Here is a 71,361-nt window from a genome sequence, read left to right as displayed (position 1 = left end):
TGATAGCAACCTATTTATATACATAAATCATTTTCATATCTGCCTACTGATGTGTGGACTTCAGAGTAATATGGCGTGTATCAGTTTTCTGGGATTTTTCTTTCCTTTTTTTTTCAGTTATTGTTTCCTTTTCCCCCTCTGTTTTCTTTCTCTTTTCCTTCCCCCATTTTTTTTTTTTCTTCATAGGACATGAGAGTTCACAACCTGTTCCAAATGAGCTTTCCCAACAGCATAGGACTTATTTGTCTAGGAATAAACTCTCTTATCCATGAAAGATCAGCAAAATCCAAGACCAGCGACTCATTTTCTTCTAAAATGTTTTCTCCAAAAGATTTTCAAAAGAAAACAGGGGAGGAATATAAAAGGAAAATAAAAACTTGGGACCCCAATTCACTATGACAAAAGGAAAAAAAATCAAGCTGAAAGCTGAGTATGTAAGAAACTGCCTTTCCTTTTGTTTCTGAGCAGATAGCTACAGATAAAATGTTAAATATCTCAACAGGTAGCTCCTCTATATTCATCTTATCTCATGATTTTACTGATCAGGAGATGAATACACAACTGACTATTCCCTTACCTGTTCCTTTTCTCTTGCAACATGTGGATTACCATACCCTCCTTCTTTCCTCTCCAGCCTGTTTTTCCCCTTTAAATATTGAAGCCTTCAAAATTATCTTTGGAGAAAGGCACAGATACCTGCCTCCTGGGCATGTCATTAACCTTGGCAAAATAAATTTTTTACTTACATGTGTAAGCCAAAAAAAGATGGGTTGCTTTGTGATTACAGGGCTAGATTGAGAATCTCACTTGTTAAACATTCTGGTCTTAAAATGGTTGACAAAAAAGTCAAGCTCTAAAATATTTGAAGAGATTTATTCTGAGCTAAATATGAATGATTGATGCCCAGTGACACAGCCCTCAGGAGATCCTGAGAACAAGTGACCAAGGTGGTTGGGGCACAGCCTAGTTTTATACATTTTAGGGAGACATGAGACATCAATCAAATACATGTAAGATATACATTGATTCAGTCCGGAAATGTGGGACAACTCGAAGTAGGGGCTTCTAGATCATAGGTAGATTTAAACATTTTCTGATTGGCAATTTGTTGTAAGAATTATTATTAATAGAAAGGAATATGTGGGTTACAATAAGGGGTTGTGGAGACCAAAGTTTTATCATGTAGATGAAGCCTCCAGGTAGCAGGCTTCAGAGAGAATAGATTGGTCTTGGGAATTCTTCCACTAGGAGACATCATGATGCTTCCATTGATTTGGAGATAAGATGGCCACTTGGCCATGAACTACTGGCTGGAGTGATTGATTCCAATTACCAGGGAGAATTTGGTGACTGTCACACAGTAGAGGCAAGGAGGGCCATGTCTGGAACCCAGAGCGGTCTCTGGAACACCTCTTAGTACTACCATACCCAATAAGAGAAGTTAAGTGTAAAAATATAGCAAGTAAAAAAGGTAGGCCTACCAAGGATTCAGCCCCTTTGGGAGTGAAGATTTGAGTCACCCCCCAGGTAAAGAACTTGAGCAATTGAGGTACTGGCTGAGGAAATGGAACATGGAATGACTAGTGAAAGAAGAAAGGCTTATCAAACTGCAGCCCTGTGACTAGCATAGAAATGAGGATAGTAGGCTGGGCACGCTGGCTCACGCCTGTAATCCCAGCACTTTAGGAGGCTGAGGCATGTGGATCACCTGAGGTCAGGAGTTCAAGACCAGCCTGACCAACAGGGAAAAACCCCGTCTCTACTAAAAAATACAAAATTAGCTGGGCCTGGTGGCGCATGCCTGTAATCCCAGCTGCTCAGGAGGCTGAAGCAGGAGAATCACTTGATCCTCGGATGAGGAGATTGGAGTGAGCTGAGATCGCGCCACTGTACTCCAGCCTGGGTGACAAGAGCAAAACTCCATCTCAAAAAAGGAAAGAAAAGAAAAGAAAAGAAATGAAGATAGTAGCAGCTATGCATATTCTCCCTTTATCCACTCATGGTTTTGGTTCACATGTATATGCTATGTGTCTATATTCAGTACTCTTTTATTTTCTCCCTCTCCCATTATTATTATTATCATTAAGACAGGAACTCACTATGTCACCCAGGCTGGAGTGCAGTGGTGCAATCTCAGCTCACTGCATCCTCCATTTCCTGGGCTCAGGTGATCCTCCTACCTCAGCCTCCTGAGTAGCTGGGACTACAGGTGTACATCACCACTCCTGGCTAATGTTTGTATTTTTTGTAGAGTTGGGGTTTGCCATGTTGCCCATGCTGGTCTTGAATTCCTAGGCTCAAGCAATCCACTCACTGCAGCCTCCTAAGGTGCTGGGATTACAGGTGCGAGACACTGCGCCCAGTCCCTCTCCCTTTATCTCATTGTTGTACCATCCCTGTAGAACTTACCATTTGTGTTATGGTGATCTGATATGTGTCTGCCTCCCTGGTAGGCAGGATCCTTGAGGGAAGGGACCTTTTATATGTACACCAAACACAGGCCCAGTCCACTGGACATGCCACCTGGCCATCTTCTGTTGCTTCTGCCCAGTGATCATCTGCTAACCACCTGCACTTCCCTGCACACAAACAATGAGTTTAATTCAATTTAGGATTACTAATAATTATCACTTGGCTCAGCAGGCTTGTCCTGCTGGGCAAACTCACGAGAGAGCAGTTAGACATTTAAAGAAACTGCTATGGTTTATATAAAATAATAAGCATTCTCTCCTCCCTCTTCTATGTATAGACTGCTTAATAATAATAGTTATTAATAGCTAGTATTAATTGAGTACCGAGTGCTGGAGATACAGAGAAGATATAGTCCCACTCTAGTGGGAGGTGCACTGATAAATCCTTCCTGACATGACAGGGTGATAGTGTTATGCTAGAAGTTGCAGGGGGTTGGGGGTGGGTGCGGTGTATGGTAAACTCACCTGATAGCATAACTTAAGCATACCCTGAGAAGGACCTCACATGGCAGACGCCCCTGCATGTGGTTAGGAGTTCTGAGCTAAGGAATCCAGGCATGGCTTACCCGGAGATTCATTCCTTGTCTATGAAGAACCTCTGAGCACCCGACCCTATCCCCATCCTGTGGAATCCGGGCTGTACAAGGGACCCAGGCCATTTGTTCGGGGTTAAATGAAGGTTGACAGGTAGAGGTTGTCAGAGGGAGGATACTATGTGAAAATGCTATTGAAACTGTGTGCCTTTTGCAAGTGGTTGCAGTTCTCCTGCTCAGTCCACTGCCCTGGACATTCTCCCCCATATGTAAGTACCCAGTAAAAACCTCATGTCTCATTGGCTGGCTTTGGGTCTCTTCTTCGGCCTCTTGAACCTGGTGCCATCCCCACTGGTGTTGATAGGTGTTTCGCACAACAAGGATGGCTGCAGGAACACGGAGGAGTGATGTCTAACTTAGACTGGGATAGATCCGCAGGGAAGGCTTCTTGGAGAAGGTGACTCGCAGTAAGGGAGGAGACCACCCCTCATATCGTCTTATGCCCAATTTCTGCCTCCAAAGAAAGAAGAAGTAAAAACTCAAAGGCAGAAATGAAATCCACAGGTAGACAGCCTGGTGCCGCACCCTGGGCCTGGTAGTTAAAGATCGACCCCTGACCTGATCGGTTCTGTTATCTAGAGATTACAGACATTGTATAGAAATGCACTGTGAAAATCCCTATCCTGTTTTGTTCCGATCTAATTACCAGTGCATGCAGCCCCCAGTCACGTACCCCCTGCTTGCTCAATCAATCACGACCCCCTCACATGCACCCTCTTAGAGTTGTGAGCCCTTAAAAGGGACAGGAATTGCTCACTCGGGGAGCTCGGCGCTTGAGACAGGAGTCTTGCCGATGCCCCCCCGGCCGAATAAACCCCTTCCTTCTTTAACTCGGTGTCTGAGGAGTTTTGTCTGTGGCTCGTCCTGCTACAATAGTAAGAATAGGAGTTAGCTTGACCAGCAGGGCATGGCTGTGTTAGGCTCTTTTGGTGAAGGAAACGAGATCTTATGCTAGAGAGCTTATGCTAGCTTTAGCAGTGGCATTTGTTGTAAAGAGACACAGCCAGGGATCCATGCATGGGGGTCCTGTTACAGCTGGCCCTTGTGGAGACTGGGTATAAGATAGTGGATCGCATACTAAAGCACACCAGAATCACCTGGAGGGCTGGTGAAAGCCCAGATCTCAGGGCCTCTCACCTGCAGGGTTTTTGATTCAGTAGGACCGAGATGAGGCCAGAGAATGTGCATTTCTAACAAGCCTGCAGGTGATACTGATGCTGCTGGTCCAGGACCCACACTTTGAGACCTCCCCCTGCCTAAAGCAGGCCTGGCAATCTCAGTCACAGAAGCCCATGGATCTTGGCCCAAGCTGTGTGGAGTCATGTTGGTTGTGCAGCTACCTTCTCTATTTTCTCTATTTTTTTATTTTTTGAGATGGAGTTTCACTCTTGTTGCTCAGGCTGGAGGGCAGTGGCGCGATCTCGGCTCACTGCAACCTCTGCCTCCCGGGTTCAAGTGATTCTCCTGTCTCAGTCACCCAAGTAACTGGGTTACAGGCACCCGCCACCACATCTGGCTAATTTTTGTATTTTTAGTAGAGACAGGGTTTCATCATGCTGGTCAGGCTGGTCTCAAACTCCTGACTTCAGATGATCCTCCCTTCTTGGCCTCCCAAAGTGCTGGGGTTACAGGTGTGAGCCACTGCACCCAGCCTATTTTCTCTATTTTTGGTGCTTTCATTCTCTCAGGATTGTTCACTCCTCCTGCTCCCTGTGTCTTTACCTCTCAGCTTGCTTTACTCACTGGTGGTTTTGACCCTGCACAGCCTAACAGGGTCCCTCAATCCAACTGCCTCTCTCTTTTTTTTTTGAGATGGAATTTCACTCTGTTGCCCAGGCTGGAGTGCAATGGTGCGATCTTGGCTCACTGCAAACTCTGCCTCCCAGGTTCAAGCGATTCTCCTGCCTCAGCCTCCCAAGTAGCTGGCATTACAGGCGTGTGCCTCCACACTTGGCTAATTTTGTGTTTTTAGTAGAGACGGGGTTTCTCCGTGTTGGCCAGGCTGGTCTCAAACTTCCAACCTGAGGTGATCTGCCCGCCTTGGCCTCCCAGAGTGCTGGGATTACAGGCATGAGCCACAGCACCCAGTCAACCAACTGCCCATCTCTGTGTATCTCTGTGGCTTCACTCTTGGCTCTTCCTTGATGCTTTACATATTCCCCAGTTTAAAGGCTGAATACAGAGAAACTTGATTAGCCAAGTTTGTTCCTGAAAGGGCATAGTTTAGAGCACTTGCTACCTCACAGGCTGCTGGCCAGCCCAGGAAGTAGCTGTGTTTGGCTCAGGTGTCCACCTGTGAAGGCGGGGTCACGGACACAGAGAGGAAACCTCCCCTGCTCTCCCAGGCATCTTGGAGAAGAGTGGTCTGAGTGTATCCCCTCACTTCCTCTCCTCCTGTTTTCCACACACTCTACCCCAGGAGGAACTCTATTTCTTTTTTTTTCCTTTACGTTTTTTTAAAAATTATTTATTATTTTTTGAGACAAGGTCTTGTTCTGTTTCCCAGGCTGGAGTACAGTAGCATGATCATGCTACTGCACCTCGAACTCCTGGACTCAAGTGATCCTCCCGCCTTAGCCTCCCAAGTAGCTGGGACCACAGGCATGTGCACCACCATGCCTGGCTAATTTTTGTACTTTTTGTAGAGATGGGGTTTTGTTTTGCAACGTTGCACAGGCGATCTCGGCTCACTGCAACCTCTGCCTCCTGGGTTCAAGTGATTCTTCTGTCTCAGCCACCCAAGTAACTGGGTTACAGGCGCCCGCCACCACGTCTGGCTAATTTTTGTATTTTTAGTAGAGACAGGGTTTCATCATGCTGGTCAGGCTGGTCTCAAACTCCTGACCTCAGATGATCCACCCTCCTTGGCCTCCCAAACTCTTGGGCTCAAGCAATCCACCTGCCTCGGCCTCCCAAAATGCAGGGATTACAGGTGTGAGCCACTGTGCCTGGCCAAAGGGCTCTATTTCTGTAACTCTGTTGAAACTTTCCTGAGGACCATCCATGGCTCCTGTTCTCCAAGCCCAAAGGTCTCTCTTCAGTCCTCAACATTTATTCTATTTTGCTTTTTTCAATCACTTTAGTTTTGACTAAAGTACTCGTGGTTCAAAACTTAAAAGGTACAAAATGCTCTACAATAAAAAGAAATTATCTTTTCAGCTCTTCCCCCAGCGATCCAAAATACCCTCCCCAGAGGCAACCAATGTTCCTAGTTTCCTCTAAACGTGCCTGGAAATATTCTATGAATATAAACATGTGTACAGTTGACCCTTAAACAGTGTAGGTTTGAGGCCAGGCGCCGTGGCTCACGCCTGTAATCCCAGCACTTAGGGAGGCTGAGGGAGGGTGGATCACGAGGTCAAGGGATCAAGACCATCCTGGCCAACATGGTGAAACTCCATCTCTACCAAAAATACAAAAATTAGCTGGGCATGGTGGCATGCCTGTAGTCCCAGCTACTCGGGAGGCTGAAGCGGGAGAGTCGCTTGAACCTGGGATGTGGAGGTTGCAGTGAGCAGAGATTGTGCCACTGCACTCCAGCCTGGCAACAGGGTGAGACTCTGTCTCAAAAACAAACAAACAAAAAAACAATATGGGTTTGAACTGGAGGGTCCACTTATACACAGATATTTTTTCAACCAAATGCAAATTGAAAACACAGTACTCACGGGATGGGAAACCTCTGTATACAGAGGGCTGCTTTTCATATTTATGGGTTCTGCAGGGCTGACTGCGGGACTTGAGTATGCGTGGATTTCGGTATACATGGGGGTCTGGACCCAATTTCTTGCATAAATCGAGGGACGACTATATATATTTTCTTTTTCTTTCTTTCTTTTTTTTTTTTTTGAGATGGAGTCTCACTCTGTCATGCAGGCTGGAGTGCAGTGGCTCTATCTGGGCTCACTGCAACCTCTGTCTCCTGGGTTCAAGCAATTCTCGTGCCTCAGCCTCCCAAGTAGCTGGTACTACAGGCATGCACCACCATGCCCAGCTAATTTTTTTGTATTTTTAGTAGAGATAGGGATTCACCATGTTGGCCAGGCTGGTCTCAAACTCCTGACCTCAGGTGATCCGCCCCCCCTTGGCGTCCCAAAGTGCTGGGATTACAGGTGTGAGCCATCTTGCCCAGCCTTCTCCTCATTTTTTAAACTGGCTACTTCTATTTGTCAAAGCTCCTCATTAAAAAAATTGGTAGCCTATTACACTCCTCCATACCTTGCTTTTTCACTTTAATTTTTTATTTTTATTTATTTTTAATTTTTTAGAGATGAGGTCTTGCTATGTTGCTCAGGTTGGTCTCCAATTCCTGGCCTCAAGTTATCCTGCCACCTCAGTCTCCCTAGTTGCTAGAATTACAGGTGTGAACCACTGTGTACAGCCACTTTATACATTGAAGTTAGTGTCATGTCATGACATAAGGTGCTTTTTCATTCTTTTTTACAGCTGGATATTATTCTGTTGTGTGATGTGCCATGATTTACGGCTCCCTACTGATGGACAATGTTCATTATGTTTTGCTGTTGCAAACATGCTGTAATAAATTTTCCTGCACATATTTGACTTTGCACAGTGCAGGGTATTGGTAGCTGTAATTGTCTTAAGGTGGATTCGTCAGAAAATGAATTTTTTTTTTTTTTTTTGAGATGGAGTCTCGTTCTGTGCAGGCTGGAGTGCAGTGGCATGATCTCAGCTCACTGCAACCTTCGCCTCCTGGGTTCAAGCAATCCTCTTGCCTCAGCCTCCTGGTAGCTGGTGTGTGCCACTACATCCAGCTAATTTTCGTATTTTCAGTAGAGACAGGATTTCACCGTGTTGGCCAGGCTGGTCTCGAGCTCCCGACCTCAGGTGATTCACCTGCCTTGGCCTCCCAAAGTGCTGGGTTTACAGGTAGGAGCCACTGTGCCTGGCCCTGAAAACGGATTTTGATGAAGAGATTTGTGTGCAGGTAGTTTGTTCCCTCAAGCCAAGAGTAACTCCTAGGGAGGGATTCAGCTCTGAATCCTCAGCTGCCAACACTCCATCAGCTGAGAGAATGAGTGCATTGGACCTGAGAGGTGCATTTGAACCATGCACTGCTACGCCCACTGCACTATACCCTTGAGCCAGTCAGCTCCTCCAGATTTATAATATAAATTTACTTCACCTGGGAACAGCATCGCCAGAATTCCGGTTGGTCTCTTCTTGGCAGGAGGACTTCATAGAGGAGGTGATTCCTGACTTAGGTTTTTAAGAATAAATAGGACATTGCCAAGTGGACAAGACAAAGGGGTTGGAAAAAGACTTTAAAGAGCACCCCTCTCTGTGGTTCTTACCAAGGGTGTGGGTTCAAATCACTTGAGGAGCTTTTGCAACACACAAATGTCTGGGCTTCTTGGGAAAGAACCAATCTGGTCTTATCTCTTCATTTTGCAAATGAGGAAACTAAGATATTGCATTGATTGAATTAGCAGCAAAGTCAGGCTGGAGTCTCAGGTCTCTGCTGAGCCCCAGACCTTGTTTTCCAAACTGTAATCCCTCTGGCTTCAAGCAGGAATAAAACATTCTTAACTACAATGGAATAACTGCCTTTTCCCAATTTGCAAAAAAACTTAATTTAATGTAAGTATCATTCTCAGTTGCAAGTTTTCTCCCATAATGTTCTTAATTTTTAATTTTGAACTAATTTTTGCCTTACAAAAAAGTTGCAAAAATAGTATAATGAGCCCTGTATACCCCCACAAGCTTCCCCTAATGTCAATATTTTACATAATCACTGCAAAATGAGCAGAACTAGGAGCTCAATATTTGCACAATACTACTAACTAAACTACAGAACTTACTTGAACTTTATCCTTTTATTTTAATTAATTAATTAAGTTTTTAGACAAAGTCTGGCTCTGTCACTCAGGATGGAGTACAGTGGCATGATCTCGGCTCACTGCAACCTCTGCCTCCTCCTGGGTTCAAGCGATTCTCCTGCCTCCACCTCCTGAATAGCTGGGATTACAGGCACTCACTACCACACCAGGTTAATTTTTGTATTTTTAGCAGAGGCAGGGTTTCACCATGTTGGCTTGGCTGGTCTTGAACTCCTGACCTCAAGTGATCTGCCCACTTTCGCCTCCCAAATTGCTGGGATTACAGGCATGAGCCACCATGCCTGGCCAATTTTATCACGTTAAAAAACTTATTCTGAACTTTCTTTAGGGCTTACATAAAATTATTTTGATTTTCTATTTTTTTAGAAAAAAAAAAATAGAAAATCTAGCTCTGTTGCCCAAGCTGGAGTGCAGTGGTGTGACCATAGCTTTCTATTAATTCTAGGAGTTCACTGTAGCCTTGAACTTCCACACCTGACTAACTTAAATTTTTTTTTGTAGAGATGTGGCCTCGCTTTATTGCCCAGGCTGGTCTCAAACTCCTGACTGGAAGTGATCCTCCCACACAGCCTCCAAACATGCTGGATTACAGGCATGAGCCACCATGCCTGGCCAGGGTTATGGAAAATTAAACCTTACTTTTTAAAAAAGCTTTTGTACTTTCTACAACTTTCATGCTTTCAAAAGATAAAAGAACACATAAACAAGTAACAGAGGAGTTGTAATGAAAAGACTCAAAAGTTGCCAATAATGCTTAGACAGCTGGTTTTTCTTCTGTATTTTAAAATCATGTTTTCTTTTATCTTTGAAAGCATGCAAATTTAATTAAGCTGACATTTTAAAGCAAGGCACATTAGCTAAATGAATGGTGTCTGTGAGATCATTTTTATGTGATAAAATGAAGTATTTCACATTTAATGCACGTCAGCAGGAACTATCATGACCTGTAGGTGCTCTCCCATCTGAATGGGTCTGAGCACTGCTGTACTCCAGGCCATCCATCTATTTAGAGGTGCAAGATACCATGAAATGCAAGCCTTTGGCTTTCTGGACCAGGCTTTTCAACTAGTTACTGTTGAGATAGACCTCAGACCTCTGTTACTATCATATACCAGCATAAATATTATGTGTCTTTTATTGGAATCCCCTCCATCCCTGATATTGATCTCCTCCTTAGAGTATTAATTTCATTTATTTATATTTTTATATTTTAGTTATTCATTTTTTATGTATGCACATGGTGAAATTCAAGCTGTACAGAAAAGTATATTAGGCCTTTTTTGTGTTGCTTTAAAGGAATACCCGAGACTGGGTAATTTATGAAGAAAAGAGGTTTAATTGACTCATGGTTCTGCAGGCTGTACAAGAAGTGTGGTGCCACATCAGCTTCTGGGGAGGCCTCAGGAAGCTTTCACTCATGGGGAAAGGTGAATAGGGATTAGGCTCATCACATGGCCAGAGCAGTAGCAAGAGAGAGGGGAGGTGCCACAAACTTTTAAACAACCAGATCTCCAGATAACTCATTCATTATGGTGAGGACAGCACCAAGCCATTCATGAGGGATCTGCCTCAGTCATCCAATACCTCCCACCAGGCCCCACCTCCAACACTGGGGGTTACATTTCAACATGAGATTTAGAGGGACAAACCAAACCACATCAAAAAGCATAAAATTAAGAGTTAAAATACCCCCCTTACCCCTACCAACTTCTAGACCCCTGATTCTCAAAGGGGGGTGGTGCCATCTCCTGGGGACACTTTGGAAAGGCTGGGGAGTATTTTTGATTGTTTCAATGATTGCAGGTATTACGGAATTGGGGGAGTGGTAAAGAATGTTTATCATCCTGCAAAAAAAGAAAAAAAAAAAAAAAGAATTTACCTGCATCCAACACAACGTTTTAATCCTGGTGGATGTTCATATAAGTGAAAAATCCTGTTTACTATGATCTAAATCTAGAAAATACATGTTAACAGTTGTTCAGTTCTGTCCAACCTGGGAGATGCTAGTCACATCATAGAAATCATAGATTTTAATATTTATTATGCTATTTTTCTGGCAGATGCCAGTGAATTGTCTTGCTCTAATAAAATTAGCACATTGTGACAGTTTTTCCAAACAGTGGAGGTAAAGTATGATGAGGAAGGGGGTCCTTTTTCTAATTTGCATCAAAGTGACATATGGGACTTTTGTCTTTTAAAAAAATTGTGTAAAAAATTTTTGAGAACTAAGAAAACAAGTTCTTACATGTTGCAAATATTTTGTGATTTAGTTTTAAATTATCGTTGACTTTGTTTAAACTCTTTTTCATTGCAGTTAAAAAACAACTTTGGCCAACATGGTGAAATCCTGTGTCTACTGAAAACAGAACAATTAGCCAGGGGTGGGGCAGGTGGCGTTTGACTGTAGTCTCAGGCTGAGGCATGAGAACTGCTTGAACCTGGGAGGTGGAGGTTGCAGTGAGCTGAGATGGCACCACTGCACTCTAGCCTGGATGACAGAGCAAGACTCTGTTTAAAAAAAAAAAATGTGTATAGCCAAGTTTATTATGCTTCCCTTTTATTTTTTGTGTTTATATCTTGCCTAAAGAGCCTGCCCTTCTTTATGAGATTGAAAAAGTAAATTTTTACTTTTAATTTTTTTAAAAATTAGAGACATTTGTATATTAAGTATATAATCACTCTTGTTATTAAAGTATTTCATTTCTAAGGTTTTTCAAATGCCTATTGAAAATATCTTTGGTCCACCTTTGATGTGTAAATGTGGTAAACTATGTGTATAGATTTCCTTGTATTGAACCCGGCTTGCTTGCATTTCTGGGTTGAATGGACCTCAATTGGTCATGACCTTCTAACGCACTGTTGAGTTTTATTTGCTAAAGATATAAAATACTTGAAATGAGATTGATTTATGATTTTCTTGTTTTTGCATTTCAATTATTTTTCAGATTTGTCATTAGTGTTATTCTGGTTTTGTAGAAATTTTGACACTTTTATTGTGTGGTCTGTCTCTGAAAAAGTTTAAATAGCTTCAGAATTTATCACGCATTTATTCAACAAGTATTTATTAAGTACTGGCATTGGAAATACAGCAATGATCAAAATGGACAAGAATGCCTTTCATCATAGCAGGGGAAGGCAGACTGTAAACAAATAAATAGTTAAGATATATAATATGTCAGGTGGTGGTAAGTGTTCTAGAGAAAATAAAGCAGAGGAGGGAGACAGAGGTGCTAGGAGGCAGGAGCGGGGGTTGCCATTTTAAATGGGGAGGCCAGGCATGGTGACTCATGCCTGTAATCCTAGCACTTTGGGAGGCCAAGGCAGGCAGATCATTTGAGGTCAGGAGTTTGAAACCAGCCTGGCCAACATGGTGAAACCCCATTGCTACTAAAAGTTAGCCAAGAATGGTGGTGGGTACCTGTAATCCCAGCTACTCAGGAAGCTGAAGCAGGAGAACTGCTTGAGCCCAGAGGCGGAGTGAGCAGTGAGCAGAGATTGCACCATTGCACTCCATCATCCTGGGCAACAGAGCAAGACTCGGTCTCAAAAAAAAAAAAAAAAAAAAAAGGAGCGGGAGTTCAGGAAGCCTCATAGAGACAGTGACATTTAGGCAAAGACCTGAAGGAGGTAAGGGAATGAGCCGTGTAAGTACTGAGAGGTCAATAGAGGGAATAGCAGTCCTAAAGCCCTGAGATGGGAACTGCCCAGGGTGTTCAAATAACATTAAGAAGGTCAGAATGAGGAGGGCTAAGCCAGGGGAAAAGAAGTGTGAATTCACATCAGAGGTAGAGGGGGCCCTGAGAGTAAGGAGTCAACTTTACAATGAATGAATTGAGGAGTCACTGGAGGGTATTTCTGGTGGTTTATTTCAGGTGACAGCTCAGGGTGGTTGGACCGGGGTGGGAGCAATGGAGGTGTTCAGAGGTGGTCAGACTCCTGTTGAATCTTGAAGGTGGATCCACTGGGATTTGTTGGCTATTGGATGTGGGATAAGAAAAAATGGGAGAAGTCGAATTTGACTCCAGTTTTTGGCTGGAGTGACTGGAAGGATTTGCTTACCATTTATTGAGATTGGGAAGACAGAGGCGGGAGTAGATTTCTGGGGATGATCAGTGATTCCGTTTCGGACAAGATGCATTTGAGATGCTTTTCATGTATGTAAGGGAATAGGCAAGTGTGGGGTTCAGGGAGGAGGTTCAGGCCGGAGGTAAGATTTGAGAACAACATAAAGATGGCTTTGAAAGCATGAAAGTAGATGAGATTATCAGAGGAGTGGTTTTAGGTAAACAAAAATGAAGAGGTCCATGGACTGAACCCCAAGTTCTCCAGCAACAAGGAGTCTGTGAACAGAGGAAACTGAGATGAGGGATCAGGGAGAGAGGAGGGAAATCAGAAGGGGCTTCAGGAGGAGGGAGTGGTTCATGAGCGGGGGGTAAGAGCAGAGGATTGTGGCTCAGTGGAGGCCACGGGGGACTTTGATGAGAGTGGTTGGGGTCAGGGGAGAAGCTGGCTGGAGCCTAATAGGAGGTAATAGGGAAAAATTGGAACCAGGGAGCACAGAGGACTCTTTAAAGGAATTTTACTTTAAAGGGAAGCAGAAAAGTCTAGAGAAGGAAGTTAATTGTATTTTTTTAAAGAGGGAGAAATTATAACTGACTTGTATGCTGATGGGAATGATCCAGTAGACAGCAAAAAGTAGTTGGAGTGGTGGCCTTGCATAAGTGAGAGGGGATGAAATCTGGTGTGTAAATGGAGGGGGTGTGAGTTTAGATAGAAGCACAGACAGTCTGAACAGGAAGGGAGGCCGAGGACATGGTACTGATACTAATAGTTGGATGGGTATGATAGAGGAGGAGGCTCATGGATGTTCTCTTCTGGTTGTCTTATTTTTCTAGTGCAATATGAAGTCAGGTCATCAGCTGAGGGTGAGGATGGGAGAGATGATGGAGGTTTGAGGAGAAAGAAGATGTGAGAGCATTGTCTAGAAGGAGGAGTAGATGGGGTACGTGGTCCAGGGAAATAGAATTTTATTGCTAGGCAGAATTAAAAGACCTGTTGAGGTTAGTGGTCATTAACTGGATTTAGCAGTGCTTTTTTCAGTTTGTTCTGCTTTGGTGGTATAGGTACCAGAATACGTGAAAAACGGGATTTAATCAAGAGTTTGGTGGTTTGAAAAAGTGTACCTGAGGAACCATATGCCCTTGACATTTTGGGGTGGGAGGTTGGATAAGATAGTCATTTTTATTAATTGTTTTATTGTGTTTATTGGTCCATTTAGATATTCTATATCTTCTAGCATCAGTTCTTTATCACATATTTTGCTAGAAAATGGACCATTTTGGATCAGGTTTTTTTTTTTTTTTGTTTTGTTTTGTTTTTTTCCCCCACAGAACTTTGGAGATGCCCAGAGCATTTAAAATTGAACTTCACTTGGTGATCTAGGCCTCCAGTCTGCCATTTGTCCTGCCCTCTTCCAGTCTGTGGAAGTGACTGGAGAGAGAAGCATGTGAGCAGGTGGGCTGCATGGTGTGCTCAGCTGTGTTTCATCAGTGCAGTGCTGGCTACAGTCCTGTCCCTGGGAGTGAAGCAGGATAGGTAGTCAAGGAAGTGACCATGTTCTTGGGAGGCAGCAACCGCAATGATCATACAGCCAACACAATAAGCCTCAGCATTCGCATTGTAACTGAGGTCATTCAAGCAAAGCTATCTTCAGTAGGGACTTTCCCCTCTAGAAAGCGTGTACATTTTGATTTTTACCTGTCCTCAGAATGACCCTTTGTTCATTATAATACTAAAAGACACACACCCCTGGGTGGAGATTTAAGATGCTAATGAGACAGGTGACATATGAACAAATATGTATGGCTACTGTACATGTGCACCCAGAGGACCTCCCAGAACGTGTTTACTAGCAACACCTTTTCCCACCTTATGAATAATCATGTAAGACATCAGAAAGGGAGTCCCCTAGTGCCAGCTTTGCTGTCTCATCCTTACATACAGCCTCCCCTGAACTCTCTGAAGGTGTACTGTTGTATTAGTCCATTCTTACTCTGCTATGAAGAAATACTCAAGACTGGATAATTTATAAAGAAAAGAGGTTTAATTGACTCACAGTTCTGCATGGCAGGGGAGACCTCAGAAAACTTATAATCATGGCGGAATGATTTTGTGTATAGGACAAATAGGAGAAGAATATTAATCTGGTAAATAAAATAACACTCTGGGCTGGGTGTGGTGGCTCATGTCTGTAATCCCAGTACTTTGGGAGGATCACCTGAGGTCAGGAGTTCAAGACCAGCCTGGTCAACATGGCAAAACCCCGTCTCTACTAAAAATACAAAAATTAGCCAGGTGTGGTGGCGCGTGCCTGTAATCCCACCTACTTGGGAGGCTGAGGTGCGAGAATTGCTTGAACCCGGGAGGCAGAGGTTGCAGTGAGCGGAGATCATGCCACTGTATTCCAGCCTGGGCGACAGAGTGAGATTCCGTCTCAAACAACAACAACAACAACAAAAAACACTCTGAGCTGAACCACTCTGGTATATTTTGTTTCTTATAGGAGTGGGGACGGTGGGGTGAGTGGAGCCTGACAACCACTCCCTGAGCCTCTCATAATATGGCCAATTACCATGCACAACCTCTCCCAAAAGAAATGTGCCAGGCCTGGCTGGTCTCTCAAGTAAATCCCTCTGAACTCCCCCAAATGCTGGTTAAAGCTAATGTTTCACCTGCTTCTTGCCTATATAAATGCAGGAGAAAAACACAACCATGCATGAATAGCATGCACGAAGTTGCATGAAAATAAATTATTCAGTTTCCCCTAGATGTCTTCTGAATGGAAGACTTCAAGAAATTGGAACTCATGATTTGCAAAAGAGGGGAAACATAAAAAGTAAAGAAACCAGGCAAGGCATGGTGGCTCACACCAGTAATTCCAACGCTTTAGGGGGTCGAGGTGAGTGAATCCCTTGAGCTCAGGAGTTCAAGACCAGCCTGGGAAACATGGTGAAACCACATCTCTACCAAAAAAAAAAAAAAAAAAAAAAAAAAAAAAAAGCTGACTGTGGCAGAGTGAAACCATGTCAAACAGTAAAAAGAAAGAATGAAAGAAACAATGAAGGAACGAAAGGAAAGAAAGAAAGAAAAAAAGAAAGAAAGAGAGAAAGAAAGAAAGAAAAAGAAAGAAGGAAAGAAAGAAAGAGAAACCGAAATACACCTATCAGAAGCTACCTTCAGCATTCAGGAGAGCTGAGGTCATACTGCAAGTGGAGATTTCAATTTAGGCTCAGTCACCTTGCTCTGCAGTCTCTCACCCGGTGCTTCCCAGACTGTGTTCCTGGAGAATTCTGATCCCTCATGTTAAAAGAAAAACTTCGGCCGAATTAAATTTAAAGGAGTTTAATTGAGCAATGCATGATTCGTGAATTGGGCAGCCCTCAGAATCACAGCAGATTCAGAGAGGCTCTAGGGATGCCTCGTGATCAGAACAAATTTACAGGCAAAAAAAAAAAAAAAAAGAAAGTGACGTACAGAAATTGGAAGGGAGGTACAGAAACAACTGGATTAGTTACAGGTTGGTCTTTGCCTTATTTGAACACAATTTGAACACTCAGCAGTCTATGAGTGGTTGAAGTGTGGTTGCTGGGATTGGCCAAGACTCAGCTATTGTTACAGGCACATACTCCTAAATTAGGTTTTCAATCTTGTCTACCTATTAAGTTAGGTTATGGTTTGTCTGCGAGTGGATCATGAGGTCAGGAGTTCGAGACTAGCCTGACCAACATGGTAAAACCCTGTCTCTACTAAAAATACAAAAATTAGCTGGGCATGGCGGCACACGCCTGTAATCCCAGCTACTTGGGAGGCTGAGGCAGGTGAATCACTTGAACTCGGGAGGCGGAGGTTGCAGTGAGCCAAGATTGCATCACTGCATTCCAGCCTGGGCAACAGAGCGGGACTCCATCTAAAAAAAAAAAAAAAAGAAGTAGGGGTCCTTCTCAGGCCATGTTTAGTTTGCTGTAACACTCACTAAACTCTTTGTGGGGTGAGGGTTCTGTGGTCAGATCAATTTAGTAAAAGCTGAAAATTCTGTCCCTTTCTTGGAGAATCACAACACACTTCATTTATGTAATCATGTAATAAGCTCCTTCTATCTGCCAGGCTTTATTTTGGGCTCTGGGAGAATGGTAATAAAGGAAAGCAAATGCAGTTGCTGCTTTCATGGGTTTTTTACCCTAATAGGGAGATGGACATTAATCAAATAGCCAAACAAATAATGTATAATTACAAACCAAGGTAAGTTCTACAAAAGAAAGGAATATGCTTATAGGAAACCTAGGCAAGGGTTCAGAAAAAGTGACTTTGAGGAAAGGATGCAAACAGATATCTGAAGCTTGCAGAGTTAGCATTAATGAGGCCAACAACCAGATCTTGAGGCTTTAGGATGTCCAATAAAAATATACTGTGATTGGCCGGGCACGGTGGTTCACGCCTGTAATTCCAGCACTTTGGGAGACTGAGGCAGGAGGATCACCTGAGGTCAGAAGGTCAAGACCAGCCTGACCAATATAATGAAACCCTATCTCTACTAAAAATACAAAAATTAACTGGGTCTGGTGGTATGTGCCTGTAATTCCAGCTACTAGGGATGCTAAGACAGGAGAATCACTTGAACCCGGGAGGCGGAGGTTGCAGTAAGCCAAGATCGCGTCATTGCACTCCAGCCTGGGCAACAAGAGCAAGACTCTGTCTCAAAAAAAAAAAAAATTAAAAAAAATTTATATATAAATATACTGTGATCCACATATGTAATTATAATTTCTCCAGCAACCACATTATAAAAAGTGAAAAAAAGGTGAAAACAATTTTGATAATATATTTTACCTAACTCAGTCTGTCCAAGGTATTATTTCAATATGCATTCAACATAAAAAATATTAATGTAAGAATTTACATTTTTTTTTTGTCTTAAGTCTTCAAATCTGGTGGGTATTTTCTGCTTACGGCACATCTCACTGTAGACTAGCCATGTCTCAACTGCTCATAAACCACAGGTGGCCCATGGATGCTGCATTTGATGACAAGCATCTAGAGAAACTGGTGGCAGGGCCACTGTGGTAGGAAGGCAGAAGGACGAGGGTGTGAGGTGCTGCCCTCACCTGGGCCAGTCCATGGAAGGTGATGTAGGCATGTTAAGGATCTTGACCTTGAAGCTGAGCCACTGATGGCATAAAACATATTAAAAGTCCTGAGAAGGCCGGGCGTGGTGGCTCACACCTGTAATCCCAGCACTTTGGGAGGCCAAGGCAGGCGGATCACGAGGTCAGGAGGTTGAGACCATCCTGGCTAACACGGTGAAACCCCGTCTCTACTAAAAATACAAAAAAATTAGCTGGGCATGGTGATGGGTGCCTGTAGTCCCAGCTTCTTGGGAGGCTGAGGCAGGAGAATGGGGTGAACCCAGGAGGTGGAGCTTGCAGTGAGCCGAGATCGCACCACTGCACTCCAGCCTGAGCGACAGAGCGAGACTCCATCTCAAAAAAAAAAAAAAACTCCTGAGAAGTTCTGCAGTGAAAAAGCCCATTCTTGCTTGTCTAACTCAGTGTTCCCACTTTTATTCCATGTAACACCTAACAACGTCCTAGGGTCACACATTGGGAAATGCTGCTCTAGTTGACTACAAGTAGAAGAAGTCTTGCTGCTAATATAAACTTAAGCAAGAGCCGGTTACGGTGGCTCACGCTTGTAGTCTCAGATACTGGGGAGGCTGAGACAGGAGGATGGCTGGAGGCCAGGAGTTCAAGACTAGCCTGGACAACATAGTGAGACTCTGTCTCTATAAAAAACAAAACAAAAAAATTAGCTGGGTGCAGCAGCATGCACCTATGGTTCCAGCTACTTGGGAAGCTGAGGTGGGAGGAATGCCTGAGCTCAGAAGTTCAAGGCTGCAGTGAGCTATGATCAAGCCACTGTACTTCAGCCTGGGAGATAGAACAAGATGCTGTCTCAAAAACAAACAAACAAACAAACAAAAAACCCAGAACTCCCCCCCCCAAAACCCTTAAGCAGTTGGAGGTTTCAGGCCTCTCAACTTATTGAGGGGATAGCGAGGCTATATGTTATCCAGACCTAAGACCAGGTAAGCATAGAGATGCTGCCTGGTGGAAACTTGGCATTCCCTTTCTAAACTTTGTAGGCAGCAAATGACGCAAGAGAATCCAAGTGCTAGCCAAGAGTCAAAAAGTAAGGGCTTTTCATCCTTTAAGGTCTTCCCAAGTCTTACCTTCATCTAATGGTCTGTCTTATCAATTTGCTTCACTTAACACTTTTTCTCTTCTCTGCACTTGGAATTCAGAGCGTGAGTAAACTGTGCATTCATTTATATTTGTCATTTCTTTTTGAGTTTCTACAGCACCTAGCACAATGGCAGGAATGTGTTAGGTGTTTAGTGAGTATTTGAAGGGGTCATGTTTGTGTTCTTTTTTTCAGGCAATGGTATGTCTTTATTTCAGGTCCTCCACTAAGGCTGGTCCTCTCAGTCGTTCATCATCTCTTCTGTCTTTGAATGGGGAGAGGCCATGGGAAAAGCACTCATCTTGGAATTAGAGGCTGGGTGCCATGGCTTACACCTGTAATCCCAGCGCTTTGGGAGGCCCAGTCAGGAGGATCGCTTGCCCAGGAGTTTGAGAACAGCCTGGGCAACACAGCGAGACCCTGTCTCTACAAAAAACATAAAAGAAAATAAGGTCAGGTGCGGCGGCTCACGCCTGTAATTCCAACTCTTTGAGAGGCCGAGGCAGGTAGATCACCTGAGGTCAGGAGTTCGACACCAGTCTGGCCAACACGGTGAAACCCCGTCTCTACTAAAAATACAAAAATTAGCTTGGTATGTTAGTGTGTGCCTGTAATCCCACCTACTTGGGAGGCTGAGGCAGGAGAATCTCTTGGACCCTGGAGGTGGAGGTTGCAGTGAGCTGAGATCTTGCCACTGCACTCTAGCCTGGGGGACAGAGCAAGACTTCCTCTCAAAAAAAAAAAAAAAAAAAGAAAAAGAAAAAAGAAAATAAATAGCTGGGCATGGTGGCAGGCACTTGTAGTCTAGCAGCTTGGGAGGCTAAGGTGGAAGATCACTTGAGCTCAGGAATTTGAGGCTGCAGTGAGCCATAATTTTGTCATTGCACTCCAGTCTGAGTGACAGAGTGAGATGCTGTCTCAAAAAAAGAAGAAAAAAAAAAAAAAAAAAAAGGAATTAGTAACCCAAGTTTGTGTTCCATCTCTGCCTTTTTACCAACTGTGTGACCTTGAGCAAGTCAGTTAATCTGGCTGGGTCTTGGGATCATGATCTGTAAAGTGAGACAGTTGTACTAAATGATCTCCAAGGTTTATTTTAGTTTTAATACTATAGATCTATGCTGTCCAATATGGTAGCAACCAGCTACATGTGGCTATTGAGCCCTTGAATATGGCTAGTCAGAACTGACGTGTGCTATAAGTGTAAAATACACACTGGATTTCAAAACAAAAATGTAAAATATCTCAATAATTTTTTTTATATTGGCAACATGTTGAAATGACAATATTTGGATATGTTGGGTTAAGTGAAATATATTAATTTCTTTTAAAAAATGTTTTTACTTATTTATTTGGGTAGAGATGAGGTCTCCTTATGTTGCCCTAGCTGGTCTCAAACGCCTAGCCTCAAGCCATCCTCCCACTTTGACCTCCCAAAGTGCCAGGATTACAGGCGCACCCAGCCACTTAATTTTAATTTCATGTGTTTCTTTTTACCTTTATAATAGGGTTACTAGGAAACATAAAATTATATATGTGCTGCTAGGGCCTGAATTGGGACCCCCTCAAATTCCTATGTTGAAGCTCTAACTCCCCATGATGTATTTGAAGATGGGCCCTGGGGGAGATCATTAGGTCTAGATGAGGTTATGAGATGAGGCACCATGATGGGATTAGAGTTGTTACTGGAAGAGACATCAGCATTCTCTCTCTCTCTCTCTGCCACATGAGGACACAGTGAGAAGGCAGCCATCTATAAGCCAGAAAGAGGGCCCTCACCAGAAACCGACTATGCCAATATCATGATCTTGGACTTCTAGTCTCCAGAACTATGAGAAAATAAGTTTCTGTTGTTTAAAACCACTAAGTCTATGGTATTCTGTTCTGGCAGCCCAAACTGACCAAGACATGCGGGTTGTGTTATATATTTCTGTTGGACAGCATTGGGCCAGGTATCTGGGAACTCCTACATACTAGCCCGCCTTCTGGCACTTGTAACTTTCTGCACTGTGTCTGTGAGAGCACAGGCATGGTCTCCAAGCCAGTGTTTCCTCCCTAGCAGCTGCTCAATAAGTTTCTGGTAATTAAGTCATTTTCTTACTTGTAAGAATATAAACAGTCTCTGGATAATGTATGTAAAAGAGGACCTCATTAAGATAATATTGGGTAACAACTGGAATCTCTGCAGGGCAGAAGAACCAGGCTTGGAGGATATACTCAGGCAGACAGCAATGTCCCAAATCCCACTGCAGACTAGTCTGGGGGTGACTCCACTGCTGCACCAGAGAACCAGAGTTGGCTGCCCACTGGCAGACTGAGTATGTGCTTCCAGCCTCATTAGCTTCCAGTTCAGAGTTCAGTTGAGTTTGAATCGGGGACTAGCTGCCAGGGAGGTTGGGAAGGTGAGCAATTGCTTTTGAGCTATTTTTAGTGGAAAGTGGGGTGTTATCATAAGCAGAAGATTTATTCCTTTAACACAGGAAGGGTCTTTAGATGCTGGGCTGCCAAATAAGGACTGGAACCCTTTCTTTGTGTTGCCTGACACCTTGAAATTTTGTCTGCAACACAGCTGAAGTTCCACCAAGACTCCTCAGCTGGAACTCCTCCAGGCGAGAGGCTCTTCAGATCTCCTTGTTCTTCTGGGAAGTATGAAGCAGAACAGTTGATGTCATGCATTCTAATGCTACAATTACAATTTCATGATGTCCTTTCAAAGTTCTTGCATGATATTTTAGTGTAGAGACACAGGAGGGCACTCTAACCAACTAGCAATAAAACATAAATGGTTTCACAGTCTTGGCCGTTAAAAAATGGATGTTGATTTGTCGAACCTGTAAAACACAGGTTTTTCTTTCTTTCTTTCAATTTATTTATTTATTTATTTGAGACGGAGTTTCACTCTTGTTGCCCAGGCTGGAGTGCAATGGCGTGATCTTGGCTCACCACAACCTCCGCCTCCCAGGTTCACACCATTCTCCTGCCTCAGCCTCCCGAGTAGCTGGGATTATAGGGATGCGCCACCACGCCCGGCTAAGTTTTTTGTATTTTTAGTAGAGACGGGGTTTCTCCATGTTGGTCAGGCTGGTCTCGAACTTCTGACCTCAGGTGATCCGCCTGCCTCGGCCTCCCAAAGTGTTGGGATTACAGGTGTGAGCCACCGCGCCCGGCCAGGTTTTTCTTTTTTTTTCTAGGCAGGATAACTAACTTTGCAGGACTACCTTCCAACAATACCCTGCAAAATACCCTGGCTTCCGTGGGGGTATCTCACCTATGACAAAAGCTCTCAAGACACACCCTCCACATTATCCAGTTAATGTTCTAGGGACCGTGTCTGTGAGCAACTCAGAACAGGGAAGGAGTTTTTTTCTTCTGTTGTCCAGGCTGGAGTGTAGTGGTGTGATCATGGCACATTGCAGCCCTGAACTCCTGGGCTCAAGGACTCCTTCCACCTCAGCCTTCCAAGTATTAATAGCTTGCACCACAGGAGTACCACGGTGCCAGGCTAATTAAAAAATTTTTTTTTGGTAGAGATGGGTGTCTATGTTGCCAGGGTTAGGGAAGAAGATTTTTGACTATAGCTTACCCGCTGCCTCAGCCACAAGACCGGGTTGCCAAGGGCTCACATTTAAAGGTCAGTTGGCCAAATTGAACCTAGAGCAGAGAAGAGAGACCCGGTTGTCTTGAGACTTTCTTCAGATCTGCAGCCTGTCCCCATGACTCAGTTTTCCCGTCTGTAAAATGGAGATAACATTAGACCTGTCTGTGTAGTTTGCTCATGAAGAGAGAGAGTGGGAACAACATAGCTGGGAGTGACATTTACCATCGCATACAGACCATTGAATTCCATACTCAAAAACTAAAGCCAGCCTGCGTCTTGTTAATGAATGATTGCACACGGGAGGGACAAAGCGTGCTCTGCTGGCAGCTGGAGTAACAAAAGTAACGAGGCGAGGTAGGAACAGGATCTGCTGGCTCCGGCTCGGTTTCCTCACACAGGTCCCTCCAGCTGGAGCCACGACAATAGGGAGGAAGGGGCGCGGAGCTGCTGCGGGGCTTTTCCTTCCCCAGGCAGGAGCAGGACCTGTTCCGGGTGACTGCAGGGTTACTCGCGGTCAAGGGTATCGCCTTGAAGAGCCGGCTCCTCCTGGCTGGAGCGAGGCTGGATGGCTGGGCGCAGCCTCTCAGCCTCTCGCACCCGCCCTGCGTCCGCAGTGGCTGTTGGCGCAGCAGCCCCGCGGGTGTTCCGGGCTCAGTCCCCGCTCCCCAGCGCCAGACGCACTCTGGGCCAAGTTCTCCTTCCGCTCGCTGCTTTCTGCCCCAGGACCCGGATCAATAAAGGGAAGGAGAGCCGGGAGGAAATGATGGAGAACAGAGAGAAAGGAGGTGCTTGATTTCGCTCACCAAGCAGTTAGTGCTCACCGGCAGACACCGGGCGCTGGTCACGCGTCTTAGACACCAAATCTCGGCTCGCTGGTCCCTTTGAGGAGGTCGCCTGGGGTTCCCGCAGCCCTCCACCCCACCGTAGGAGAGTGCCTGCCACGAGCTCCGCGCCGCGCTAAGTGATTTGCTACGTGAACTCTTAGTTTTCCCAACATCCGTAAGTCGCGGATACGTTATCACCCACGTATTGCGGACGAGGGAACCGCCTCGGAGAAGCTGGCTGGCTCGCCTGGAGTTTTGCAGCTAGTGGCGGAGCCAGGATTCCGAGCAGGTACTGTGCGATCCTCCAGCGCCGGCCACAGCTCACAGCCCCTTAGCTCCGCCGGGTTATTGTGCGGTCGCTCCTTCTGCACCTGTTACGGCCTTCGCTAGGCGGGAGGGGAGGGAGAAGAGGAGGACCAAGGGGATGAGCAGGTGGCTCTCCTTTGACGGACTCCCGGCCCAGAGAGCGGGTAGACCACTCCCAGAGTGTGGCTTTGCGCCTTGGAGAGGGTGCTCTCCTTCTCCAGGGATCGCGTCCCCAGCGGACGCAGGGTTTCGGGGAAATGTCCGCCTCCGCCACTTGGGGTGGCAGGGGCGAGAGGAGGATCTGGAGGTCCGGGGGAGGGCAGTGGGAGAAAGCTGGGGCTGCTGGAGTCGCAGCTGCCGGCTGAGCGGGCCGGGGAGGAAGCGGGGCCGAGCGTGCGGAGTCCACGCGCTGAGTGTGCAGCGCTTTCATTCAAACTTTCTCCAGTCTTGGTTCCGGCGTCAGCAAGGTGTGACCAATCAGAATCCAGAGACGGGAATAAATTATGCAAATCACCATCTGGCGATGGGTCAGATGACTCCCATACTTTTAAAAACTACCTCTGTAGGAGCGTGACAGCAGCGAGCCCTTGCTTCCCGGCGGCTCAGGACGAGGGCAGATCTGGTTCTGGTGCAGGCGGTTCACATTCGCTCCCTGCCACCGCCCGCGGCTCCGTGCCGTCAAGTTTTCATTTTCCACCTTCTCCGCGTCCAGCCCCCCAGCCCCTGGCCGAGAGAAGGGTCTTACCGTCCCGGATTGCTGGAAACACTGAGAGGTGGTTTTTGTTTTTAAAACTCCTGTTTCTGGGGAGGGGGTGTGGCGGGGCAGGATGAGCAACTCCGTTCCTCTGCTCTGTTTCTGGAGCCTTTGCTGTTGCTTTGCTGCTGGGAGCCCCACACCTTTTGGTCCAGAGGGACAGCTGGAAGGTAACGTGCATTTATTTTTATTCCCCCCAGTCACTTCTCTGTGCTGGGTCCCCTCTGTCTTGCTGATTCTTCAATCCCTCCTCGTTCCTATGAAATTCTTCCTTTCCCACTGTGCTGCCCATTTTCTTCTCCAGTCCACCTTGGAGTCCACTTGTTTCTCTGCGTGTCTGATGGGAGCATCCCCGGCAAGTCATGCAAAAGGCAAAGGCTGGCAGGCTGCGCTGGCTTTTGCCAGCCCTCTCACCCCCACCTCCTTCCCTCTGACTGTGCTGGTGCTGTCCAGCCAGCCGACCGGCCTGGCAGCAGCTCTGAAACCTTGTCCTCATGCTTGAACCTGGCGGTTTGAGAGGCAAGAAGGTTGTTAGAGCTCTGTCTGCTGGAGCTGCCTTTCAATCTTGTTGTAGGTGTCTTGAAAGTTCAGGTGGCAGGGTAGCTGGCTTTGGCTTGATTCGTGCTTGCAGGGAGTATCTGGTGGGAACTTGTGCTTAGAAGCTGCAGGGCCTATTCCCCCAGGTTGCCAGCCTTTTCCTCTTCAACACTCTTGTGCTCCCCGGACTCTTCCTCTTCCCACTTTTCCTCCCTTTCCTCCTCCTGGCATTTAGCTTTTCTTCCTTTTGGGTTCTCTGTGGCAGCCTTTTCCAGTGGCAGCTTGCCCTAGGGGAGCCAGAGTCAGTCAGCTCTGGGGGAGTCAGAGTCAGAGTGAGAACTAAGTCAGCTGATTAAGCAGTGGAGGGCTAGGGAGCCCCTAAACTGAACCCCATCATCTCATTTTCTAGTCTGCTGAGGTTGTGCCAAATGGTCTGTGTCCACTTATGTATGTGTGGGAGGGTTACTGTGAATGAATGGAAAGCTTTGCTTTACTCAACATGTTTCCAACTCTGGTGCTAACTAGAAGCATTGTCTGGGGGCAGGTCTCATCTCTGGCTCCTCACCTGTAAAATGCTAAAGTTGCTTTTAACTTCTGTGTTCTGGGCCTCTGAGTATGTGTGAGTCATTTCCTCCATTCCAAAAAGTATTTACTGCATACCTACTTAGTGTCAGACATGATTCTGGGAGCAGGGGAGAGAGCAGTGGACAAAATAGATGGCAATCTCTGCCCTCGTGACACTTACATTTCAGTGGTGGGAAGACAGACAGTGCACTGATTAAAATACCAGTGGTGCTCAGTATTATGGAGAAAAATCAAGCAGAGGTGGCACGATTTTATGATGTGGTCAGGGAAGGCCTTTCTGGAGAAGCTAACCATTGACCAAAGAGCTAAAGGGGGTGAGAGAAGGAGCCATGAGGACATCTGGGTGAGGAACAATCAGAAAGTCCCAGAGGCTGAAGTCACCCAGGCCAAAAGTAGTAGGAATGCAGCTAGAGAACTTTGGGGTCAAAGCGGTCAGATGCTAAGAGGAAGAGTCTTTGTCCATATGCGGGTTTATCCGCAGATCTGTCTCAGGAAACCAGGAGCCTTCTTTTCTCCTAGATTTCCCCATCTGGCCTCTGCGTGAGTGGCTATCTGGGTAGAAGGTGGGGAGTTGCTGAACTCATTATGTCCGTGGTTCAAATTTCTGCTGGTTGGGGCTTTTGTTCATTACTTTCATGACAGTTAACCTGATTTCCGCTCATGTGCATTTAGCAGCATTTTCTGGAACCTTATCCCTCTTATATCTGCTGCATTCTCCCCCCCCCCCCCCCCTCCGCTTTCCCTCCACCCTCTCCACTGCTGCATCTCTTTCCTTTTGGTATCTTTTTCCTTTTGCTTCTTAACTCTGAGATAAATTAACTCCAAGATGACCATTTGGCATCTTTCCCTGCTGGGTGATAGGAGAATTTGATACTCTAACGTCCTAGCCAGTTATCCAGTGATGCATCCCCGGATGGCTGAAAGAGCACTGGGTGGGGTCCATTTATGACTTTATGAAACAGTGTCATGATGACAGCACCTACCTAGTGTTAAGCCACGGGGGCCATCAGTGACATGAGCTGCACTTTGGGAGCAGGGCTGTCTCCGAGGTGGCACTGTGCATGAGCAGTAAAGCTGGGAGGGGGGATTTTTGTTGCTTTTAGGAGTTTCTCCATGGCTTTAGTCATTTACTTAACAAACCAGATGAATGCCTGGCACATGCCACCATTAGAAAGGGCACTGAGGATGCCTGAGGTTCCCTAGATAGGAACACTAGGGGAAGCCTATTTTCCAGCAGGTCAACAGCCTCTTGCCTCCAATTCCAAAATCCACAATCTCTCAGAATTGGAAAATGCATTTGGTAACTTGTTTGGCAGCAAGACCTGGCCTTACCTGATCTGAACTTATTTGGCAGCAAAAAGCCTGAGATAACAGGAGGCTATTGGTTATCTTTATGTTTGCCCTCAAATATGAGTGGTTATGTATTTCTCTGCAGAAATTTTAGGGTGTTTGATCCAGGGGGAATAGCCCAGGCCCTACTGAAAGCATCATATAATGTATGGTGTATGCTCCATAATGCCTTTCTAAAATCTGAAAACTTCTAAATTCTGAAACTCACCTGGTTTCAAGCATTTCAGAAAAAGAATTGAGAACCTGTGATCTAAAAAGTAGGAAGGAAGTAGAACTCCTTTTGATAGGAAAGAAGAGGGAAAAGCCAGAGAGAGATCTATTTATTTCAGAGTGACAGTAATTAATACTAGTGACTAATTAATACTCTTTAAGTATAAATGAGATGTCCTTTTTTATAAAATCTTCACAGTTTTTCTGGGAGGTGAAAAGGGAACGTTCAGCAGATGTAAAAAGTGAAACCCAGATGGCTTAAGCAATTTGCTCACGATTGAACTAGAATCAGACTCCAGGTCTCTCACTCCCCAAGTCTGCTAGATGCACCTATGCTCTGTTCTGTTTCCCCAGATGAGCTCCACAAACCCAAAGCTATACAGACTGAGGTCAAACCCTCTGTGAGGTTTAACCTCCGCACCTCCAAGGACCCAGAGCATGAAGGATGCTACCTCTCCCTCAGTCACAGCCAGCCCTTAGAAGACTGCGGTTTCAACATGACAGCTAAAACCTTTTTCATCATTCACGGATGGACGGTGAGCCCGGGGAGGGAGCTCTGTGGCTTTATACAAGATTTGATTCCCTTTGTTTTGGTCAATTAGAAAGAATTCTGGTGTTTCCAGATTCCAAACCCTCTTCCCCCCTTTCCTTGTGGGCTGCTTGTATTTCAGACAGCTGTGAAGAATGTAATGGGCATTCACTAAGGGGCAATCTGGACTCCAGCAGGGTGGCATTAATGCTGGCATACAACGGCCTTTCAGAAAGTGGCTCTCCTGAGGGCAGCAGCCCAGCTCCACTGGCTCTTAAGGACCCCTCTAATTACACTTAATTACGCTGGTCAACCACTGCCTGGAGGGGGCTGTCCTGCCGTGAGAGCTGAGCTTGGCTAAAGCAACTTGACTGGCTCCGAGAACCTATGAGTAGCCAGCTGGCCTGGATTGCCGGCTGCCCTTGGCATGATGCCCTCCTGTTTGCATAGAGATAGCCCCGTTTAAAGGCACTGGGGCTCTTTATGTGCTCTAGCTGAGCAATTCACATTGAAAAGCTCATGACAAACTTCAACAAAAAAGGGCTTTAGTGCTCAGCTTCAGAAGCTTTTGACCAGCCAGGGATTTATTCATTCATATAATGACAGTCTGTAGGGAAATGGCACTATGAAGTGAGCAGATTTCTGCCTGGGCTAATTGGAAGGGGACAGTCCTCCTCTTAATGATGAGAAATTCGTATCTGTTACATGCTTTTGGGGTCTTTAAGTCTGTCATCCACGGTTGAGGTCAGGGGTAGGAGAGGGCAGGTGTCTGCCTACCTAGTTGAATGAAGAGATGATTAAGAGCCTGTCTAACCGTGCTCATCACACAACCTACAATCAGAATCATATGTTTGAATCTTTTTAAGGCACCCTGTCAAAATGCAAATACAAGCTGCCTGCGACTTACAAATGGGTTGCATTCCAGAAAGTTCTTTTGTAATCTGTTTGGAACTTGGAACAGCAGTTTCCCATAGAAGCAAGATTGTAAATGGTGTTTGGGTTCCCAGGCTAGGCACAGAAAATCTATTTATTTGATAATGTGCTTGTGGATAGGTTTACAACTGGACCTAGTCGCCATTTATAACTTTGTTTCTGTGGGAAAATATGTTCTGAGTTGTAATTTGGGATTCCGGGGACAGATTTTCCCTACTCTGGGGTCAGGAAGGATGGCAGAGATGGGTTGTGGGAAGGGGTCATTTGTTAACTCGGCATTCACCTAGGAGACAGCATCTCCCTGCATCTCTAAGAGAGAAGCTAATTCTCCAGGACAACCCTCCCCACTGCCTTTGAAGGATGGACCAGGCCACTTGCCTGCCTGTAACAGGGACTCAGACCAGCCTCACGCCAGTATCACCCTTAACGCATATCTCACAGTGGCCCCAACAGACAGTGGGGCAACAGCATAGGACATTAGCTAGGAAAGTTTTGATGGGAAATACTGGGGATGTGAAGAGCAACGGAAGACAAATACCTGCATAGTGATTCTGCCTGTGCTGGTCCTGCTCATGTGAAAATGTCTGGTCCCTGAGCAGCCAATGTGCAGGCTCTAAAATTGTCTGGGGGCACTGGGCATGGTGGCTCATGCCTGTAATCCCAGCACTCAGGAAGGCCTAGGTGGGAGGATCGCTTGAGCCCAGGAGTTCAAGACCAGCCTGGGCAACATAGTGAGACCCTGTTGCTGCAAAAAATTTAAGAATTACCCAGGCATGGTGGCGTGTGCCTGTAGCCCCAGTTACTCTGGAGGCTGAGGTGGGAGGAGGATGACCTCAGCTTAGGAATTCGAGGCTATCTTGAGCTGAGATGGTTGTCAGTGCACTCCAGCCTGGGCAACAGTGAGACCCTGAGTCAAAAAAAAAAACAAAAAACAATCGGTTGGAAAGAGGGTCATATAGAATGGAATTTCATATTTTTTAGGATTTCTGAAACCAAGAATAAAAAATAACTTCCACTTTTCTCTGCAGATGAGCGGTATCTTTGAAAACTGGCTGCACAAACTCGTGTCAGCCCTGCACACAAGAGAGAAAGATGCCAATGTAGTTGTGGTTGACTGGCTCCCCCTGGCCCACCAGCTTTACACGGATGCGGTCAATAACACCAGGGTGGTGGGACACAGCATTGCCAGGATGCTCGACTGGCTGCAGGTACTGGGGGATGACAGGGAGTCTCCTGTTGCCAGCAGGATCTCACCCCAATCTTCTTAAGAAATACAGGTCATGCATCTGTTGTCATGAACTTCTGGAGTCTGATAAAAATCTTTGAGATTATAAGTTTTATTGAATTAAGTATTGCTTGGAATACTTGAAAGCTGGGACTTTTCGAGAGCCTTTTAATTATTGATAGATCTCTGGATTTTTCCTGATACTTAATTTGCAGAAAATTGGCCTTATGGGTTGTTCCTTCCCGTCTTAGAAACAGATACCCTTAGGCTGGTTGGGGATGGCCAGGAACCAGGCCAAGCTTGTGATCTGAAATTCCTACAGAGCCTGCTTTTGTCTCTGAAGCATGGCTGTGTTGAGGGTGGGGAGGGGGTTATTTCAAAGATGCAGCCTAATATCTCTTTTTTAAATCTCGGTTCACTGCAACCTCCACTTCCCGGGTTCAAGTGATTCTCCTGCCTCAGCCTCCCGAGTAGCTGGGACTACAGGCGCCCGCCACCACGCCTGGCTAATTTTTTGTATTTTTAGTAGAGACGGGATTTCACTGTGTTAGCCAGGATGGTCTCGATCTCCTGACCTCATGATCCGACCCGCCTAGCTTCCCAAAGTGATGGGATTACAGGCATGAGCCACTGCGCCCCGCCTCTTCACCACCACGCTCCCCTCTCTTAGATACTGCCGGAAAGAACAGGAAACATGTAGGGAACAGCCACATATGCAGCCTCCAGTCATACCCTCCACCCTGCCCCTGTGCTTGGCATTTTCAGTGCCACCGTGTCCTTTTGGCCTCCCCTAAACTGACTGTGACCCACACATGGGGCATCACCAGCAAAGCCAGTGGGGCCCTGGGGAGTCTCTGTGCCCACAGCCCCTGCATCTCCTCCTACACCGTGATTGAGTTGTTGAATTGCTGGTGACTCTGGATCTCCCGACCCTGCTCTTCTGCTCACATACTTTGGTGACTTTCTGCAGGAGAAAGATGATTTTTCTCTCGGGAATGTCCACTTGATCGGCTACAGCCTTGGAGCTCATGTGGCTGGGTACGCTGGCAACTTCGTGAAAGGAACGGTGGGCCGAATCACAGGTGAGCTCCGCTTCCATCACCAGTAGCCGGTGATTGCCGGGCTCCCTCAGCTACACTGAGCCAGAATGCTCCCAAATGAGGCAGCGGAGTGAATCATAGAGAGTTAGCTTTAGAAGGAACCTGGAATGCATCTAATTCAAAACCTTCCACATGTTCTTTTTAGTCACAAGAACCTTTTTTTTTTTTTTTTTTTTTTGAGACGGAGTCTCGCTCTGTCGCCCAGGCTGGAGTGCAGTGGCGCAATCTCGGCTCACTGCAAGCTCCGCCTCCCGGGTTCACGCCATTCTCCTACCTCAGCCTCCCGAGTAGCTGGGACTACAGGCGCCCGCCACTGCGCCCGGCTAATTTTTTTCTATTTTTTAGTAGAGACGGGGTTTCACCATGTTAGCCAGGATGGTCTCGATCTCCTGACCTCGTGATCCGCCCGTCTCGGCCTCCCAAAGTGCTAGGATTACAGGCTTGAGCCACCGCGCCCGGCCCAAGAACCTTTTTTTTTTTCAGATTGAACTCGCACAGGTTCCCAACATATGAGACATGGAGTGGGGGGGGGTGCTGTGGGTGGTGGGGTGGGTATATGGCGGGTTGTGTTAGCCTTGCCAGTGTGGGCTTTCCCCTTCCCTGGAGGCATCTCAGAGTCTCAGAGCACCAGGGAACACAGTTTGAAAACCATGGGTCTGGTCCAACAGGTGAGGAAACAGATACAGAGAGGTGAGGCAACTTGCCCAGGGGCAAACAGCTAATAACTCAAGAGCAGAAGTTGGATGGAGTCCTGGCCCCAAAGCTTTTGGGTGTTCACTTCAGGTCTCCACCCAAAGACTCAGGGGAAAAGAATGAATAGTAGATTTTAGTTTGAATTCTGCCTCTGATTTCTGTCTTGTCTCACAATAGCCTCTTTCCCATGTTAAGGTAGCATATTTATGAATGATAGCTACCAATTTAGAACGGGTGGTTCAACTTGGTAATAAAAGGAAACTTTCTGATATTGGTCCCCAGGGGGTCAATAGAAAATTGAATTTTCCATGTTGAAAACTGCATCTTAGTGAGCTTTTAACATGAGAGTTTGGATTAAATCATTGAATGATTGTGAGAAGTGTCAAAGGTTTTCTTTCTCATTGATGGGCCCCTCAGGTATATACAGAGAGCTTCCCCTATGCTACAGTTTGTTGCCCTGAACTTCTATCATCCTTCCAGCATCATTTTATTTATATTTACCCCTAACTTCCCCCTTACTCCCAAGACTCTAAGGGTGATCACCTAGAAGGAAAGATCTGAACAATTCCTTGTCCTGCAGCATTTTCATTTTAAAACAAAACTCACGTTGGGTGTGGTGGCTCACACCTGTAATCCCAGCACTTTGGGAGGCCGAGGTGGGCGGATCACTTGAGGTCAGCAGTTTGAGACCAGGCTGGCCAACATGGTGAAACCCTGTCTCTACTAAAAATACAAAAATTAGCCAGGTGTGGTGGCGGGTGCCTGTAATCCCAGCTACTTGGGAGGCTTAGGCAGGAGAATTGCTTGAACCCAGGAGGTGGAGGTTGCAGTGAGCCGAGATTGTGCCACTGCACTCCAGCCTGGGTGACAGAGAAAGACTCTGTCTCAAAAAAACAAAACAAAACTCGGGTAGAAGAGAGTCCTTAGCTAAATAACGATTTGGTAAAGGTAGAATTTCAGATTTCAGTGACAAGCTGATAGGGTAGAATTTTAAAAAGAATATTTGTGAAGTTTTCCTGGCTCTCCTGAATCCTGTCCCTGGGCTTGAGTCTAGTATGTGCATGCACACACATGAACATGCATGCACGCAAATGCCTGTTGATCCAATGATTTGATTCATCCCAGCTTGAGAGCTTTATTTTTGATTTCCAAGACTGTGGGACTTGAGCTGCCCAAAGTGGGCTATGCTTGTGTGACCACCCATGACTGCCTATTAACCCCTTGCTGGTGCAAAGCAGTTTGACCTGAAGCTACTTGGGTTCCATTGTCTGAGCGCCTCTTCCTAGCCCCTGAATGAGAGGTGTGATGTTTCAGATCCAGGCGGCTGAGTTCAAATTTCAGCAGACACCAGAGTCAGGCCCAGGATGTCAGTAACAATGACAAACTACAGATCTTGCCTTTCTCTATTTCTAAATCTGAAATGAGATAGGGCTAGGGACGGAACTTTCCAGTTCTTTCTCTTGCCTGTTTGAGTGGCATCTGCTGGGGTGAGGGCTTTTCTCCTGAGGATGGCAGGGGAGCAGGCAGAATGCTAACTAGTGCTCTGGGATGTTTGCATGGAGCATGATGCCCACATGCCCTGAGCATAGCCCCTTCCCTCTGGCCTTTTTCTGTAGAGCAGGGGCCTGGCCTCTGTCCAGTTGCCAAGCAGCACCCCTGACACATGCTATTGTGTATGTCTGTTGGGGGAGGCTATGTCCTCTTCTCTCCCCTTGGTAGACTTCTCATGGACCTGTGAACCAGGTGATCACAACTGGTAAGAGGACAGATTGAGGCTCGCATAGGGTCCTGCGTCCAGTGATGCCACTATGCCACGGCCACCAGGCAGTCCTTAGCCTGGGCCTTGCAAGGGAATATCTGAACCCCAGTCTTGCTTGGACCAGAGGTGTGGATGGGGGTTTGCTAGAGTTTTACTTTCTTAGGCTTCTGAGAGAAGCCTGTGATATACTAGGAAAGAGGTCATATATGTATAATTGAACCTGTGCCTTGTTAGCTATAATCAGGTAAGCAAGCAGATGAATTTATTCAAGAAATGCATCCATGTGTGCAGGCTAGATGCTAGCTAACGTTAAATATGTCATGTGTGGCTGGGCGCGATGGCTCACGCCTGTAACCTCAGCACTTTGGGAGGCCGAGTTGGGTGAATCACCTGAGGTCTGGAGTTCAAGACCAGCCTGGCCAATATGATGAAACCTCGTCTCTACTAAAAGTACAAAAATTAGCTGGGTGTAGTGGTGGGCGCCTGTAATCCCAGCTACTCAGGAGGCCGAAGCAGGAGAATCGCTTGAACCCAGGAGGAGGAGGTTGCAGTGGGCTGAGATCGCGCCATTGCACTCCAGGCTGGGTGACAAGAGTGAGACTCCAGCTCAAAAAAAAAAAAAAAAAAAAAAAAGCAAAAACAAACAAACAAAAAAACCTCATGTACAACAGCTGCTTTGTGCTATCTCTGAGCCACATAGCAACTCTGAACATTCTACAGAGGGGGAAACTAGGACTCAGTGAGTAAAGGGCCCAATATCCTGGGCCCTATAAGTAGCAGAACTGGGACTCCAACCCATGCTGTCAGATTCCGGATCCCATGCACCTCACTGCTATACCATGCTGCCTTTCTTCTGCAGACAGAGATAAAGTGGCCAGGCATGGTGGTGCATGCCTATAATCCTAGCTACTTGGGAGGCTGAGATGGGAGGATCACCTGAGCCCAGGAGGTAGAGGTTGCAGTGAACTGAGTTTGGGCCACTGCACTCCAGCCTGGGCAACAGAGTGAGACCCTGTCTTAAAAAAAATAAGTAGCTGTTGAACTACAGCAGGCCCTGCCCTGCCAGGCCAGAATGCACAGCCCTGGAAGTTTTGCACGCATGCATGTGTGTGTGCTCCATTTGCTGGACAAAGCAACTTTGAGGAATCTATGACTGAATGGAAGAAGCGGGAGCTCTCTATCTCCCCTTTATTTAAGGAGGCAGTTCTCCTGGTCATTCATTCCTAGTTAAAAAAGTTAAATGTGCCACTGCGCCCCTGAATCGGTGGGCCATAGATATGTGTCAGGGACAGTCAAAGCAGGGCAGGCAGGCTCTGGCTGGGGAGGTGAAGGCCCAGCCTTGCTGCCAACCAGACTGTGAAACCCTGTCAGCTGCCCACATTCCTCCAGTACAGCCTGGTTTCCATGGCACTGACCGTCTGGTGGGGACCTTTGTTCACACCGAGTAAAGAGCCTCTCTCTTGTATTGATTGCAAAGCAGAATGTTGCTCTCTCTTTCTCTTTCCTCCAGGGGACACAGGGAGAGGCTGCTGTGTCAGTACTGTGGTCCTTGCGGCCTCTGAAACGGGTAGTCGTTGGTTATTGTGGGAGGATGCTGCTTTTGTGCCATCTTTATTTTGGGTCCTGGGCTAGGGATAAACCCTCAAGCAGCCTGGGCTCCTTTTCTGTCTTGGTCACACATAAAGTTATCTAAACTTGGCTGGACGCGGTGGCTCGCACCTGTAATCCCAGCTACTCAGGAGGCTGAGGCAGGAGAATTGCTTGAACCCAGGAGGTGGAGGCTGCAGTAAGCCAAGATCGCGCCCCTGCACTCTAGCCTGGGTGGCAGAGCGAGATTCCGTCTCCAAAAAAAAAAAAAAAAAAAAAAAGTTATTTAAATTTGTGGAAACTATTTAATGTTTCAGCCTCTACCAGTTCTCTTATGAGTAATGAGTTCTGCAAGTTGACCGTCCACTCTAGACAGTAGCTCTGCCTCTTGTTTATCCTGAAGCTGCCATCTCAAGTCTCCTGATAGACTCCCTGGTTCTAATGTGCTGGGGTCTGGTGAACATGGTTGTTACCCATGTCCTCCTTTCAGGACTCTCATTGGTCACATGCCCTCCCAGCCTTGGTGTTTTGAGGTCAGGGTTTCTCAGCCTAGGCAATATTGACATTTGGGGCCAGGTAAGGTTTTGGTGTGGGGGGTGTGTGTGTGTGTGTGTGTGTGTGTGTGTGTGTGTGTGTTGGGGGTGGATTGACTTGTGTACTGTAGATTATTTATCTGTATTCCTGGCCTGGCGCTGCTAGATGCTAGCAACTCTCTCCATCAGAATGGGGGCAACAAAAAGGTCTCCAAGCTTTGCCAGATGTCCCCTGGGGGGCAAAGCCACTTGTAGTGGTGAACCTCTGTTCCAGCGGCCCTTCCTTTCTGGCACATTTCATCTCTTAACTTTCTCCAGGTCCTTCCTGTGTGTCTGTGGGGCAAAGATGCACTCTGGTTGGGTTAAATGTGGTTCCCATAATCACTTGGGCTTGGTAATAGTAGCTAATACTGATGGGAACTCAGTCTCTTAAGATCTCACATGGACTGTATGAATTAAGGTATAAATTCAGGTTCTATTTTATAAATGCTAGTGAAACACAGGGAAGTTTTTTAATATTTTGCCCACAGCATACCTACTTTTAGGATCATCTGGGGAATGAATATCTATTTCTAGGAGCCATAATTCGTAACTACCCACTAGAATCTCTAGGAGTTCAGGGACTTGTGAATCTGCATTTTATACTTTGCAAGTTCTTTTTTGGAACGGTTTTACGTTAATGCAGTTTTCAAATCAAAAGATGGTGAAAAGTCTCTCTTACTGCTCTGCTATCTGTCCATTTCCCTTACCCACCCTCTCCCCAGTGCACATGCATACGGGTAACTAGTTGCTTGTGTGACCTTCCAGAATTTTTTGTAGCTGTATGGTAGAATTTAAATTTAACAAGCTCCCAGTTTCAAATATGAACCAGTGCTCTCAACAGTGCCGCTTGCCTGCTCAACACAAAACGTTTGGAGGCAGAAAGAAAGATTTTCTCATTGTGGCTGCAAAATAGAGGAATTCTGGAGGCCTGATGTATGGATTCTCAGTGTGTTGGGTGTCCTCTTCTCTCTCACCATTCCACCCCTGGACCTGACTCATAACTAAAGGAAGGGGAAGAATAAGTTCAGATACAAATAGCTCAGTTTCGGGAGACTGGATTCTACCTCCAGAGGGATGTAGGCAGCTTAGTCATTCTGTAAAAATTCTGCTAAAATTAAGGACGTGAAAGGTGCTCAGTGGCAGAATGAATGGGACAAATGGCTTAGTTTTAGGCAGTCTGAGTTCTTTCTAGAACTGCTTCAGTTTTAACAGGAGCAGTTCCTTGGATCTGTGTGGCAGCGTGAATCTTATAGCTAGTTTACGGGGTTTGGTTGAGGTGTCGGGATACATGAAGGCTTCAGAAGAAAGTATAAATTCCATAACAATAGGATTTAATTTCCACAATGATGTCTTGGGATCACTTGCATATGGAAATGGGTTTCTTACTTTCTTCCGTGCTTTCCACATCTTGATGCTCCCAGCTAGATTCAGAAGGCATCTTCTTCATTCTGCACACCCAGGCTTAACTTGTAATCAGGACTCACTGACTTTGTGTACCTGACAGAGCTGTTTTGGGGCCTTGTTCTGCTGCAGGTTTGGATCCTGCCGGGCCCATGTTTGAAGGGGCTGACATCCACAAGAGGCTCTCTCCTGATGATGCAGATTTTGTGGATGTCCTCCACACCTACACGCGTTCCTTCGGCTTGAGCATTGGTATTCAGATGCCTGTGGGCCACATTGACATCTACCCCAATGGGGGTGACTTCCAGCCAGGCTGTGGACTCAACGATGTCTTGGGATCAATGGCATATGGAAGTGAGTTCCCTGTTTTCTGCTTTGTGTTTGACTCAGTTTATCCCATCTCCCTCTAAATCAGCCGAGCCTTTAGCGCTACAGGCACTACGTGTTCACTATTCTCATCTCTTGCCACAGAGGCCTCCAACACTGTGTTTAATGTTTCTCGTTGTCCTCCAAGACTAACTGACCCAGTGGTTCCTGCTGTACTTTCCCATGCTTTAAGGTCACAGTTATTAATTGATTAATTTCTTTTCTTTTTTTTCTTCATTGTTTTTGAGAGGGAGTTTTGCTGTTGTTGCCCAGGCTAGAGTGCAATGGTACAGTCCTCGGCTCACTGCAACCTCCACCTCCCTGGTTCAAGCGATTCTCCTGCCTCAGCCTCCCAAGTAGCTGGGACTATAGGCGCACGCCACCACGCCTGGCTAATTTTGTATTTTTAGTAGAGATGGGTTTTCACCACGTTGGCCAGGCTGGTTTTAAACTCTTGACCTCAGGTGATCCACCTGCCTCAGCCTCCCTAAGTGTTGAGATTACAGCATGAGCCACCGTGCCTGGCTGATTAATTTCTTTTTATGACAAAAAAGAATACACACGTTTGTTGAAATAGAAATCAAGCATTATAGACTTGCATAAAGCAAAAGTGCACTCCCACTCCCACCCCTGCTTCCACTCTTCAGATGTAGCCAGTATAAATGCTTTTGTGTGTATCCTTCTAGTCTTTTTTCTTTGCAAATTAGTTGCATGCATATTTTTCCCCAAATCACATTGTTCTGCAACTTTATTTTAATTTTAATTTTTTTCAACTTTCTTTTTTTCCTGTAATAATATGTTATGGATATTCTTTTTCTTTTTTTTTAAAGACAGAATCTTGCTTTTTTTTTTTTTTTTTTGAGACTGAGTTTTGCTCTTGTTGCCTAGGCTGGAGTTCAGTAGCGTGATCTCAGCTCACTACAACTTCTGCCTCCCAGATTCAGGCAATTCTCCTGTCTCAGCCCCAGTAGCTGGGATCATAGGCAGCCACCACCATGCCCGGCTATTTTTTTGTATTTTTAGTAGAGACAGAGTTTCACCATGTTGGTCAGGCTGTTCTCGAACTCCTGACCTCAGGTGATCCACCTGCCTCGGCCTCCCAAAGTGCTGGGATTACAGGTGTGAGCCACTGCACCCAGCCAGAATCTTGCTATGTTACCCAAGCTAGAGTGCAGTGGCTATTCACAGCTTACTACAGCCTTGAACTCCTGGGCTCAAGCTATCCCCCTGCCTCAGCCTCCCAAATAGCTGAGACTACAGACATGTGCCATTGCATCTTGCTATTATGGACATTCTTAAATATCAGAGCACACAGATTTACTAACAATATTTTTACAGGCTGTATAATATTCCATAGCATGGATGCACTCTATTTGAATTTTTGGTAACATTTTAAAGAAGCAAAACCATTTCACTTAAGTTTTTTCCATTCACTTAACATTTTTCTTCTTCTTCTCCTTCTTCCTCACTATGTTTCCCCGGCTGGAAACAAGCAATCCTGCCTCAGCCTGAGATTACGGGCGCAAGCCACCACACCTGGCTCCAAAATTTATCTTCTGAATGCTTGAGCCTGTTCTCAGCAGATTTTGGCTGAACTGAATTTGCTAAAATTGAGGTGTAGGGCAGTGACCAATTTTGGGGGGTTTCTTATCCTTTTACTGCCTTGGCTGCTGACAGCATTTCCTGTCTTGACCCCAGGCAGCTCCCTCCACTCTGATGCTCTGCCCTCCACATGTCCTGCTCTGTTGCTCAGTGTTCCCCTGTCCTAGTTTAATCCAAGTAGCTCTGCAGGTTTTGGAGGTCCATGCAAGGGGAGTTTACTCCCTCCTCAGAATATAGGATGGTGGCTTCTTTTTCTTTTCTTTTCTTTCTTTCTTTTTTTTTTGAGATGGAGTTTCGCTCTTGTTGCCCAGGCTGGAGTGCAATGGTGCAGTCTCTGCTCACTGCAACCTCCACTTCCCAGGTTCAAGTGATTCTCTGCCTCAGCCTCCCAAGTAACTGGGACTACAGGTGCCCACCACCATGCCATTAATTTTTTGTATTTTTTTTTTGAGACGTACTTTTGCTCTTGTTGCCTAGGCTGGAGTGCAATGGAATGATCTCGCTCATTGCAACCTCTGCCTCCCAGGTTCAAGTGATTATCCTGCCTCAGCATCCTGAGTAGCTGGGATTACAGGCACGCACCACAACACCCAGCTAATTTTTTGTATTTTTAGTAGAGATGGGATTTTTCCATGTTGGTCAGGCTGGTCTTGAACTCCTGACCTCAGATGATCTGCCTGCCTCGGCTTCCCAAAGTGCTGGGATTACAGGCGTGAGCAACTGCGCCCGGCCCCAATTTTTTGTATTTTTAGTAGAGATGGGGTTTCTCCATTTTGACCAGGCTGGTCTCGAACTCCTGTCCTCAGGTGATCCACCCGCCTTGGCCTCCCTCACGATTACAGGCGTGAGCCACCACGCCCGGCTAGATGATGGCATTTCTTAAGGCTGCTGGTGCCATTGAGGCAGGGTTGGGGGTGGCTTTGCCAAATTTTTCATAAGATTCCAGAAATTATTTGGGCCAGAAAATCCAAATTGTATGCCTAACTTTAACCAACTGTCTGTAAGACCCTGAGCAGATTACCTCACCCCTATGGACCTTTGGGTCATAATCTTTAATTGAAGCCGTTGGACTAGAATGGAGTTGGTAAACATCTTCTTAAAGCATCAGCTAGTAAATGTTTTAGGCTTTGCGGGCCGTATTGCCTCTGTTCCAACTCTGTTGATGTAGCATGAAAGTAGCCACAATAATACATAAACAAATGAGAGTAACTATTCCAATAAAACTCTATTTACAAAAACAGGTAGCCAGCAGGCATGATGTGGTGCACCTGTAGTTCCACCTATTTGTGAGACTGAGGCAGGACGACTGCTTGGGCCCAGGTGAGGATCACTTGAGCCCAGGAGTTTGAGGCCAGCCCAGGCCACATAATGAGACACTGTCTATAAAACAAAAACAAAACAAAGCAAAAAAAAAAAAAAAAAAAAAAGAGGTAGCCAGCCTGCAAGTCATATTTTGCTGAGCCCTGCATGAGATGTTTAGGATCTCATCCATTTGCAGCATTCTGTGGCTGTATAGCCCTATTGGGAGGTAGTGACTCCTGCTGCACAGCTGGTCTGCATCACTCTACTTAGCACTTATTATATGGGCTTTCTTGCTCTTTATTGCTTTGTGTGTATTCGTGCTGTCTTCCCACCAAGAGAGTGAACAGTTAGGCAGCAGGAATGGCCTTAAATTCTTCTACATCTTAATGGGAGCCTAGCACCTTCCTGGACATTAATTAAGCATTACACAGGCTGGGTGCAAGGGCTCACATCTGTAATCCTGGCACTTTAGGAGGCGAAGGTGGGAAGATTGCTTGAGTCCAGGAGTTCAAGACCAGCCTGGGCAATGTGGTGAAACCCCGTATCTACAAAAACTACAAAAATTAGCCAGGTGTGGTGGTCATGTGCCTGTAGTCCCAGATACTGGGGAGGCTGAGGTGAGAGGATCACCTGAACCTCGGAGGTTGAGGCTGCTGTGAGCGGTGAGTCATGATTATCCCACTGCACTCTAGCCTGAGCAACAGAGTGAGACCCTGCCTCAAAACAAACAAATAAGCAAAAGAATTACATGAAAATACTAACAGCGACAATGAACAGCTATCACTGATGAGGATTACAGTATTTATTGTTTGAGTGTCCAGTCGTCGAGAAAAGCTCATCCTGCATGCTTTCTGTCTCTCCCACCCCTAGCAATCACAGAGGTGGTAAAATGTGAGCATGAGCGGGCCGTCCACCTCTTTGTTGACTCTCTGGTGAATCAAGACAAGCCAAGCTTTGCCTTCCAGTGCACTGACTCCAATCGCTTCAAGAAGGGGATCTGTCTGAGCTGCCGCAAGAACCGTTGTAATAGCATTGGCTACAATGCCAAGAAAATGAGGAACAAGAGGAACAGCAAAATGTATCTAAAAACCCGGGCAGGCATGCCTTTCAGAGGTAACCTTCAGTCCCTGAAGCATCCCTGAGGAAGGCCCTTATACCTCCTTCTTAATACCATGCTGCAGAGCAGGGCACGTCCTAGCCCAGGAGAAGTGGCCAGCACAATTCAATCAAATCATTGCAAATCAGATTACACTGTGCATGTCCTAGGAAAGGGAATCTTTACAAAATAAACAGTGGGGACCCCTTTTGTGATGTGGCTATCAGTCCATGATCACAATATCAGTATCTTAAATTTTTATCTTGCATTTAACTTTCTTTTTTTTTGCATTTAACTTTCAAAGCTGTTTCATATTTGTTTTCTCATTTGATCATCACGAGAAACATAAGGCAGATGAACAGTGAACCAAAATAACATGTTACATTTTTATAATGCACTGCAAAATCACAAGGTTTTCTGGGTACTGTGGGTATTATTTTACTGTGAGGAGGTTGAGGCTCAGAGAGGTTAATACCTTGGTCCTTAATCCAGGGGCATGTAGTTAGAAAGTAGCTAAATGAAAATCCTCAAAAGATCTAACCCCCAAGCACAGGGCTCCTTCTTCTAGACTGCAGTGGCCTTTTATGGCATTGGACAGAACAAGAGCAGATGGGAGCTGCAGGTTGGGCTCAACCAAAAGAACACCAGCCCTAAAATCTGTGTGCTGGGTGACTCAGTTTGGGTCGGGGTGTCCTGTGATGACAAGCAAGGGTTACAAGCATCTTTGTTCTGCTGTCTCTGCAGTTTACCATTATCAGATGAAAATCCATGTCTTCAGTTACAAGAACATGGGAGAAATTGAGCCCACCTTTTATGTTACCCTTTATGGCACTAATGCAGATTCCCAGACTCTGCCACTGGAAATGTAAGTCATCAGTTTCCCTTGCTGGGTTTGGGATAGAGAACAGATTGGTTTGAGAATGAGAGAGCACAAGGGAGCATGTGAACAAGTGCAGCATGCAGGAGAGTGGAGTCCGACTGCTTGGGGAGGAGCCAAGTGGTCTGGCTGGCCTCTGCAGTCCTCCTGCTGCACCTTCTCTACCAAGCTCTGACTCAGCGTTTCAGGGAGGAAAGTTCCTGGGATGAATCAGCATCATGAGAAGCTGCTAGATCAGCGGCTGGATCAGCTGGGCAGAAACTGCTGTTTCATTCCAGGCAATGCCTGATGAGGCTTCAGGCAATCTGGAATTTCATAAACGTCATCCCTGGACCTTTCCTAATGATGTGGCTATGGGAGGGGTGCATACCGATCTGTATATATTTGTTGAGTATCCACCAGGGACAAAGCGTCATGCCAAGTAATGGGATTGTGATGAAACATCATCAAAGTAGCTCACTTTTCAGGGCTCAGGGTCTAGCTGGGAGACCAGGTTTGTACATGCACATACATACTTACACACAGATGGGGCAAGGCAGACGAGGCCAAGCCAAATGAGAGGGACAGACAGGAAGCAGCTAGGAGTTCGGGGGAGACAGATGCCTGTGGGCTGAGCGGAACAACGCACTTGAGTGGGGATGTGACTTCTTTGTGTTTTCTTATTGTGTTCTTTCTTGGTTCTGTATTTTCAGGAAGTAGCATAAGTAGGGTGGAGGGGGTGCCCAGGAATGGTTTTGATTAGAAGCTGGAGTGCTGTGGGCAAAGTTAGTTCAGCCCATGTGGAGTACACCCGAGCTTCCATCTTGGTCCTGCCGGTGGGAGGTGGAGGGTTAGAGGTGGGGGAAGGACTCACACTGTCTCTCTCCTGTCTGTGTGGGGTTGTTCCTGCCACTGTGTCACCCCACACAGTGTGGCAGTTTTCTAGCTGTCCGGGGAGTGAGATCAGCTTCTCTCCAACTTGTAGAGTGGAGCGGATTGAGCAGAATGCCACCAACACCTTCCTGGTCTACACCGAGGAGGACTTGGGAGACCTCTTGAAAATCCAGCTCACCTGGGAGGGGGCCTCTCAGTCTTGGTACAACCTGTGGAAGGAGCTTCGCAGCTACCTGTCTCAACCCCACAACCCCGGACGGGAGCTGAATATCAGGCGCATCCGGGTGAAGTCTGGGGAAACCCAGCGGAAGTAAGTGCCTCCTGCTCCTTCTTCTGCCTGGTGTAGGTGGGGAACAGAAGGCCGTGCCTCTGCCATTTCCTTTCCTTTGCTGCATCCACCCTCAATCCTTCCCTCCAGCATGCAGGTAAAACCTCAAACACCTTTGCAAGGACAAGTGACTTCCAGATCAAGCCTTCTATCAACTGTTACGCATCTCATGCCCTGAACATAGGCCCTTGGGGAGAGGGGTGGGCCAGTGGTGGCAGGAATTCAGCCCTGGCCCTGTTTGCCAGGCCCTGTGTCAGCCTGGAGGAGGGGGACTTCTCTTGGTCCGGGCTTTTTAGGAGTGCTGCCTTGTTGATCTGTTTACTGTGGGGTCCATGCAGACAAAAAGCTTTGCTTGCTTCTGACCAGAGCAGACTGGAGTATCACGTCCAGGGAGCCCCCATGGATGAGATCTGTGGGAGGAGCTGGTTTTCCCCAGCATCTGATTTTCAGAGCATCATTAACTCTCTCCTTCAGAGGTTCTAAGTCAAGGATGTGGGGCTGTGGTCCTAACTGCAAGTCACAGAGAATCCTCTGTGCCATGCTAGCTGGCAGTTTCCCATTTCTTTTAACCCCAAGCCTAGCATAAAAGATCCAGACCTTTCTATCAGCTCCTAACACCGTGCCTTGACTCCCTGAGCAGGCTTCTTTCTAAACAGAAGCCAGGGAAGCCTGCGAGATCTTTGTCAAGAAGGGAGAGTTTCTTTAACCAAGTCCTTCAGCTGACCTCTAGAGAGGTCACTGCCAGCCTTGGCATGGGAGGAGGCAACTGCCTCCCTCTTTGTCCCTCCTCTGGCATTTTCTCCATTATAATTCCTGCCATGTCTGGTTTACATTCATCATCTGTGGCACAGCTTGGCAGCAGAGGGAAGTGAAGTGGAGGCTTGGAGCCCTCAGCTGAATGATTCTAGTCTAGAAACCTGTGAACTGGGGGTGGTCTAGACTGCGTATCTTTTTACTTCTCTTGGCCCTTGCAGGTGCAAACTATACCTATGGGTGTGATAGCAGGAAGATGATCCCTTATAAATAAAATATTTCAAATAAAATAAACAACTATTAAATCACCATTGAGACTTAAAAATATAAATAGTTTTCCATATGGGTTTAGATATAAGATTTTTAAAAGTAAAACATAGATACAGTTGAAGCCCCTGTGTCCTTCTCTGCTCTACCCTGCTTCTTTCAAACCAAATATAACTAATATTTCAATATTAACAAATGTTAGTGTGTTTCCTTCCATCATGTTTTTATACCATTAGTACTTTTTTTTTTTTTCTTTTGAGACTGAGTCTTGCTCTGTTGTCCAGGCTGGAGTACAGTGGCACAATCTTGGCTCACTGCAAACTCTGCCTCCCGGATTCAAGTGATTCTCCTGCCTCAGCCTTCTGAGTAGCTGGGATTACAAGTGTGTGCCACCACGCCCAGCTAATTTTTGTATTTTTAGTAAAGATGGGGTTTCGCCATGTTGGCCAGGCTGGTTTCAAACTCCTGACCTCAGGTGATCTGCCTGCCTCGGCCTCCCAAAGTGCTGGGATTACGGGTGTGAGCCACCGCGCCCGGCCCCCTTAGTGCTTCTGTTTGTATACATAAACAATGCATGGAACTGTTTTGGATGCTTCTGAATTTTACATGAGTGGACATAATATTTTACAATTTGATTTTTTCATTCTAATATTGTTTGTGAAGTTTATCCAAAACATAAAGATCTAATCTATTCTTGTTTAACTCTGTATGTAAATCACCATTGCACAAATAGTTTTGCCATTGTTCTGCTGAATAAGTTAAGTTGTTATTGATTTTTTTGTAGTTACAAATGGTGCTGAGATGAACATCCTCTGCACTTTCCTTGTGCACCTGTGTGTAAGGGCTGTTCTTCAGCATGTGTTCTAAAAAGTGGAATTGCTGGGTTGTAGTATATGCATTCTCCAGCCTGAATGGATATTATTAAATCTGTCTCCAAAGTGGTTGAACTAATTTTCCATCTTAACTATGGATGAAGAGTTCCCTTTTCCCTCCTTTTCATCCATGTGTGGTGGGACGTTCTTGTCATTTTGTTAGGTGTGAATGGGCCCCCTGCTGTTGTTTGAATTTGCATTTCCTGATTGTGCGTGAGATAGGTCATGTTTTTATATGTGTTTAAACATATAGGTCCTAAGGTCCTTAGGGCTTCCTGGGAAACGTTCTTAAACTGTTATGAATGGGGCTTTTGTCCTGCCTCAGCTCCAGGGTCAGGTGCCCCACACACTTAAGGATTACGTGGTCACGTTACTCACACGCCCCCGAGGCTGCGTGGGGCAGCGGTAAGTTACAGGGAAATGGTTATTAGGCCCTGATTCTTTCTTGTGAGTCTTGGTTGTCCATTTGCTGAGTCTTTGATTTTGACTTGCAGCTGAGTTGCAGTTGCTCTTGCCAATGGATATTTACAGAGCACTGGACTAGAGGTACTTTGAATCACTCCGTTCAAGTTTACGGTCTAGTGGAGGAGTCAACCGAAATCAGCAAGCAATTTCACATAGGGCATAAGGTTTTAAAATAAAACGTGTTTTTTTTTTTTTTTTTTTTAACTCTATGTTGCAAGAAGTAGCAACACTAACAAAAGCAATATTTATATAAGGACATACTTTGTAACCAGTTGAAAGGCCAAGGGAGGATTAGGTTAATGAGGGCTCAAACAGTCAGGGAGGCTTCTGAGATGCTATGGCCTTGACAGGCAGGTGGCCTTTTGGATAGACAGAGGGAAGCAGGTGGGAGAGGTCTGGCTGAGGCTGCATGAGGCTGAATCATGGAAGCTTCAACGTGAGACACAGTTTAGAGTCCCTGCAGTAGCAATGGGGAATTCTGAAGGCTTTTGAGTCAGGGCATGGCATGAAAATTTCACCCCTGCCTCCTCACCCGTCTGCCTTGAATCCAGAAAGCACAGCTGGATTCCCCCTAAAGTTCTGGCTACATCAATGGTTTCTTTTCCTTCCTAGACTGACATTTTGTGCAGAAGACCCTGAGAACACCAGCATATCCCCAGGCCGGGAGCTCTGGTTTCGCAAGTGTCGGGATGGCTGGAGGATGAAAAATGAAACCAGGTAAGCAGGACGTTTTCATGTGTTCCACCCAGGACATGTTGACGTGATGATCTCCTAGCATGTGCTGGGGATGGATCTGGGTGCTAGGGACATAGCATGAACAAAACAGATAAAAATCTCTTCAAGAAGCTGGGCCAGGCATGGTCCCTCACTTCGGGAGGCCGAGGCAGGCAGATCACCTGAGGTCAGGAGTTTAAGACCAGCCTGGCTAACATGGTGAAACCCAGTCTCTTCTACTACTACTACTACTACTACTACTACTACTACTACTACTACTACTACTACTACTACTACTACTAAAAAGCTGGGCGTGGTGGTGCATGCCTGTAATCCCAGCTACTTGGGAGGCCGAGGCAGGAAAATCGCTTGAACCTGAGAGGCAGAGGCTGCAGTGAGCTGAGACCGCAATATTGCTCTCCAGCCTGGGCGACAAGAATGAAGCTCTGTCTCAAAAAGAAAGAAAGGGCTGGCTGCAGTGGCTCACGCCTGTAATCCCAGCACTTTGGGAGGCCAAGGCAGGTGGATCACGAGAACAGGAGATCGAGACCATCCTGGCTAACACGGTGAAAACCTGTCTCTACTAAAAATATAAAAAATTAGCCGGGTGGGGTGGCGGGCGCCTGTAGTTCCAGCTACTTGGGAGACTGAGGTAGGAGAATGGCGTGAACCCAGGAGGCGGAGCTTGCAGTGAGCTGAGATCACGCCACTTCACTGCAGCCTGGGTGACAGAGTAAGACTCTGTCTCAAAAAAAAAAAAAAAAAAAAAAAGAAAAAAGAAAAAAAAGAAAGAAAGAAGGAAAGAAGCTGACCTTCTGCGAGGAGATAAAGAAGCAAGTGAAATACTGTAGATATGATGTTGGAAGTGTTAATGTCTCTTCTGCATTTTGTCCTGCCTCAACCTGTAGGGGTTCATTGCACATGACCCTACTGGCATGAGATTGTCTCGGTAACTAAGTCCCTGGGTTGGTGCCCCTGCCTGCCATCTTTGAAGTATCTTTTTTTTTTTTCTTTGAGACAGGGTCTTACTCTGTTACCCAGGCTGGAGTGCAGTGTCATGATCCTGGCTCACTGCAGCCTTGACCTTCCCAGGCTTGGGTGATCCTTCCACCTTTGCCTCCTGAATAGCTGGGACCACAGGCACATGCCACCACACCGAGCTAATTTGTGCATTTTTTGCAGAAACAGGGCTTCACCACGTTGCCCAGTCTGGTCTTGAACTCCTTGGCTCAAGTGATCCGCCTGCCTCGGCCTCCCAGAGTGCTGGGATTACAGGCATAAACCACTGTGCCTGGCCCCTGCCATCTTTGACTGACATCTTCTCTGTAATAATTAGAGCTGTGAGAAGGTGCCTAAGGGCTCCTAACTTCCTTTGGCCACCATGTCAGGGTTGGGAATGGGGTGGGAGACAAAGAGAAGGACAAAGCATATTTTCCTTTCTTAGGTTTTCTAGAACTCAGGTGAGTGTGGGCCTAATTCTCCCACACACTTTTTTTTTTTTTTTTTTTTTTGAGACAAAGTCTAGCTCTATCGCCCAGGCTGGAGTGAAGTGGAGTGATCTTGGCTTACTACAGCCTCTGCCTCCTGGGTCCAAGCAATTCTCCTTCCTCATCCTCCCGAGTAGCTGGGATTACAGGTGCCTGCTACTATGCCTGGATAATTTTTGTATTTTTAGTCGAGACAGGTTTTCGCCATGTTGGCCAAGTTGGTCTCAAACTCTTGACCTCAAGTGATCTGCCCACCTTGACCTCCAAAAGTGCTGGCATTACGGGTTTGAGTCACTGTGCCCGACCCCAATCCTCTGCCTTTTTGAGAAACAGAAATGCTCATGTATGTGGAGCTAAGTGAGACAAAGGGTTGTCATGCTTCACTATCCCCTTGTCCCATGCTGCAATCCATGATTTCAGATGTGAGGAAGGCCCATCTCCTGGTGTGAGGCAGTGGGCTCATTCTGGGGAACCAGCCACTTGCCTTCTAAGCCGAAACACCTGCTGAGGAGGAAGGGGACTGTCTCCCCACACCATGCCTGTCCCCACCCCTTGCTCTAACCAGGGTACTAGATAATAATAGTGCTGTGGTACACCTAGCACTTAGCTTGGGCCCAGCCTGCACCCTGGGACTTACATAATGATGTTTATCATCAACCCCGCTAGGCATGGGTTGTTATCCCTGTGTACAGATGAGGAACCGGGGCTCAGGGAGATGAAGTTTCTCTCCCAAGGCCCCCAGCGCTGGCAGAGGGAGTTGAAGCAGGTCGGTCTACTCCAAAGCCTGCGCTCTTGAGCACCGAGGCTCCTTGTGCTCAGATGAATCACCTCGCCTCTGTCTGGGTATCAATTATCAGGCAGCTGTGCCCATGCTCCAGGGTCCCCTGTGATGAACTGTTTGCCACCCCCGAGGCTGGGCTGCATCCCAGCTGCTCTGTCTCCTGTTTAGGAGCTGAACATGACCACAAGCACCATCATCACAGGACTCGTGCCATCTAATTAAGGGACTTGGTCTGGTGTAGGCTCGTATGATTTTCTACTCTTATAACAATTGTAAATCTTTATGTATTTAAATGTATACATTTCAAAGTGTTTCCACATATATTAACTTCATTGATCCTCCAGACAACCATGTAGATTGGACACACCCAGAAAAGATGGCTAAGGAAGGCTATTCTTTTTTATTGAGACAGGGTCTTGCTCTGTCACCCAGGCTGGAGTATAGTGGCAGGATCACAGCTCATTGCAGCCTTGACCTCCCTGGGCTCAGATGATCCTCCTACCTCAGCCTCCTGAGTAGCTTGGATTACAGGAATGCGCCACCATGCCTGGCTAATTTTTGTATTTTTTGTAGAGATGAGGTTTCACCATGTTGCCCAGGCTGGTCTCTATCTCCTGGGCTCCAGTGATCTACCTGCCTCGACCTCCTGAAATGCTGGGTTTGCAGGCATGAGTCACTGTGCCAAGTCAGGATGGCTATTCTTCTGATAAAGGCTAAGATATTTATTCTTCTTTCCCACTTTGGAATTCATATACCTGAGAACTCTATGACTCACCCTCTCACTACTAATTTTAGAAAACAAGCTGTCGTTTCCATTTCCCTCAAAAACAATAGAAGCCCAAGTAATAAATGAACATTAGGAAGTCATAGCATCATATGTAACATGTTCAGCATCCTCCCTCCTGACATGGATGCTGTTCACATGTTCACTGATAAGGAGCCTGAGATTCAGAGAGGTTCAGTGGTTTGTTCACGTAACTGAGACTAGAAACCAGGTCTCCCAACTCTCAGTCTTGCCCTCTTCCTGCCAATACAGTGTCTCTCTTGTATTTCTAGATCAAGGCAAGGAGGATGCTTTGATAGTTCTCCCACACTTGTGTGTCTGTGATTGTGTGTGTGTGTGTGTGTATGTATGTGTTGTGAGTGGATATTGTGCTAAATATGTAAATGCGAGAACTGTGATGTACTCAACTCCAGGTCCAGAGAGTGCGGCAGCATGGTGTTTCTCACAGTGCATTTGTGGCTTCTCAGGTTAGGGAGAGAAGGCAGCACTCAGGACCTTGTCCCTTTATTCTGAAAGGAATACAGGTAAAATAGTCCTATGGAGTGTCAGAAAGTTTGGCCTTGAGGTTGACAGAGCACACCCTGAATACAGGTTTGCATGTTTGCTGGTGCGTGAGCTAATGAATGCCACTCTCACACGGTTTCTTTCAGTCCCACTGTGGAGCTTCCCTGAGGGTGCCCTGGCAAGTCTTGCCAGCAAGGCTGGAAGACTGCCTGCTATCCAAGCACACGGAGGAGAGTTACTGCTGAGGACCCACCAATGGGAGGATTCTTCTCAGCCTTGACCCTGGAGCTCCGGGAACAACTGGTCTCCTATAATGGCCGGGATTCCTCGTTGGAGGGGACTGTACGCTGCTATAGCTCTTGCTGCCTCTCTTGAATAGCTCTAACTCCAAACCTCTGTCCACACCTCCAGACCACCAAGTCCAGATTTATGTGTAAGCAGCTGGGTGCCTGAGGCCTCCCGTGCACACTGGATTGGTTTCTCAGTTGCTGGGTGAGCCTGTACTCTGCCTGACAAGGAATGCTGGCTCTGAAGAGGCCCTGTGTAGAAGGCTGTCAGCTGCTCAGCCTGCCTTGAGCCTTAGTGAGAAGTCCTTCCAATGGGAGCTGACTCTTGTCAGAATGGCAGGCCTGGTATCTTGTTCAGACCCTGACTGTTGGGGTTCTCATGGGTTGCACTGACCACACTGGTTACGTCTTAGCCATTCCGTCCTGCTCCCCAGCTCGCTCTCTGAAACACACATAATTGGCTTTCTTATTTTTCTGTTGTTCATTTTTTTTTTTTTTTTTGGAGATGGAGTCTTGCTCTGTGGCCCAGGCTGGAGTGCAGTGGCGCAGTCTCAGCTCACTGCAACCTCCGCCTCCCAGGTTCACACCATTCTCCTGCCTCAGCCTCCCGAGTAGCTGGGAGTACAGGCGCCCGCCACCATGCCCGGCTAATTTTTGGTAATTTTAGTAGAGACAGGGTTTCACCGTGTTAGCCAGGATGGTCTCGATCTCCTGACCTTGGGATCCACCCACCTCGGCCTCCCAAAGTGCTAGGATTACAGGCATGAGCCACCGCGCCTGGCCTGTTGTTCATTTTGTAATTGAGCAAATGTTTATTGAACACTTAAAATTAGTTAGAATGTGGCAGTGGATATATTACTGAGCCTCTCCATTCGGAACCCAGTGGAGTTGGGATTTCTAGACCCTCTTTCTGTTTGGATGGTATATGTGTATATGCATGGGAAAAGGCACTTGGGGCCTGGGGGAGGCTATAGGATATAAGCATCAGGGACCCTGAGGCTTTAAGTGGTTTCTATTTCTTAGTTATTATGTGCCACCTCCCCTGTGAGTGACATGTTTGATCACTAGCAGAATAGCAAGCAGAGTATCATACATGCTGGGGCCAGAATGATGGCTCGTTGCCAGATGTAACTGCTTTGGAACAAATCTCTTCTGTTTAGGGAGATAGAAGGTATGACATATGTAATACACATCTGTGTACACAGAAACCAGCACCTGCCAGACAGAGCTGGTTCTAAGATTTAATACAGTGCTTTTTTCCTCCTTGAAATATTTTGTTTTAATACCAGTGCCTTTTCTTGTTGAACTTCTTGGAAAACCCACTGATTCTAGATCTTGATTTGAATTAATACACACAATATCTGAGACACTTACACTTTTCAAAAGATTTGTGTGTGCATTACCTAATTAGAGTAGGGGGAGAAGGGCAGCTATTATTATCCCTATTTACAAAACCGAAGCTTAGTAAGGTTCAGCCACATGCCTAGACTTACATACCTAGTTGGTGGTGCAGCAGGGAGAGGACTCAGATTTCCTGGAGGCAAAGTCTGTCTCTGAAACTCCATGAAGACGTTTGCAGCCAATTCCCACCAATATGCCCCAGATGTGAGACACACAAGGACTTTTTTTTTTTTTTTTATAGAGCCATCCATAAAATCCTAAGCCCTTTTATTAATGTATAACCAGGAGAACATCTGTGCCAAGGGGTTGGACTTTTTATGTCTGATATTCGGGAGGAAGTGTGATACCAAGTTGGGGAGGAAGAATGATTTTCTTTGTACTTAGGTTTTCTAAGGACATTGTTTTAATCTGTATCGTGCCAAAGTTGTATCACTGTTAAACTTCTGAAGACATAACCAGTTGAGTCTTAATTCAAGATATGTTCTCAAGCCAATTATGTGCTTCTCTTGTTGCTGTGATTGCTTTCTAGCCAAAGTGAAGCTTGTATAGGTTGAGTATCCCTTATCCAAAATGCTTGGAACCAGAAGTGTTTCAAATTTTAGATTATTTTCAGGTTTTGGAATATTTGCATATACATAATGAGATATTTTGGGAATAAGACCCAAGTCTAAACACAAAATTCATTTATGTGTCATTTACACCTTATCCACGTAGCCTGAGGGTAATTTTATACAATATTTTAAAAAATCGTGTACATGAAGCACAGTTTGTACTTATGTGAGGGGTTTTCCCACTTGTTTTCTTGTTGGTGCTCAAAAAGTTTTGGATTTTGGAGTATTTCGTGTTTTGGATTTTTGGATTAGGGATGCTCAACCCATATTATTGGCTGTATATCCTGGTCACTTCTGACTTCTGTTTTTACTCATGGAAGCTTTGCGAATTGAATTCTCAGTGGGTTGTATATTTATACACCTGGCTTAAGCCTTAATTGTATATAATGATGCTTTCTAAAAAATGCTATTTAGAAGACTATTTATTTCTCAAGTGTATATAATGTATAAAAACAAATATATGGTTAGTTTTTACGTTAGGTTAACCAATTTCAAGATTAAAAGTTTTAAATAGTAAAATAATAAAAAATTATAAAGTTCTTAATGGTCTGGCAACTCAATTCTTGTTTTTTCTTTTATTTTTTTTTTATTTTTTTATTTTTTGAGACAGAGCCTCTCTCTGTCACCCAGGGTGGAGTGCAGTAGCAATCTTAGCTCACTACAACTTCTCCCTCCTGAGCTCAGGTGATCCTCCCACCTCAGCCTCCTGTGTAGCTGGGATTACAGAGATGTGCCACCATGCCCAGCTAATTTTTGTATTTTTAGTAGAGATGGGGTTTTGCCATGTTGGCCAGGCTGGTCAGGCTGGGTTTGAACTCCTGGCCTCAAGTGATCCGCCTGCCTCGGCCTCTCAAAGTTCTGGGATTACAGGCATAAGCCACCGTGCCTGGCCAGTTCTTAAAGTTTGAAAGAATTATAGCTGCCCCAACGTAGAGCTTGACAAAAAGTTACTCTAATATAAGGCATATTCTTTGACACTCATTGTTGGCAGAAGTGGACACTAAAGAACCAGAACAAGAACATCATTTCACTAAAGACGAGAAGAAAAATTATTTCAGTTGTAGCAGCTTGAAGGCCTGAAGGTGGATGTTAGGAAGAACAGGGAGCATGGCTGGACATTGGTGAGCATTAGTGAGATTATTAGATTTGGTTGAATGGGAACTAGATATCAGTGACCTAGACCAGAGGGAAGCTGATTTCTCTATTGGTTAAAGTCCCAGCTGGTAGTAAGGCTCTATTCTACAGGCCAAGAGGGGTGCAGGTTCTTAGTTTTTTTCACTGTGCCATTCATAGGGTATTCCTCACATCCCCACAACCCAGGGATCCCCCACTAGGTCCCCTACCAGCCGATGGAAAGCCAGAAAAGGGAAGCGATGAACAGTCTCCTCTTAAAGACATGACTGAGAAGTTGCCTACATTCTATTGGCCGGAAATGAATCCACGGTCACATGACAGGCTGAGAAATACAGTCTTTATTTAGGGTGCCCATGGGCCCTGTTGAAGATCCAGTTACTATTATTTATTTATTTAAAAGTGACGTATAATAATTGTACATATTTGTGGGGTAAATAGTGATGTTTCCCTACATATAAGGTGTAGTGATCATATTGGAATAATTAAGCATATCCATCCTCTCAAACATGTATTGTTGCTTTGTATTGGGAACATTCAGTATCCTCCTTATAGTTACTTGAAACCATATTTTATTAACTCTAGTTACCCTACAGTGGTATAGGACACTAGAACTTATTCCTCCTGTCTAGCTGCACCTTGTTTGTTTTGTTTTTTTTGTGTGTGTGTGTTTGTTTGTGTTTTTTTAATTGAGACGGAGTCTTGCTCTGTCACCCAGGCTGGAGTGCAGTGGTGCGATCTTGGCCCAAGTGATTCTTCAAGTGATTCTCCTGCCTCAGCCTCTCAAGTAGCTGGAATTATAGGCATGCACCACCATGCCCAGCTAATTTTTGTATTTTTAGTAGAGACAGGGTTTCACCATGTTGGCCAGGCTGGTCTTGAACTCCTGACCTCAAGTGATCCCCCTACCTCAGCCTTCCAAACTGTCAGGATTACAGGTGTGAGCCACTGTGCCCAGCCACTAGCTGTAATTTTGTATCTTTTAACAATGCTGTCCCTATTTCCCCTTTCCCCTTACCAATTACTATTTATTAAAAGGGAAATTGGATCTTGCTATCCGTTTATCAGGAATTAATTTTTCTCTGCTAAGGCCCACGAGATAGACCAGAGTACCATGTAAATGATTAAATCCTGTAGTCAATTTTTTAGTAATCTTAAACTGATCTATGACTATGAAGTATAATGCATTACATCAGTTTGACTTTATTTCTGATCTTAAGTGTGAAAACATTTTAAAATGAGAAGGGAGCTCTCTGTAAGGGGCTTTAATGATGGTGGAAACTCCACTGTCCATCTCTACCAAAGATATTCTGAAACCAGGCTTGATAATGGCTGTAGGGAGTTGGGTTAGACAATAAGAGGTAAGTTCTTCATTTAGTTCAGATGTCAGAGGAAAGCAGAAAATGGTGTCTCTGGCATACTAAAGAAAATTGTTGAAATTTCCCAAAGGAAGAGTCATAACCTGGTTGACTTCAAGTTCCTTGTTGGACTTGGGGGTTCAATTACTAATTAGAGTCAGGGGAACGTCCACAGACTTCCTTTGACTCTCCAAACAAGCTGAAGCCCCAGCTCTTGGAAGGATGGATACAAAGTAGGTACTAGAACAGTCTTTGTCATCAAATATGGTGTTTCTCAGGTCTCACCTCTGTGTTCAGAGCTACCCTGAGCCCTCTGCCATGTAAGCTCTATGATGGCACAGATTTTTATCTGGCTTGTTTTCTGCCATTGTCTTAGAACCTAGAATAGTGTCTGGAACATCATGGGTGTTCAATGAATATTTAAATAAATAGATGAAGTTGGATATAAGAAACTAGGTGCTTAAACAGGCAGCAGGTAGTCTAGGAAAAGAGCAGTTAGTTTGGAATCAGAATTCTTGGTGTGTCATCCAGCATTATGTGAGCTTTAGGCTAACTAAATATAGCCTTTCTGAGACTCTGCTCATTTAAGAGACAGAGACAATACTGCTCAGGGTTGCTGTGAATGTTAAAGGTACATGGTGAAAAAGAAAATATTCATGTTTTGTAAACATTTGAACTGATAGGAGGACAGTGTGAGACAAAGATACAATAAAAAGAAAATCCTGGCTGGGCACAGTGGCTCACCCCTGTAATCTCAGCACTTTGGGAGGCCGAGGTGGGAGGATCATGAGGTCAGGAGTTCGAGACCAGCCTGGCCAATGTGGTGAAACCCTGTCTCTACTAAAAATACAAAAATTAGCTGGGCCTGGTGGCATGCGCCTGTAGTCCTAGCTACTCCGGAGGCTGAGGTGGAAGAAGTTGCTTGAACCTTGGAGATGGAGTTTGCAGTGAGCTGAGATCACGCCACTGCACTCCAGCCTAGGCAACAGAGTGAGACTCCATCTCAAAATAAAATAAAATAGAATAAAATAAAATAAAATCCTTTCCATGTATATGTGGAAATTTTATATATGATAAAAGGTGCCTATTAATCTTTGGGAAAGGAATGGATGGATGATGAGAAAGTAGGCTCATTTAATAAAGAGAAACAAAATTAGATCCCTATCTTAACATGCAACAAAGATGAATTGCAAAATACCCATTGGGTACTATGCTTATTACCTGAGTGACAAAATAATCTGTACAGCAAACTCCTGTGACACAGCATTTACCTATATAACAAACCTGCATATGTACCCCTGAACCTAAAATAAAAGTTAAAAAAACCATCAACCCCCCAAAAACAAAAATAAATTCCACCTGAATAAAAGGTATAAATGTGAAAGTCATCATGTTAATAGATATTATGAAGTATAAATTCAAAACCTGTATAAAAACTGAAAAAGTGTAAAATGTCACGATTAGAATAAGAAAATTTAAATAGAACAACAAATATTAAATAAATTAAAATGCTAATAAAATGTACTCCATAGGGCTGGGCACGGTGGCTCACGCCTATAATCCCAATACTTTGGGAGGCCAAGGTGGGTGGATCACCTGAGGTCAGGAGTTTGAGACCAGCCTGGCCAATGTGGTAAAACCCCGTCTCTACTAAAAATACAAAAAATAGCCAGGCATGGTGGCGGGCACCTGTAATCTCAGCTACTTGGGAGGCTGAGTCAGGAGAATCACTTGAACCCAGGAGGTGGAGGTTGCAGTGAGCCGAGGTCATGGCACTGCATTCCAGCCTGGGTGACAAGAACAAAACTCTACCTCAAAAAAAAAAAAAAAAAAAAAAAAAAAATAGTGCCACAGAAATGTCCATCCAGCAGGTGGACGATTACCCTTTTGTCAGCCGTTCCTCTATTACTGACCATCAGATCCACATTTCTTTTCTGTCCACCCTGATCCCCTGGTGCCCCCTTTCCTGGCCCCGTGACATATTGTCATGTGACTCCAAGCATTTCAGCCCCTCATACCCGTCAAGTGCTCCATTTTCCAAATGCATTTGACTTCCTACTCTCTTAGCCCCAGCTCTCTGGTATTCTGTGTAGCTGACTTCCACAAAGGATCTGTTGGGAGCTTGTAAGTGAACTGAAGTCATACACATTGTCAATGGCTAGTCGGCCTTTACCTGGCCCAGAGTTGTCTGCGTTGTTTAAAGAAGACATTTGTTAATCCAAACTAATCTTTGATTTGCATGGAGACAGTAGAGTAAATCAAAAGGAAAGCTTCCTCTCTCTAGAAAGCAAACTCAGAAAAAACAAACAAACAAACAAAGAACAAGAAACAAAAGGAAAGGTTCCTGTTGGGGTAGGGAAAGAGTGGAGCAGGGCAGCCGCCTTACACACAGGCTTGGGAATCTTTCTTCTCATCGAGGCCCCTAACATATTCCTGATTTTCACAGTTGATTTCATTCCTTCCCTCCTGAACTTGCAGAGCCTTTCAGTAAACACCAGTATTTGTCCCTCCCCGCATATGCCCAGTGGTTTCCATGGCAGCAACAGTTGCCATAGAGAGGTGAAGAGAGATGTTGATGCCCTCTTTTATAACTGTGGGTTATCTATAAATTAGGGGTGGCCTCTCCTAAAAAAGACTAATATGTAAATAAAAGGAATAAGAATCAAACAAATATAAATCAGGGCTCAAGTCATTTGTTTTCCTAAACCTCTGTGGTTATCCATACTATTTAACCTTGACTTTGCTTAAATCATACCGGTGCGTGTGTGTGCAGAGGGGAAGGGCTACAAGAAGAGTCTGGAAGCTAGGACAGGTCTGAGCAGGTAAGGGCTCAAGCCCAGAGGCTAGCTGGGGCAGCAGGGAGCAGAGTTATCTGGGCCATTTGCTAATTATCTCAGCCCAGATGAGTCCACACGCTATGTGGTTTAATACCTTCACCAGAGGCAAATGGTTTTGGACTCACAAGAATTGCTCATGGCCAGAGGCAATGGACAGATGCCACATGAGAAAAGGCTGAGGCCAGGAACAGAGGCAGGGTTATCTCACTGGAATGGAGAAGCTAAAATGACATTATCTTTCCTTCTTCCCTGGTTATTATCCCAAGGCAACTTCAGTGGGCTTGTTTTGAAGTCAAAGCCTCAACTATTTATTGTGAGGGAGAGCACTCCATCATGACCTCAATAATTCATTTTCATTTTCCTGCCAGAGATGTCAGTCTTACTATTCATCCTGTGTCCTCTATTAGATACACAGAGCTTCTTCCTTCTGCTTAGGCTGGCCCAAATTCCATGTAGGATTCTTTTTGATCAGCTAAAAAGAGGTCCTAGGAAATGTGGCTTCACAACCGTAGGGTTTGTTTCCCTGACTGTTGCCTGTCTCTCTTTTTTTTTTTTTTGGAGACAGGGTATTGCTGTGTGGCCCAGGCTGGAGCGTGGTGACACCATCACTGCTCACTGCAGCCTGGACCTCTTGGGCTCTAGCAATCCTCCCACTTCAGCCTCCCAAATAGCTGGGACTACAGGTGTACTCCACTATGCCTGGCTAAATTTTGAATTTTTTGTAGAGATGGGGTTTTGCCATGTTGCTCAGGTTGGTCTCAAACTCCTGGGCTCAAGCAATCCACCCACCTTGGCCTCCCAAAGTGCTGGGATTACAGGCATGAACCATCGGGCCTGGCCATGCTGCCTCTGTCTCCTTCAAGGTAAACATCCTCTTTCCTTCCCCTTCTCCCCGCTTCTTTCTCCTTCTCCCTCCTCTTCATCTTCTCCTCCTTCTTCTTCTCACAGCTTTTTATTGAGTTATAACAGGCACACAATAAACCGCACACAGGTAAATCATATATTTGACATTTTGATACAGGAAATCATCACGAAACTAAAAGCATTACGTCGAGATTGTGAACATACCACTACCAGAAGTTTTCTTGTGCCCCTTTGTAATTCTTCACACTGCACTCTCCCCAGGTTATCTCTGATCTGCTTTCTGTCCTTACAGAGTAGATGCATTTTCTAGAATTTTATATAAGTGAAGTGTACATACAGTATGTTCTCTTTTGTGTTTGCCTTCTTGTACTCAGCATAATTATTTTGAGATTCATCCATATCTTTGCATGGATCAGTCATTTATTCCATTTTATTGCTAAGCAGTATTCCACTGTATAGATAAATTACATTTTGTTTATCCATTTACTTGTTGATGAACTTTAAGTTGTTTTCAGTTTTGAGTGATTATGAGTAATGCTACTATGAACATTTGCGTATGAATCTTTATATGGACATGCACTTTCATTTCCTTTGGGAGTAGGGATAGCTGGATCATATGGAATGTATATGTTTAGCTTTTAAATAAACTGCCAAACTGTTTTCCAAAGTGGTTGTACCATATTACATTGCCACCAACAATGTATGAGAATTCCAGTTGTCCTATATTCTCTCCAACATTTGATATCGCCAGTCTTTTAAATTTTAGTCATGCTAACAGATATATCATGGTATCTCATTGTGTTTTAACTTGCATTGACCTAATGACTAATGATGCTGAGTATATTTTAATGTACTTATTTGCCATTGACATATTTTCTTTGGTGAAGTATCAGTTCAAATCTTTTGTCCATTTTGAGGGAAGTTGTTTGCTTTCTTACTGAGTGTTGGCATTCTTTATGTAAAGGATATAAGTTCTTTATCAGATATATGCTTTGCAAATGCTTTCTCCCCGTTTGTCATTTGTCATTTCATTCTCACATTAGTGTCTTTTAAAGAGTGGAAGTTTTACATTTTGATGAAATATAATTTATCAATTTGTTCTCTTAGAGATGTTGATTTTAGTATTATCTGTAACAAGTTCACAAAGACAAACACCTGGTTGGTGGGGAGGGGTGAGGGGAAGCGGGTCACACCAACCAGGTGTTTGTCCTGAGAGCTCACCCCAGTAAACTTCTGCATGCAAATCTCCATCTCAGACAGTATTCCTGGGGAATCCAACCTAAGATAGATGATTATTTCCAAATCAGTTTGCAAATAATGCAAGGACTTAAAAGATTGTAACTATCAATCTTCAGGCAGCCCGGGAGGCTCAGGTAGGTATGAGAGATGGGAAAAACAGAAAGGCAGTTTGTCAGTGGCCCCAGATGGTGTAGAGTCCAAGTCACTTGCCTTAGTCCAAGGGGCTTTCCCTCTCACACCTCACGTCACTGAGTGACTCCACCTGACAGTGGGAGGCAGAGAAAGCACCTGGCAGGCTTCTGCCTTCTCAGCATGGCAGGGACCTGGATGACACAATGGGGAGAGAGAGGGAAAGAGGGAGACTTTCTGTATAGGGCCAAGGGAAGCGGAACAGAGGCTCACCCACTGGGAACAGGGGATCACAGCATTGGAGGGGAACCCTGATGAGGAAGGTAGAGAAGACCACTTTGTAGCTTTTCTCAATTCCTGTTCAATGGGGGCAGAGGAGGGAGATGGGAAGTCAGAGGAAATTGTACCAGAGGTACTATCAAATTGAACATTATGGTATTCACACGTTTTTATTCGCCTATGGATGCTGATGAAACCCAGAATGAACAGAACCAAGGGGTGGGCAAACAAGATCTAACAGATGGGTTTCCTAATTACTTTTCTTTGGCACAGACATTAACCAACATTGTGTCTTCCATCTTGACATAAATCTTGTCCTATTCTCTCCCAAGGGTATGTACCCCACTTTTTTTTAAGTTAGAATAGTGCCTTCAAAAAAAGACATGTGCTGGCCAAGCATGGTGGCTCATGACTGCCCTCTCAGCTACTTGGGAGGCTGAGGCAGGAGGATAGCATGAGCCCAGTGGTTCAAGACCAGCCTGGGCAACATAGGAAGGCCCTGTGTCTAAAAAAGTTTTAAAACGAACAGTCTTGGGCTTCCTCATGTCAGTGAGCTTCACTTTATACAGCAGAGATGCTTATTTTTTTTTTTTGTAAATTTAATTATAAAATAATAATGAATACATTAATTGTATTATAATGTCCTTTCACATATGTTCCCTCATTTCACCTTTACAATAATCTATGTGGTAGGTATTTCTCCTTGGCAGAGGAGAATGCTGAGTTCAAGGAGGTAAGTGACAGGTACTAGGCATCTTAATGAAAAAACTTGGATTTAAACTTGGGTTCACAGATACTAAAGCCTGAGCTGTATCCTTCCCTTACAAGCACTGTAAGAATTTGCGTTTCTGCTGACTTCTCTAGTGAGTCTCTCTCTCCCCTCATGTAGAAATACTACTGGACAACTTAGGTCAGATGATTCCTTTATGGCTAGTTCTTACACAGACAGGCAAAGGGGAAATTCAAGTAGTATATGATATCTTTAGGTTTCATGCCTGGCTTTGGGGGAAAGGGGTTCTTGTTTCTATGATCTGCCTTGGGGAAGAAATTTGGATATTCATCTGTTATGAGGTGGGGGCCGCCTGCTTTCTTTGGGAGAGTATCCATTTCGAGACTTTCTCATAAGAAAATGGACAGTGAAGAACCTCTCTCATGCGTCAGGCTGGTGGGAGATTGGCAGTTGCCAAGATTTCCAAACTTGCCCAACTGGCTCTCTGGGGACAACCAGTATCACACACATTCCTGAAGAATGGCCTGGAGATGTTTTATCAGCAGAACCTCCTCCTGTGATGGGAAGGGACACTGCCTGGAAAGAGGATCAGTTACGGGAACAGGAGGTGCAAGGAGGAGGAATTTATGAACTGAGTCCTGGACATGCTCCAGTTATCAGGTAGGCTCAGAAAGTTCTGGAAGTCATGGAAGGTCCAGCATGAAACCAGGCCATTTTCAGGCCTATCACGTTTAATCCTCACTGTATTGGTGTGAGGCCAGTTTTTCTTTCCTTTATTTCAAATGGGAAATGGAGTCTTGGGGAGGCTGAAATGCCAAGGCTTAGCAAACATAAGTGGTGGTTAGGATTTGAGCCCAGGTCCTCTGACTCCAAATCTGTTGTTTTTAATCACTGTGTTCTACTGAATATAGAGTGAGGCAGGATAATGAATTGTATTGCATTCAGACCCATATTTAAATTATTTCTTCAACATTTGCTTAGTGAGGTGGGAGAGGCTGGTGGTGGGAGGAGGGGCAGGGCAGCAGCTGGCACACACTCTTCACTCAGCAGAGTCCACTAGGTCATGTAATGCTCCTCCCGCCTTGTAAGACAGACCAGAGCTGCTCTGTGCTTACCTGGGCTTATTATGGGGAGACATCGTCTTTCCTACCTCAACCCGCCCATCAGAGAATCCCTTACAAGCACAAGCAGTTTGGACCCTGAGAGGTGGCCTTGTAAATGGCGTTGCCAGAAGGGTGGTATGCTGAGTTCTCGTTCCCCAGGCACTGCCACTGTTTCCCGTGTGTTCAGGCCACAGGCCACCTCCGAGGGTCTCAGAAAACGAAACCCCAAAAGGAAGGTCTCAGAATCAGCTCTCTCTGTCCTCCTGCTCCTTCTGTCTCTGGCCTCGCTCATTCTCCCCCGAGGCTAGTCATGGAAACTAGACTCCCTCTTCCCTAAGGCAGGTCATAGAAACCAGAACCCCTTTCTCCCAAAGCCAGGCATGAAACCTAAAGATATCATACACTACTCGAATTTCCCTTTGCCTGTCTGTGTAAGAACTGGCCAGAAAGGAATCGTCTGACCTACCTTGTCCAATCATGTTTCTACATGGCTGCTCATACCTGGTCGAATCTAAGCATAAAAATGAACAGTTTCCGCTGTATCTTTGGGTCATAACACCCCCATTCCAGAGAGGGTCCTGCCCAACCCAGGAGGAAGACGTGCTGCACAGAGAGGCCAAGAAGAATCCAGACAGGCCTTGCTGGGTTTCCCCATTCATTCCTTTTTTATTTTTAATTATTATTACTTTTTGAGACAAGTCTCACTCTGTCGCCCAAACTGGAGTGCAACGGCACAATCTCGGCTTACTGCAACCTCTGCCTCCCGGGTTCAACCGATTCTCCTGCCTCAGTCTCCCGAGTAGCTGGGATTACAGGTGCCTACCACTGCACCCGGCTGATTTTTGTATTTTTAGTAGAGATGGAGTTTTGCCATGTTGGCCAGGCTGGTCTCAAACTCCTGACCTCAGGTGATCCACCGCCTTGGCCTCCCAAAGTGCTGGGATTACAGGCATGAGCTCCCCATTCATTCTATTAGCATTAATCTTACATTTTTTCTCCAATCGTGTTTCTACAAGGCTGTCTGTATTTTATTGAATCTAAGTAAAAAAATGAACAGTTTCCCCTGTATCTTTGGGTCTTTATTCTGAAGGCTCCTGCATCATGTAGAACTGGGATCCAATTGTATGCCTTTTCTTATATCGATCTGTCTTTTGTCAGTGATTTCCAGCTAACTTTCAGAGGGTGATAGGGAAGTTTTCCCTCGGCCCCTGTGTAAACAATTGTCAAGAGGTTTGTTGAAGAGCTCCTGTTCTGCCTCCTGGCCTTACTCACTGTGGCTGCTGCTATGCTCTCCCCAGAGCTGGGCGCCTGATGGGTGATGCTGGCCCCAATGGCCAAGTGGCTGCATACTGCCCCTCCTCCCTCTGGCCATACTTCCCTGTTGTGCAGTGGGTACCTGGCTCTTGTTTCCAGCCATTGCTACCTGCTGTGGGTGGCTTCCTCCCAGACTACACCTCCTGCTTCCCCTCAGAACGCACACATCCCAGGGAATCAGATGGCTTCCCTATGTATATGCTTTACTCTGGAGAAAGTTTGGTTTACATGAAGATCACCTTCAGGGAAGTGCACTCCAGGTTTGCACATCATGATAAATAAGCCAGGGCCTCTCCACTCCATTCTCTTCTCTGTATGTCATCATCAGTGTACTTCATTAAGGTTGAAGTCCACAGCATTTTGGCTGAATATAAGTCCAACTGAATATTTTTAAAACTGTAATTTTATACAGTAATTCAGACACTTTTCCATCAAGGAGTTAGTAGTCTACCACGAATTCAGTTCATGGTATGGTATAAATCTTTACTGTGCTCAAACCAGTTTTAACAGTGAGAAAAGATAAGCTAAAAGCGTGTGCACAGGTAAGTATGGGTGTGTGAGAATAAAGGAGAGGTACAGAAATGGACAAAGATGACTGGAGGTGACTGGCAAGGAAGACCCAGCAAGAGCCTGCACCTGCTGGAATGTGCTCATCAGAATCCTAATTACTATTAGAGGAAGAGAAAGACAAAAGATCAATGTAACGTTCCCTGAGCCAGGACTAAACCAGCCTAGAGGCACTAAGGAGTCACTGATCCTAATCTGTGCAGAATCAGGAAGTGTTATTATGGTATTAACTGGTATAACAAGATTCGCCTGAGCTCTAAAGATGTGCAAATTATTCCATAAATAAAAGACTCTGAAAGAATACTCAGCTGGTGCTTGGAGAATGAGCTTGAACTTTCTGCAGGATGTTACAGGCCTTGGATCATCCCAACCTGAAGATGTGTACATAATTTCTCAGCAACTCCTGGTGGCTTTGCCAAAATTCCATGAAGGCAGAATTGGCTGACACTGCTGAGGAGTGATACTTAATGGTACATGAAGGCCAGGGGAAGATGCTGGCACATCGGGTCTGGCCACCACAGGGAAGGTGGGACTGTTGTGAAAATCTGACTGTGGATGTGGATGTAATATCTGAATGATAATGTGTTATCCATGTGATGGTAATTTTCTTTTATTTTGTCCTGGAATTTTGGCTCTCATGTGTAACAGGTAAATGCTCTAATAATGATTTAATAAATGGTCTCCAAATTCCCTTAGGAAAAGTAAGGAGTAATTAATTAAAACAACAAAAATGAAGTGTAGTAAATGTAAATGGTCCAAGAGAATGAACCTTGCTGACTTCTCTCCTTGTACTAATTTATTTCTATTCCAAGTCTTAGGGTCATCAACAGGATTCTTGCTTTTCCTGGGTCTTTTGGGAAGCAAAAAGCATTTTATTTTTAGAGTTCAAGTGATATGGTAGGCATTGTTCAGATCAGATTCTAGTAACAGGCAAAACCACAGAAGTCACTCAAACCTGTGGCATGAGAAACAACACAGTGTGCAGAATGAGGAGGATGGGAATATTTTAAAGTTAAAAATAAGTAAGGTTCATTAGCAAAAATGGAAGAGTAGGTAGCTCCAAGGGCCTGTCCCTCCATGGAAACATGAAAAACTGCAGCAAAAACTGTCAGTATTAATTTTGTCAAAACTCTGAAAACAGTCACTGGTTTACAGCAACCAAACAATGAATAAATAAATTTTTTAAAAAAACCTTAAAATGGTAGAAGAGTTTTGCCATATTCATACTTACCCTTGTCTCATCCCCCTCCTCAGCAAGGCAGCAGTCCTGAAGACTGCAGCCTGCATTCTAAGTGTGGATCTTGGTCCCTGGTTCTGGAAGGAGCAGAGCAAGTCTTATTCTCAAAGAATTGTGTTTGTCTGTTCTAACCTGTCTATGGGCTACCTAAAGGACTAATGCAAAGCTCTTGTCTTTGTTTCACTTAACTCAGAACTTATTCATTGTGAAGGAGCATCTGTATGGAGGGAATTCCTGGAAAACATTGCTGGAAAAACGAACAATCCTCTACTACTGCCTGGCCAAAAGATTACAATTAAAGTAAATAGCTGATCACTAAAAGCTGGGAGGAAAAGTTGGGAGAAGTTTTATTGGGAAATGAGGGCATTTGACTGTGTCCACTGTGAATTTAGAAAGCCACCTGCATGTCCAGGACAGGATAAATGCTCAGAAAAGATCTGAGAAGACCTTATGCTTTCAACTCTGGCTGGTCTTTAGACTTGGCACCAGCAGGAAGTGAAGGCAAAGGCAGTGTTGTAAACAACATGGCTAAGCATTGAAGGAGGATCCCAACACAGAGCCCCACTGCAACGTCTATGAGAGCTTTTTTTCCCCTTTTTCTTTTCTATTTTTGGCATCTGGTGTTCAAGGGAATCTCTGTCAAAACACTAGCTGATTACAAGCTAAAGGATCAGAGACCTCGGAGATCACATATGACAAAGAATATAGGCTTTACAAAGGTAGTTTAGAAAAGTCACTAAGCAAATGAATAGATACAACCCATAGCAAGCAATGAAAATAAATCCTGAGTAGGGGGAAGAATCTGATTTCCAGTGTTAAAGATCCTGTTTTAAACAAAAAGGTATGAAGCGTGCAAAGAAACAAGGAAGTATGGTTCATTTACAGAAGAAATTAACACAAACTACTGCTGAGGAAGCATGGACATTCAACTTACTAGACAAAGAGTATAAATCAAAAAGTCTTAAATATGCTCAAAGAGCTAAAGCAAACCAAAAGAATGATGTATGAACAAATAGAAAATATTAAGGAAGAGATAGAAATCATCATAGGAAACCAAGCAGAAATTCTAGAACTGAAAAATGTATTGATATTGTTAAGATGGCAATAATCCCCTAACTCATCTACAGATTCAATGCAATCTCTATCAGAATCTCGGTTGGCTTCTTTGCCAAAATTGACAAGCTGATTCTGACATTTATATGGAATTACAAGGGGTCCTGAGTAGCCAAAACAATCTTGAAAAGGAAGAATAAAATTGAAGGACTAACACTTACTGATTTTAAAACTTACTACAAAGCCATACCAATCAAAATAGTGTGGTACTATCATAAGTATAGACATATAGATCAGTGGAATATAGACTCCAGAAATAAACACATACATCTCTGGTCAGTTGATGTGCAACAAGGGTGCTAAGACCATTCAGTGTGAGAAATAATAGTCTCTTCAACAATGGTGCTGGAACAACTGAATATTTACATGCAAATGAATAAAGTTGGATCTTATCTGACACTATACAAAAATTAACTAAATTAACTAAAAATGGGTCCATGACCATGTAAATATGCACAAAATTATTAGCTATCAGGAAAATGCAAGTTAAAACCACAGTTAAAACCACTTTGTACTCACTAAGATGAGCATAATAAGATGCACAGATAATAACAAGTGTGGGCAAGGATGTGAAGAAGTTGGAATGTGCATACACTGCTGGTGGGAATGTAAATTGATGCAGTCATTTTGGATAACACTTTGGCAGTTCCTTTAAAAGTTAAATAGTTATCATATGACACAACATTTCTACTCCTAAGTAGATACCTGAAGTAACTGAAAATATATGTCTACACAAAAACTTGTACATGAATGTTCATAGTAGCATTATTCATAATAGCCAAACGGTGGAAACAACCCAAATGTCCATCAACTGAAGAATGGTTAAGCAAAATGTGGCCTATCAATACAATGGATAACAGTCATAAAAAGGAATTACATTCTGATGTGGATGAACCTTGAAAATATAATTCTACATATATGTTCTTGGCAGCACTATTCACAATAGCAAATAAATGGAATCAACCTAAATGTCCATCATACATTTAGGTAGGTGAGATAATTCTTTTTTCCTTTTTTTTTTTTTTTTGAGATGGAGTCTCGCTCTTGTTACCCAGGCTGGAATGCAGTGGTGCGATCTCGGCTCACTGCAAGCTCCACCTCCTGGGTTCACGCCATTCTCCTGCCTCAGCCTCCCGAGTAGCTGGGACTACAGGCGCCCGCCGCCATGCCCGGCTAATTTTTTGTATTTTTAGTAAAGATGGGGTTTCACTATGTTAGCCAGGATGGTCTCGATCTCCTGACCTTGTGATCCACCCACCTCGGCCTCCCAAAGTGCTGGGATTACAGGCATGAGCCACCGCACCCAGCTGAGATAATTCTTTATGAGCAGTTTTTACACAGACAGGCAGGCAGAAAGAGTAATATGATATCTTTAGGTTTTAGATATCGGCTTTGGGGAAAGGGGTTCTGGTTTCTATGATGTGCCTTGGGGAAGATGTAGTCTAGTTTCTATGGCTAGCCTCGGGGAGAGAATGAGAGGCCAGAGACAGGAAGGCAGGATAAGGTCAGAGAAAAACTTTTGCATCTGAGGTCTTCATTTTTGGATATTGTTTTCTGAGTCCCAACAACAGAAATGTCCAGAATAGGCAAATCTATAGAGACAGAAAGTCAGTTAGTGGTTTCCTTTGGTTGAGGGGCTGGGGCTAGGGCTGGATGAGGGACATAGAGGCAGTGACTGCTAAGTGGTACAGGGTTTCTTTCTGGTGTGATAAAATGTTCTGAAATGGATTGTACTGATGGTTGTACAACTCTGTGAACATGCCACTGCTGACTTGTACTCGTTAAATGGGCAAATTGTGTGGTATGTTAATGTTATCTCAATAAAGTGGTTAAAAATGAGTAAGGAGAGCCCATGTGTAAGATTCTGAGTGTTGAAGGAGGGAAGCTGCAGCTGTTTGTACCTCCTGGAGTGCTCCTGGGACCACAGCTGAGGGCTGTGTAGGGAGATAGGGAGGGGGCCTGGCCTGGACACTGCAGAGGCTGAAGCCAGTAGGCATTTGATACTCGAATGGACAAATTCTGAAGTTCCTGGCTCTTTGTTAATGCCCAGTCAGTGAGGGGGAAGAGAAGAAAAGAGTTAGGCTTAAGTCTTAGGATTTGGAGCTTGGAAGGGCTTTTGGCGGTGGTCCAAAGGGATTTTGAATTAAGGCTGTAATAGAACCAGCCATACTGTATATTTGCACATCTCTTCACCCCTCAGTGAGCATTACACCTGGGGTCTCATTTGGGGTCTTTGTCTACGAGACTGAGGGGCTGAGAGCAGGAGGATCTCATTTGGCATTTCAGCATGGAAATCTGGCTCAAGGAAATCAGTTGCCCCTAAGAATTCTCATCTCCCATTGTGGCATATGGCATTTAAGTTAAATGAAAAGATTTCTCCAGCAGCAAAGCTCATAAAACACTGGGCTGAATCACCTCTGGGAAGACGTGGGACCTTTTAGGTAGGAAGATACTTGGGAATTAGATGTAACCCAGTATGAGACTGGGGCATGGATCATTCAACCTTGGAAAGCCCCACAGTCAGGGGAGAGGTTGTGATTTAGCCTGTTGAAGGATCAAGATCAGGTGTGATCTAATAGGTTGAATAGAGTCAAATGGGTCATTTCACCCAAATTTTAAACCAGCTATTGCTGGCCAGTAATTTATTGTGTGATGCTGGGTAAGACACTTGCCTCTACGAATCTGCTATAAAGTTGTAAGTAAGGGCTGGCTTTGAAGGAAATCACGAAGCTGTTTTCTGCTTTCTCTGTTGCTGCTATACTTCAGTTTCAACTGTGCTTGTGTCCCAAGTGCCAATATTACCCCAATCTGGTTCCAACTCCTGTTCCTTAGTAACCTGGCTGGCAGAGAAGCTTCAGAAAGAGAATGGTATAGGTGAAACCATTCTGGTAAACAAATTCATGCTAAGATATGTGTGACTAAGAGTTATTTAATATGTGGGATACAGAGAGGAAGTCAGTTACCTTACAGAACAATTTAATGAACTCATTGCAGTAGCTTTTGTTTGTTTATTTTGTTTTAGGTGGGCAGACATTCTGGATGCTTCTTAATTGACATCACTTGAGGTCAGTGCATTTCAAACTTTAATGTACACATGAATCACCTGGGGACCTAGTTAAACTTGATTCTGATTCAGTAAGTCTGGGGTGCGGCCTGGGACTCTACATTTCTAACAAGCTCCCATGGGTGCTAACTCTGCTGCTAGGGGACTGTCCTTAGAGCAGAGGCCCGGGTGACCATCAACCCACCTTCAGTGATACTGATGCACTCAGGAAGGAATGAGTTGCTTTTCTCTTTCTTGAGGCCCTTTGACACTCTGCACATGTATCCATTGGAGCGCTTTGTGTTGTAATGATTTGTGCTGGCCCATCTTCTTTATGAGGCTGAGGGCTCTTATACACAGTAGCTGCATCTTATTTATCTCCATTTCCTCTCGACTTCCACCTCTCCTCACTTTAACACTGTGATTGGCACAAAAAAGACACTTAACGTATGATGATGAACAGGTCCAGTCAGGCCTGATGGTGATCGGGTGAGCCCATAAACTCTGTGGGCTCTTACGTGGCATCTCTGTTCCTGTGTGGCCACATGGCATAAACCAGTGATTTCCAACCCTGACTACAGATCAGCGGAATTAAAAAAAATACTGATCCCAGGCCCACTCCAGTGTTCTGATTTAACTGAACTGTTTTGAAGTCCAAGTGTAAATGATTTTAATAGCCCTCCAGAATCTTACAACTCAAAAATAAAGACAACTCAATTAAAAATAGGCAGAATATTTGAATGGATATTTTCCCAAGGAAGATTTACAAATGGCCCATAAGTACAGAAAAAGATATTAAATATCATTAAGGAAATGCAAATCAAAGCTGAGAGATACACTTCACACCTAATAGGATGGTGTGGGAGAATTTCAAACTTTCCCTCTGAGGATTTGAGTCTAAGGCTATTGAAATGAATTGACAGCAGATGGATTAACAGGAAAAAAGGCATACAAATTTGCTTCATGTGCCTCCGTGTGGGGGAATCGCAGGAGAATAATTACCCAATAACCCAGTGAGGTCTAGATGCTTTCATACCCTTTTACATAGGGGAAGGGGAGACAGGGGGTGTAGGAGTAATTGATTTTAGGAGAGGTAAATAGACCTTGGAGACAGAAATTAGCTTGGGAAGGATTCTTTTTGTAAATTGAAGGTACTGGAGAACAAACAATAGTTTGGAGCAAAGGTGGTCTGGACTTTAGGTGTGGTGTTTAATTTTCAGTCTCTTCCTCTGTGACATGAATTTTAATCTTCTCTGGTTAATGTAATTTTAGGGGTGGGATCAAAGGCAATTGTGTTTCTCTTTAGCAGGCCCAGTTTCTAGGTAGTTGAGGAAATTTCAGAGAATAGCCTCATCCTGTGCTTTGGGAAAGACAGGAGAGGTGGGGGAAGGCCAGAGAGACCTTAAGCCTGCTTCTTAACTTGGCATGTCAAAGTGCCACATTTCATAGCATCTTTTCTGTGCCCCCACAATGGATATATTAAAAAAAGAAAAGAAGTGTCGGTGAGGATGTGGAGAACTCAGAACCCTCATATACTGCTGATGGGGATATAAAATGGTGCAGACGCTTCGGAAAACAGCTTGGCAGTTCCAAAAATGTTAAACGTGGAGTTATTATATGACCCAGCAATTTCATTCCTAAGTATGCACCCAAGATAACAGAATTTCATCTCAAAAAATAAAAAGTAAAGGGCCGGGCGTGATGACTCAGCCTGAAATCCCAGCACTTTGGGAGGCCGAGGCAGGCGGATCACAAGGTCAGGAGATCGAGACCATCCTGGCTAACACAGTGAAACCCCGTCTCTCCTAAAAATACAAAAAATTAGCCAGGCGTGGTGGCGGGCGCCTGTAGTCCCAGCTACTT

The 71,361-nt window shown here is 45.0% G+C and overlaps 1 protein-coding gene across 4 annotated transcripts; it reads left to right on the top strand.

Moving 5' to 3' along the window:
- Positions 1-23,346: 23,346 nt before the first annotated feature.
- LIPG (lipase G, endothelial type) lies at positions 23,347-53,091 on the top strand. 4 transcript variants are annotated; one of them, XM_037982328.2, is made up of 10 exons: positions 23,347-23,929; positions 27,737-27,918; positions 29,873-30,052; positions 31,040-31,151; positions 37,317-37,538; positions 41,325-41,567; positions 42,295-42,415; positions 43,392-43,610; positions 46,598-46,702; positions 50,402-53,091. In XM_037982328.2, the coding sequence occupies exons 2-10, from the start codon at positions 27,880-27,882 to the stop codon at positions 50,421-50,423; spliced, it is 1,263 nt and encodes a 420-aa protein (XP_037838256.1). In that variant the 5' UTR covers positions 23,347-23,929; positions 27,737-27,879; the 3' UTR covers positions 50,424-53,091. The 4 variants fall into 4 exon arrangements, with proteins under 4 accessions (XP_037838256.1, XP_007972245.1, XP_037838255.1 ...); XM_007974054.3 differs by lacking the exon at positions 23,347-23,929 and adding an exon at positions 24,503-24,870; XM_037982329.2 differs by lacking the exon at positions 23,347-23,929 and adding an exon at positions 24,504-24,719.
- Positions 53,092-71,361: the final 18,270 nt, after the last annotated feature.

The sequence above is a fragment of the Chlorocebus sabaeus genome, chromosome 18, assembly GCF_047675955.1.
Source record: "Chlorocebus sabaeus isolate Y175 chromosome 18, mChlSab1.0.hap1, whole genome shotgun sequence".
Taxonomy (NCBI): Eukaryota; Metazoa; Chordata; class Mammalia; order Primates; family Cercopithecidae; genus Chlorocebus; species Chlorocebus sabaeus.
Note: the sequence above shows the minus strand (reverse complement) of the source record. Positions and strands in the feature narration are given on the sequence as shown.

Coding starts and splice junctions, on each gene's coding strand:
- LIPG (XM_007974054.3), top strand. CDS start 24,774: ATGAGCAACTCCGTTCCTCTGCTCTGTTTCTGGAGCCTTTGCTGTTGC. Junction 41,568..42,294: donor GGCAGGCATGCCTTTCAGAG/GTAACCTTCAGT, acceptor CTGTCTCTGCAG/TTTACCATTATCAGATGAAA. Junction 46,703..50,401: donor AGGATGAAAAATGAAACCAG/GTAAGCAGGACG, acceptor GGTTTCTTTCAG/TCCCACTGTGGAGCTTCCCT.